Consider the following 60,948-nt stretch of genomic DNA (forward strand, 5'->3'; position numbering starts at 1 on the left):
CATCACCCCGACTCCCTCACACTCACCCCGACTCTCCAACCATCACCCCGACTCCCCCACCCTCACCCCAACTCCCCAACCCTCACCCCGACTCCCCAACCCTCACCCCGACTTCCCTCACCCCAACCCTCACCACAACTCCCCAACCCTCACCCCGACTCCATCACCCCGACTCCCTCACCCTCACACCGACTCTCCAACCATCACCCAGACTCCCTCACCCCCACCCTCACTCCGACTCCCTCACCCTCACCCCGACTCTCCAACCCTCACCCCGACTCTCTCACCCCGACTCCCAAACCCTCACTCCGCCTCCCTCACCCTCACCCCGACTCTCCAACCATCACCCAGACTCCCTCACCCCCACCCTCACTCCGACTGCCTCACCCTCACCCCGACTCTCCAACCATCACCCCTACTCCCCCACCCTCACCCCAACTCCCCAACCCTCACCCCGACTCCCCAACCCTCACCCCCGACTTCCCTCACCCCAACCCTCACCACAACTCCCCAACCCTCACCCCGACTCCATCACCCCGACTCCCTCACCCTCACCCCGACTCTCCAACCATCACCCAGACTCCCTCACCCCCACCCTCACTCCGACTGCCTCACCCTCACCCCGACTCTCCAACCCTCACCCCGACTCTCTCACCCCGACTCCCAAACCCTCACCCCGACTCTCCAACCCTCACCCCAACTTCCTCACCCTCACCCCGACTCCCTCACCCTCACCCCGACTCCCTCACCCCGACTCCCTAACCCTCACACTCACCCCGACTCCCTCACCCCGACTCTCCAACCCTCACCCCAACTTCCTCACCCTCACCCCGACTCCCTCACCCCGACTCCCTCACCCCGACTCCCTCACACTCACCCCGACTCCCCAACCCTCACTCCGACTCCCTCACACTCACCCCGACTCCCTCACCCTCACCCCGACTCCCCACCCCTCACCCCGACTCCCTCACACTCACACTCACCCCGACTCCCTCACCCCGACTCCCTCACCCTCACACTCACCCTCACCCCGACTCTCTCACCCTCACACTCACCCCGACTCTCTCACCCTCTCCCCGACTCCCCAACCCTCACCCCGACTCCCCAACCCTCACCCCGACTCCCTCACCCCGACTCTCCAACCCTCACCCCGACTCCCTCACCCCGACTCTCCAACCCTCACACCGACTCTCTCACCATCACCGTGACTCCCCAACCCTCACCCCGACTCCCTCACCCCGACTCCCTCACCCTCACCCTCACCCCGACAATCCAACCCTCACCCCAATTTCTTCACCCTCACCCCGACTCCCTCACCCTCACCCCGACTCCCTCACCCCGACTCCCTCACCCTCACCCTGACTCCCTCACCCTCACCCCGACTCCCTCACCCCGACTCCCTCACCCTCACCCCGACTCTCCAACCCTCACCCCAACTTCCTCACCCTCACCCCGACTCCGTCACCCCGACTCCCTCACCCTCACCCCGACTCTCCAACCCTCACCCCGACTCCCCAACCCTCACCCCGACTCCCTCCCCCTCACCCCGATTCCCCAACCTTCACCCCGACTCCCTTACACCGACTCCCTCACCCCGACTCCCCAACCCTCATCCCGACTCCCTCACCCTCACCCCGACTCCCCAACCCTCACCCCGACTCCCTCACCCCGACTCACTCACCCTCACCCCGACTCTCCAACCATCACTCCGACTCTCCAACCATCTCCCCGACTCTCCAACCCTCACCCCGACTCCCTCACCCCGACTCCCTCACCCCAACTCCCCAACCCTCACCCCGACTCCATCACCCCGACTCCCTCACACTCACCCCGACTCTCCAACCATCACCCCGACTCCCCCACCCTCACCCCAACTCCCCAACCCTCACCCCGACTCCCCAACCCTCACCCCGACTTCCCTCACCCCAACCCTCACCACAACTCCCCAACCCTCACCCCGACTCCATCACCCCGACTCCCTCACCCTCACACCGACTCTCCAACCATCACCCAGACTCCCTCACCCCCACCCTCACTCCGAATCCCTCACCCTCACCCCGACTCTCCAACCCTCACCCCGACTCTCTCACCCCGACTCCCAAACCCTCACTCCGCCTCCCTCACCCTCACCCCGACTCTCCAACTTTCACCCCGACTCCCTCACCCCGACTCCCCAACCCTCACCCCGACTTCCCTCACCCCAACCCTCACCACAACTCCCCAACCCTCACCCTGACTTCCCTCACCCTACCCCTCACCACAACTCCCCAACTCTCACCCCGACTTCCCTCACCCCAATCCTCACCACAACTCCCCAACCCTCACCCCGACTCTCCAACCCTCACCCCGACTCTCAAACAATCACCCTTACCCCGACTCCCTCACCCCGACTCCCTCACCCTCACCCCGACTCTCCAACCATCACCCCGACTCCCTCACCCCGACTCCCTCGCCCTCACCCCGATTCCCCAACCCTCACTCCGACTCCCTCACACTCACCCCGACTCCCCAACCCTCACCCCGACTCCCTCACCCCGACTCACTCACCCTCACCCCGACTCTCCAACCATCACTCCGACTCTCCAACCATCTCCCCGACTCTCCAACCCTCACCCCGACTCCCTCACCCCGACTCCCTCACCCTCACCCCGACTCTCCAACCATCACCCCGACTCCCCCACCCTCACCCCAACTCCCCAACCCTCACCCCGACTCCCCAACCCTCACCCCGACTTCCCTCACCCCAACCCTCACCACAACTCCCCATCCCTCACCCCGACTCCATCACCCCGACTCCCTCACCCTCACCCCGACTCTCCAACCATCACCCAGACTCCCTCACCCCCACCCTCACTCCGACTCCCTCACCCCGACTCTCCAACCCTCACCCCGACTCTCTCACCCCGACTCCCAAACCCTCACCCCGACTCTCCAACCCTCACCCTAACTTCCTCACACTCACCCCGACTCCCTCACCCTCACCCCTACTCCCTCACCCTCACACTCACCCCGACTCCCTCACCCTCACCCCGACTCTCCAACCCTCACCCCAACTTCCTCACCCTCACCCCGACTCCCTCACCCCGACTCCCTCACCCCGACTCCCTCACCCTCACACTCACCCCGACTCCCCAACCCTCACTCCGACTCCCTCACACTCACCCCGACTCCCTCACCCTCACCCCGACTCCCCACCCCTCACCCCGACTCCCTCACACTCACACTCACCCCGACTCTCTCACCCCGACTCCCTCACCCTCACACTCACCCTCACCCCGACTCTCACCCTCACACTCACCCCGACTCTCTCACCCTCTCCCCGACTCCCCAACCCTCACCCCGACTCCCCAACCCTCACCCCGACTCCCTCACCCCGACTCCCCAACCCTCACCCCGACTCCCTCACCCCGACTCTCCAACCCTCACACCGACTCTCTCACCATCACCGTGACTCCCCAACCCTCACCCCGACTCCCTCACCCCGACTCCCTCACCCTCACCCTCACCCCGACAATCCAACCCTCACCCCAATTTCTTCACCCTCACCCCGACTCCCTCACCCTCACCCCGACTCCCTCACCCCGACTCCCTCACCCTCACCCCGACTCCCTCACCCTCACCCCGACTCCCTCACCCCGACTCCCTCACCCTCACCCCGACTCTCCAACCCTCACCCCAACTTCCTCACCCTCACCCCGACTCCCTCACCCCGACTCGCTCACCCTCACCCCGACTCTCCAACCCTCACCCCGACTCCCTTACCCCGACTCCCTCACCCTCACCCCGACTCCCCAACCCTCACCCCGACTCCCCAACCCTCACCCCGACTCCCCAACCCTCACCCTGACTCCCTCACCCCGACTCACTCACCCTCACCCCGACTCCCCAACCCCCACCCCGACTCCCTCCCCCTCACCCCGACTCCCCAACCCTCACCCCGACTCCCTTACCCCGACTCCCTCACCCTCACCCCGACTCCCCAACCCTCACCCCGACTCCCTCATCCTCAACCCGATTCCCCAACCTTCACCCCGACTCCCTTACACCGACTCCCTCACCCCGACTCCCCAACCCTCATCCCGACTCCCTCACCCTCACCCCGACTCCCCAACCCTCACCCCGACTCCCTCACCCTCACCCCGACTCCCCAACCCTCACCCCGACTCCCTCATCCCGACTCCCTCACCCCGACTCTCCAACCCTCACACCGACTCTCTCACCATCACCGTGACTCCCCAACCCTCACCCCGACTCCCTCACCCCGACTCCCTCACCCTCACCCCGACAATCCAACCCTCACCCCAATTTCTTCACCCTCACCCCGACTCCCTCACCCTCACCCCGACTCCCTCACCCCGACTCCCTCACCCTCACCCCGACTCCCTCACCCTCACCCCGACTCCCTCACCCCGACTCCCTCACCCTCACCCCGACTCTCCAACCCTCACCCCAACTTCCTCACCCTCACCCCGACTCCCTCACCCCGACTCGCTCACCCTCACCCCGACTCTCCAACCCTCACCCCGACTCCCTTACCCCGACTCCCTCACCCTCACCCCGACTCCCCAACCCTCACCCCGACTCCCCAACCCTCACCCCGACTCCCCAACCCTCACCCTGACTCCCTCACCCCGACTCACTCACCCTCACCCCGACTCCCCAACCCCCACCCCGACTCCCTCCCCCTCACCCCGACTCCCCAACCCTCACCCCGACTCCCTTACCCCGACTCCCTCACCCTCACCCCGACTCCCCAACCCTCACCCCGACTCCCTCATCCTCAACCCGATTCCCCAACCTTCACCCCGACTCCCTTACACCGACTCCCTCACCCCGACTCCCCAACCCTCATCCCGACTCCCTCACCATCACCCCGACTCCCCAACCCTCACCCCGACTCCCTCACCCTCACCCCGACTCCCCAACCCTCACCCCGACTCCCTCATCCCGACTCCCTCATCCCGACTCACTCACCCTCACCCCGACTCTCCAACCATCACTCCGACTCTCCAACCAGCTCCCCGACTCTCTAACCCTCACCCCGACTCCCTCACCCCGACTCCCTCACCCCAACTCCCCAACCCTCACCCCGACTCCATCACCCCGACTCCCTCACCCTCACCCCGACTCTCCAACCATCACCCCGACTCCCCAACCCTCACCCCAACTCCCCAACCCTCACCCCGACTCCCCAACCCTCACCCCGACTTCCCTCACCCCAACCCTCACCACAACTCCCCAACCCTCACCCCGACTCCATCACCCCGACTCCCTCACCCTCACCCCGACTCTCCAACCATCACCCAGACTCTCTCACCCCCACCCTCACTCCGACTCCCTCACCCTCACCCCGTCTCTCCAACCCTCACCCCGACTCTCTCACCCCGACTCCCCAACCCTCACTCCGCCTCCCTCACCCTCACCCCGACTCTCCAACTCTCACCCCGACTCCCTCACCCCGACTCCCCAACCCTCACCCCGACTTCCCTCACCCCAACCCTCACCACAACTCCCCAACCCTCACCCTGATTTCCCTCACCCTACCCCTCACCACAACTCCCCAACTCTCACCCCGACTTCCCTCACCCCAATCCTCACCACAACTCTCCAACCCTCACCCCGACTCTCCAACCCTCACCCCGACTCTCAAACCATCACCCTTACCCCGACTCCCTCATCCTCACCCCGACTCCCAACCCTCACTCCGACTCCCTCACCCTCACCCCGACTCCCAAACCCTCACCCCGACTCTCCAACCCTCACCCCAACTTCCTCACCCTCACCCCGACTCCCTCACCCTCACCCCGACTCCCTCACCCTCACCCCGACTCCCTCACCCCGACTCCCTCACCCTCACACTCACCCCGACTCCCTCACCCTCACCCCGACTCTCCAACCCTCACCCCAACTTCCTCACCCTCACCCCGACTCCCTCACCCCGACTCCCTCACCCTCACACTCACCCCGACTCCCCAACCCTCACTCCGACTCCCTCACACTCACCCCGACTCCCTCACCCTCACCCCGACTCCCCAACCCTCACCCCGACTCCCTCACCCTCACACTCACCCTCACCCCGACTCCCTCACCCCGACTCCCTCACCCTCACACTCACCCTCACCCCGACTCCCTCACCCTCACACTCACCCCGACTCTCTCACCCTCTCCCCGACTCCCCAACCCTCACCCCGACTCCCCAACCCTCACCCCGACTCCCTCACCCCGACTCTCCAACCCTCACCCCGACTCCCTCACCCCGACTCTCCAACCCTCACACCGACTCTCTCACCATCACCGTGACTCCCCAACCCTCACCCCGACTCCCTCACCCCGACTCCCTCACCCTCACCCTCACCCCGACTATCCAACCCTCACCCCAATTTCTTCACCCTCACCCCGACTCCCTCACCCTCACCCCGACTCCCTCACTTTCACCCCGACTCCCTCACCCTCACCCCGACTCCCTCACCCCGACTCCCTCACCCTCTCCCCGACTCTCCAACCCTCACCCCAACTTCCTCACCCTCACCCCGACTCCCTCACCCTCACCCCGACTCTCCAACCCTCACCCCGACTCTCTCACCCTCACCCCGACTCTTCATCATTGACCCTGAATCCCATAGCCACTGGGCTCCCCATAGCCACCCTCTATGGTGGTCCCATAGCCACCGGGCAGCCCATAGCCACCCTCTATGAGCGATTAGCTGTGTTATTGTGATCTGCATTGTTGTGAATGAGATGGTGAGTGAATAGGTGACTGAGTGACTCTATCGTTTCGTGGTGAGTCAGTAGATGAGTTGGTGAATTAGGTGAATAAGTAAGTGAGTGGTTGAATAAACGAGTGCATGGGTGAGTGGGTGAGTGAGTGGGTGAGTGAGTGAGTGGGTAAATGTGAGTGTGTGAGTGAGTGGGTGAGTGCGTTGTTGACCTGCAGTGTGGTTTGGAACGGTAGCATTGCTGTTAGCGTGCTGCGCTACGAACCCGGCGACCCGCGTTTGATTCCCACTCACGGCTAACACCAGTGGCGATTACCTGAACCGGTTTTGCGCCTATCCTACGTCGACTCAGTCTCAAATGAGTAGCTGGTGTGGAGTGTAGTCAACATCGCCACTTGGGAGACAAAGGGCGTGGTGCTAGCCACACACCCCTCGTGTACCGTGCCGGCTTTAATAGATGGTCGCTAACAGCACTTGCCCCAACAGTCTGTTAAGGCTACAACGGGGGATCTTTGTCTTTTGTTGTGACCTGCAGTGTGGTGGTGGTGGTGGTGGCGGTAGTGGTGGACGTGGTAGTGTTCGTGGTGGTGGAGGCAGTACTAGTGGTGGTGGAGGTGGTCGAGGTAGTGGTAGAGGTGGGGGAGGTGGTGGAGCTTGTGGTGGTGGAGATGGCGGAGGTGGTGGACGTGGTGGTGGAGATAGTGGTGTTGGTGGTTGAACGCATTGTGGATGACGAGATGACAGAGTGAGTGGCTAACAGACGGACTCCCCATCACGGGTCTCGTGAATAAACGAGCGAATTTGAGGGGAAAAACCGAACCGTGCCGGTGGTGATGAGGAGGCGACTTTCGGAGGGTGCCACTGAGTTCCGGTGTAACAGGCCGTAGTATAACCCCAGGCCATATTATACCCGGGGTTAAAACGGCCTAGGCTAGATTATACCCGGGTATATTATGGCCTAGGCCAATTTATACTCTGGGGTATATTATGGCCTAGGCCAAATTGTACCCCTCTAGGCCAAATCATACCCCCATGATAGTAATAGTGTTGAGCGATATACAGATGAATTACTTAATTTTTCCAACATTTTATTCAAAGCTGTAAACACAGACTTTTGATTGCTTCAACCAAAAAAAACTTTAATAATACCCCTAACCCTATCCATAACCCTATCCCTAACCCTAACCTTAACCCTATCCCTATTCCTAACCCTAACCCTATCCCTAACCCTAAAAATGCTTCAATTTATCAAATTGAGATTCTTACTTCCAATTATACGCTTTTTAGATATCGATTGAAGTTCGTTTGAACTTTCACATGGGGCATATTCTGGCCTGGAGAGGTATTGTCTGGCCCAGTCTAGTTTAAACCCCCGGGTATAGTTTATCCTAGGACACTTTATCCCCCCGGGCCAAACTATACCCGGGTTTAATCGGGGCAGGGGTTATTTTAACCTGTTACACCGGATCATCCACCAACCTGAGCGCTGCTGCACTGAGAATCCTGCCGCCTGCGTGCTCCATCCAGCCGTGAGAGCCATGGGAACAATGCCTCATTGAGCGGGCGAGTGAGTGAGTGAATGAGTAAACGGTTGAATGAGTGAGTGAGCGAGTGATTGAATAAATGAGTGAGGGGATGAGTGAGTGAATGAGTGAGTGGTTAAATAATTTCGTAATTTGTTGAATGAGTGAATGGACGAGTGAGTGAATGGGTGAGTGGTTGAATAAATTAGTGATAGGTTGAATGAGTGAATGGTTGAATACGTGAATGAATGAGTGGTTGTATAATTGAATGAATGAGTGGTTGTGACCTGCAGTGCGGTGGTCGTGGTTAAACAGTGTGAATGACGAAATTACAAAGTGCATGTGTTGTATGTACACACTGTTATACGTACTATTATGGTACGTAAATACGTAAGTACAACAGTTCTTACTGTTTTATATACTTCCAAACGTACTTATGTCCCACAGTACGTAGCACTGCGTACGTGTTCCGCGTGCGTGCGTGTACACATGCTTGACACGTGTGTGTGTGTGTGTGTGCGTGTACACATGCTTGACACGTGTGTGTGTGTGTGTGCTAGGGTTGTTGTGCCTGGTTGACTCGGCCTCAAATGAGTACCTGGTGCGGTATGTAGTAAGCATCGCCACTGGGAAGACAAAGGCGGCCGGGCGCGGTGCTGGCCACCCACCCCCTTGTGTGCCATTCCGGCCTTCATAGGTGCTCGCTAACAGCACTTGCCCCAACAGTCTGTGAAGGCTACACGGGGAACTTAGTCTTTGTTGTGCCGGTAAGGGACAGTAGAGGTATGAGGACACCGCCTCTGTAGCACTCGAGATGTCACTGGAGCCTCATCGTAGAGGGCTTTTACTCACCTCACCCAGCGAACGCTGTCACTCGAGACTTCATACTTCCTCCGTCCAAAGCAAACACGACGTAATCAACCTCGTGTCCGAGCAACAAGATTCTCCGAGTTTCTCACGAGCATGCCATGGGTTTACCGCATCGAATTCGATATCAGGAAGCCACTGGAGCAATGCATTAACAGTAACAAACTTAAGTGATCATAAGTACGGTCAAATAACCCACACGAATGGCGTGGCGAAAGGGTGAGGCTTGATCCAGCAGTCGTTTGATGCAAGGGCTGTACACGTAGACCCTGAACCACAATACCTTGCTTCTGATCTCGTCAAGGAGCATACACCATCATCACGTAAACTTCAGTCATCCACACAGCAGCAGCGGCTTTTGGCTGGCCATCGAACAAAGACGGTCACTGCATGGCGTGCTTTCAGATGCGATTCTGCGGCCGTTTAAAGCGCTCTTCCTTCCGATATTAGGAAACCACCTGAGCTATGCAGTTTTATATCAGCATCATCTGTATTGAGAACTATTTTCTTTATGAATGATTTTTGTGTGCTAATTTGTTGTCCTAGCGCACCTCCGATCAACACGGTTGGATACGTACGGTGCCTAAGAAGTCCAAAACACATGCATACAAGTCAACAACCATCGCATCGGAATGACTGATACCACAGCAGGGTAGCGGTAGCGGTGGTGTAGTGGTTAGCGCACTGCGCTACGAACCTGGCGACCCGAGTTCGATTCCCACTCACGACCACCAACACCAGTGACAATTATCTGAACCGGTCCTGGGCCTCCATCCAAGTCGACTAAGCCTCAAATGAGTACCTGGTGCGATGTGTAAACATCGCCACTAGTGAGACAAAGGCGGCCGGGCGAGGTGCTGGCCATCCCACTCCCTCGTGTTCCGTGCTGGCCTTCATCGGCGCTCGCTAACATCACTGCCCCAACAGTCTGTTACAGGCTATACCGGGGGTCTTTATTCTGGCGCCGCTTGCTCTCAGATTACATTTGGACTGTTGTTTGTTTATATAAAATATAATTGGCGCGTGTTTCTTTTACGAACATCACACATCTCGTGTGTTGTACAATATCCACTAAGGGCCGTGGCTGCACTCGTCCTCTGCAATGTCTTTGCCTCTGCTTTGTTGTTGCTGTTTGCTGCGTTCATCGCACCACGGATCTCTCGCGTCAAGAAGCTGGGGAAGCGGCGAAATGGGATCGCTTCCGTGGTGTAAAAACCCGCATACACTTAACTTTGAGCTCATCGTAATAAAAATGCGCACGTTGATCTAAATGTGGAGGGGGAAACCGGAGGGGAAAAAAAATCCAGGCTACCACCACGAGGAGAGAGACACCGCAAACTCCAAATATACACAACATGCGTCAGGATCGGGATCGGGATCGAACCCTCGACCTCCTGCATACCAGACGAAGGCGATAACATTTAGCCACCGCGACGCCGCAAGAAGAACAAATATCTTAGTGGGCTTTAGCCGGCCAAATAACCGTCCAGCTTCTTTGTAAAATCACAAGCAGGGAGGCTTTAAGCCGTGCTATGTGTAAATTGTTCTTACTTCTCGTTACACGCAACTCCCCGTGGCAATTTTAAAGAGGAAACAGTGCTTGACTCGCCTCATTTGGGGGTGATCTCACAACTGACATCCTCGTATAACCAATGCCATAGCTTCACGTTGCTGTAATGTTTGTGATCTCACAACTGACATCCTCGTACAACCGATTTCATAGCTTCACGTTGCTGTGATGTTATCTTCTACGCCTGGTATGCAGGAATTGGGGGTTCGATCCCGACCTTGATGGCTGCTGTATATTTGTAGTTTGCAGTGTCTCTCTCTCTCTCCCCGTGGTCGCATGTATTTTTTTTCTCCGGGTCCTCCGGTTTTCCCCTCCACATTCAGAATCAACATCACGCGTTGACATTATTTATATTACTTAGATTATTTGGCTGGTATAAATGTCACTTTGTTGAGCTATCGTTTGAGGCTAATAGGTCAGTGGACTTTACCTGATCAAATAAAAAATATATAGTTTAGTTTTATTAGTATATGTTTTGTGATTTGTTTACCTTTCTTATTCTTTGCACTCCTATCGTGTTTGTGTATTGTGTTTGTTGTTGTAACGTTCTAATCCACCCCTACTGGACATCTGTGATAAAAAAAAAGCTTTATAGCTCATTGGATTGCTCCTGCAGTATAATTAAATATTCTGGTGTGTGTGTAATTTTATCTGTGATTCTAAGATATATTTACTGAGCCCGTTAAAACAATTTGCTAATAGATTTTGCCTTTATTTTCGTGAGCTTTTCCCTATTGCATGTTTCAATTTCCTTGTTTTAAAGATATTGTGGACAGATTCGTGCTTTTGGTTTTGAATCTTTTTGAGGTCTAAAAAATGTTTAAGTAATAACATTGCGTTCTCGATTTTTTTCCGGAGATTTGTCAATGTTCTCCTGACCCACCTGAGACACAAGGGTTTAAAATGATCGCTTAGGGTTTAGGGTTCAGATAAATGGTTCGGGTTTTGGCGTTGAGCATTGGGTGTTGGAGGTAAATTTTTAAGCTAGATTTTACGGCTAAGGTCTATGGTTAGTGGCGATGGGTTAGGGTTTAGATTGTAGGCTAATTCTTATGGATTAAGGTTAATGTTATGGTCTATGTATGTATGTATGTTTAACTTTTTCGCACCATATATAGCCAACCGTGCTAATCGGAGGTGCGGGGGAAGGACAACAAACTAAACACAAAAACGGTTCTAAAGAAATGAGTTTCTTAATCTATATAATTTAAAAGTGCACAGCTCCAGTGACATCTTAATATCGAAAGTAAGAGCATTCCAGATGGCCGCAGAAGGGCATCTGAAAGTGCACAATGCAGTGACGATCTTTGTTCGATGGCGAGCCAAACGCTGCTGCGAGGATGATCGGAGCTCGTGTGATGGTTTATGCTCATTGTCGAGATCGGCAAGGTATTGTGGTTCATTTGTGGCAAGCACCTTGTGTGTAACGAGTGCGACCATATAAAATACTGTCTCAAACCCTAACCTGAAACCCACGCCAGTTTCGGGTTCGGGTTTATGTTTGGATTCATGGGTTTGGGTTTCGGGTTGGGGTTTCGCACGTGTAGACATTCTTATTCACAAAAAAAATAACAGCGGTGTTGCTTGCACAGATGGTGGGCCTTAACCAGTGGTGGAAATTCCACATTACCCTGGACGGGTCCCGGCCATTCCGTGGGAAAACTGTGACTGTCGGTCCTCTCACAGCGTCCCTCTCAAGTTTCCGACCGCTATTTGCTCTGGGGTCAACTCAAGACCATTATCTTCATGGGGGTCGATACAGTATAAAGTGCAAAGTAAAATCCCCTCAACTCGACAGTGGTAGAAGTTTAACGGCGGTCACCGTACAGAGTTCCCACCACCGACACAGGCCGGCAAAACACCAATCAGCTCCGACCAACAGTCATTGTTTACACACAAAAACAGGTCGTGTTGGTGATTATTCTTGTTGTTTGACCATACTTCACCACACTGGTCAGCAGTGTGGCTTGCTAAAGGTAGAGGGAGGGGGTGTGGGTGGAGGCACAAGATCAGATATCACTCGGGCAGTCAAGCCATGGCTTGGAATAGAACTCAGGTTGTTGACGTTCGGAGTGCGGGGCTGTAACCACTATACCACCCTCCCCCTCTTCCCCCCATAATCTGCCATGCGTGTGGTGGGGGTGCGTGTTGCGGTGGGGAGATTAGGGCTCGGTCGAAGGAGCCCTAATCTCACCTCCACCTGGGGGGCTGACGTCAATCGTGGTTGCTTCTTGAGCCAAAATGAAAAAAATCGCCACGTTGCCTCTTTCCGCTGTCCGCAAACCAGGCAGGCACCTCGCGTTGGGCGCCACGGTGATGAGGAGATGTTAACCCCCTTGCGTGGTATGCGGGAGGTCGTGGGTTCGATCCTGATCCTGACAATGCCTGTTGTATATTCGGAGATTTCGTGTCTCTCTTTCTCCCCATGGTCGCGTGGATTTTTCTCCGGCTCCTCCGTTGTTTTCCTCCACATGTAGAATCAACATCACGGCGTTTAGAATATTCAGCTGCTTATAGACATTCCTACGTGATTATGATAAGCCATTTCATTAAACTATAATTTGTGCCCATGTCGCTTCTAAAAAATAGCTACAGTATATCGCGCAGTGGGCCTTACCTGGCAAAAAAAGGAGTAAATTCAAATAGGTTCGATTCCTGTCAGGGGCGGCAGTTACAACGGTGCAGTGGTGTAGGCCTGCTGCTCCTGGTATCACACATGAAACAACGTAGCCACTGTTGCTGTTGTGGAGAATATAAGGCTATATATATAAAGGAAACACAGACTATATTTCTCCTGCATAGATATTAAAAAATTAAACACACAGGTTATATCCATAATACAGGTTTTTGGGGTTAGATCTCGTAAATATGTGTGTCGTTAAGCCCGCCACCACCCGACACAGCCAATTTGTAAGGTTTGTCACGAAAACAGAACGTGCCAATTCGGTACGAGTACAGCACACCGGTGTGTTGGAGAGCAACGCCACAACATTTACAGTCTGAGTACGACGTTTCGTCAGTAATTACAACTAGCTTTATCAAGCGAGGGGTAGATGTGATGACAAGTTGCTCACGTCTACCCCTCTATTTAAGGAACGAAACAGGAGGATTTCTTCAGAAATCTGGCTGTCCGCCTGATGAAGCTAGTTGTAATTACTGGCGAAACGTCGTACTCAGTTTGTAAATGTTGTGGCTTGGCTCTTCAACACACCGTTGTGCTGTACTAGTGACGAATTGGCACGTTCTGTTTTCGTGACAACCCTTACTAGTTGGCTGTGTCGGGTGGTGGCGGGTTTAACGACACATTTATATATTTACGCGATCTGACTAAAAAAAACTATATTATGGATGATATTGGTCGCAAAGCCTACGTGTTAAACACGCAGGCTATATGTCTCCTGCATATAGATTAATAAAATAAACACAGAGACTATAACATCTCCTTATGCAGATTAGCAAAATAAACGCACAAACTATATATCTCCAGTATATATATAAACACACTAAACACAGACTATACTGTATATTCTGCATATAAATTCACAATTTAAATAGACAGACTATCTCATCTATAGAGATTAACAAAGTAAATACACAGACAATATATATCCTGCATATAGATTAACAAATCAAATAGACAGCCTATATATATCCTGCATATAGATTAACAGAATAAACACACAGCCTATATATCTCCTGCATGTTTCTTCATTATTTTTGTCATAATGCTGGCTTGCATGAGAAGTTGGGAACGTGCTGGACTCTTGCTGCTGCTGCTGCTACCCTGGGTAGTGCTACACCCCTTGGGCAGTGCTTCTCAGAGTGGTGCTTCCCGGACCCCCGGCGGTCCGAGACGCTCCTCCCGGTGCTCCGCAGAACTGTGATGCAAACGCAGTTTGATCCGGACAATAATGACAATGTTGATTATACCTTTTGTCACGGACATTCTTTGATATTTTATTCATGATATTTGGAAAAAAATAGCAGTTAGGTAAACTACTATAACCCTAAGATCTAAATGCTCACTCTAAAAAAATCTACAGCTACGTCCAAAAAAAGGTTGTTATGCTGCGGTAATATGGATCTTGTTGTAGTACGATCGGTATTTAGAGAGAGAAGTGAACACGTTCTGTCACCAGTGGTGGGGCTGGCTGGGTGGTGCGTGCAAGTTGCCAACCACGCTAATCGGAGGTGCCGGAGAAGGACAACAATCTAAACACAACAATCAGTTCTAAAGAAATTAGTTATCAATTTTGTATAGTGGTGTAGTCTATAGTTGCAAAGTATACAGTAGTGTAGTATATAGTGTAGTGATGTAGTGTAGTGTATAGCGTAGTGTGTGTGGTGTATTGTAGTGTATAGTGTAGTGTATATTCGTGTATAGTGTAGTGTATAGTAGTGTAGTGCATAGTATGGAGTGTAGTATATAGCATAGTATCTATGTACGTGTAATTTCTTTTGCACTGCACATAGCCAACCATGCTAATTGGAGGTGCGGGGGAAGGACAACAAACTAAACACAAAAAGCAGTTCTAAAGAAATTAGTTTGTAAATCTAGATGATGTAAAAGTGAATAGCTCCCAGTGGCTTCCTAATATCGGAAGGAAGAGCGTTCCAGACGGCCACAGAAGCGCATCTGAAAGTGCGCGATGTGGTGACCGCCTTTGTTCGATGGCTTGCCAAAAGCCGCTGCTGCTGTGAGGATGACCAGAGTTTGCACGTACACATGCACAAATACATACCCAATGCGTTCTGTCACCGGTGGTTGGGGTCTGGGTGGTTCGTGGAAATGTTTGCATCATCTGAGAGGTACACGGCCCAAACAAGACTGAGAAACACCGCTCCATTGTGACTACACATTTGGCGGTATACACCTCTGGTTTGTATACAATTTAATTGATTGGTTTTTTTTATTTTTATTTTGCTGAGAGTTTCATTCACTTAAGAATGATTGCTACGAGGAGGATGGAGCTCTTATTCTGATTATATATATGTAGTGCTTGAGATACGCGTCACACGCTGAAGTCGGTGTGCGCGCACGCGGCATATAGTGGGAGCACATGAGGACACATGACGCTGATTGGCTGGTCGTTGTTGTTGTCCCAAAGGAGGTGACGTGATGTCTGAGGATGGTAGCAGGTGGCAGGGAGTAATTAAGGGCGCAGGGCGCTGATTGGCCGAGAGGGTGTTGTTGTCGCAGAATGGCGCCGCATTGTCTGGAAAAACATGCCACGTGGCAGCGGGGGCTGGGGGCAAGTGGCGTCGCGGGGGATGCCCCCGATTAATTGGCAATTAATTGGCTCGGGGATGAAGACAGGGGTTATCGGGGGAGACGGGAGTTCACGCCTGGGAGGAGACAGAGGATGGAAGAGTCGGACCAGCAGAGCTAGTAACAGTATAGGGTAGCAGTGGAGAAGCGTAGGGTAGCAATGGAGAAACATAGGGTAGCAGTGGAGAAGTGTAGAGTAACAGTGAGACGATGAAGCCAGTAGGAAGCGGCTGGAGTGTGGGAAGAGAAGCTGATGTAGTTACGACGGAGTGGGACGGCAGAGCTGAGAAAGAGCAGACGAACGGTGGCGGAGTGAGTGGAGAGGAGAGTCGACGGAGGAGTGAAAGGGAGCGAGTGAGGCCGGCGGAACGAGGCGAGTGAGCTGCGAGCGTGGAGGAGAACTATGGATCGGTGTGAGCGGGAAGAAAATTGAGCGATGTTGGATGGAGGAGTGTTGAGCGAAATAAGCGAAATAAAGTAACGAGGAAAGACAAGAAGCTGTCGTGTCGGTTCGAGCACTACATATAGAATTATCGTATAGCGTTGTGTGAGATGCAATAAGCAATACTCTTTGGTTCTTTCGGTAAAGTCACGTACAGTGAGGGAAAAACGTATTTGATCCCCTGCTGATTTTGTACGTTTGCCCACTGACAAAGAAATGATCAGTCTATAATTTTAATGGTATGTTTATTTGAACAGTGAGAGACAGAATAACAACAACAAAATCCAGAAAAACGCATGTAAAATTTTGTATAAATTGATTTGCATTTTACTGAGGGAATTAAGTATTTGACCCCCTCTCAATCAGAAAGATTTCTGGCTCCCAGGTGTCTTTTATACAGGTAATGAGCTGAGATTAGGAGCACACTCTTAAAGGGAGTGCTCCTAATCTCAGCTTGTTACCTGTGTAGTGGTGATACGCGCTGGGGTAGGGATAGTGTGTCAGCGCGTAGTGATTGGTTGTGTGTGATGGTGACACGCGCTGACGGTGGGGGATCAGGGGTCAGCGCGGGGTCATGAGTTGTGTGGTGGTGATTGGCTGTGTGCCGGTGACGCGCTCGAGAGGGAGTGATCGTGTGGCAGCGCGGCGTGATTGGTTGTGTAGTGGTAACACGCGCTGGGGAAAACGGATCGTAGGAACAGCGCGGCGTGATTGGCCAACTAAGGAGCGATGCTCACGTCGAGGTCCGCATACACTCCGTCTCCCGTGAGCGGGGACTATATAAGGGGATGCGCACAGGCGCACGGGGAGAGAATACCAGCGAAGACGGAAGACGGAGGAAGAGGCGGAACCCTGGGACCCGGGGCCGAACGTCCGTGGGAGAGCCGGCTCGTGGGACTCGGAGGTGGTGGCCCACGCCCAAGCCGGGGTGGGCCTGTAGGCTTCACGGACGTTATGGGGCCAAGTGAAGTGTGTGTAGCCGGAGGAGTAGAAGCTACACGAGTCAAGCGAAGTGTGTGTAGCTGGAGGAATAGATGCTACACGAGTCAAGTGAAGTGTGTGTAGCCGGAGGAATAGTAATTACACGTGTCGAGTGAAGTGGGTGTAGTCCGAGGAATAGAGACCACTCGTTGTATAGTGATAAGTCAAGATTTAATAAAAAGTGTGTTACCCGTCAAGGAGTTTCCTGCCGTCATTCAAATACTTCAACTGGCGTCAGAAGTGAAACAGTCTTCCAAGCATGGATACAAGGAAGACCCGTCGGACTCACGAGATTGACCGCGAGGATAACCTTGACGACTCGGGCCAGCTGGCATCGGGGGGTGAGGAAGAAGAAATGCCGACGCCGCAGGATCCGCCGAGGGCGCCGGACGAGCGATTGGGGACCGAAGCCGTGCTCCGCGAGGCGCACTCCCGTCTGGCGGAGCTGCTGCTCGCCGCCAAGTCCATCCTGGCGGAGATCAGCACGTCGGGAGGAGCGGGGACGTCGGCGGACATTCAACAGGGTCGCCCCGCGGATTCCCGCCAAAATGACTGAGGGATTCCCGCCCTTTCTACTGCGCGGCCATCTTTTGGCGGGAACGGCGAGCACCACGTGGCGGCGGTTCTCCAAGTGCGCCCGCTTACGTCATCAACGCGCGCTGCGGACCGCCATCAGACACCCGCCATTGGGGCCGCCATCTCGCACACCGACGGAGCGGCGGAGAGGAACCACGAGGCAGAGGACGCCTTCATCTTTCAACAGCGCCTTCCAACATTGTCAGCCTTCAAGGCGGATGGCGGGGACTGGGCCCAATTCCAGCGCAGATTTCTGGCGCATCAGGAAATGTCCGCCTGGTCCGACGCTACGGCGCTGCGGGTACTGCCTGCCATGTTGGACGACAACGCGCTCGCGGCCTTCACGTCAGCACGGAGGTCGGACCGCTCCACGCTTAAGGCCGCGTTGGGTCTCATGGCCAAGGTCTACGGACCTCCCTCGGCGTGTCGCCATCATTTTTACGCAAGGCGGAAGGCGGACACGGAGACCGTGCTCACCTACCGGATGGCGTTGCTGGCTCTCGCCGACGCCGCGTTCCCTCGTATGGACGAGGAGGGCCAGGACGCGATGGTCTTGGAGCAACTGCTCAAGTTGGCGCAGGACCTGGGGGTCCCCATCAACACGGCCGACGAGATCAATATTTCTTCCTTGCGGGTCGCAACAAGTATACAGGCGCACGAGGTCCTTCAACGTAAACAGGGGGTCGTCTGCAATGCTGCCGTGGCCTCAGCTCCGGGCCCGGTGGTCACCGAACCCCAAGTTGTCAGCCCACGAGAGGAGGCGTTCACCACGGGACGACCGGGGGACTGGAGGTCGGGGGGTCGTTCGCCTCTGCGATCGGCCCGCAAGCTGGAGCAACCGAGATTTCCGACGACCCTCATCACATGTTATAACTGCGGCCTCCGGGGCCACGTGGCGTCCGGTTGCCGCGCTCCACGTCAGCGCGCCATGGGACCTCGGCTAGACGACGACCAAGGCCCCAAGTCGTCCCTACTAAACCCGGCAAGTCGCGGCACCTCACATGCTCGGCCTACGTGCACGACACACATGGGCCGTCGCGTTGCGGCGGAGGAGAGCCGGTTAGGGTTCGGGAATTCGGTTCAGCGAGGGGGGTTCGGCCGGGACCGGGGGGACATTAAATGGTCGGAGTTGGGGCACAGAATAGTGGCTGCCTCGGCGGAATCATCCGTCATTACAGGATTCATTGATGGGGTCGAGGTCAGGGTGTTAGTGGACACGGGGGCGTCGGCGACTATTATATCGGACCTCATTTACAACATTCTCCCCGTCCAATGTCGACAGCTGCTCCCAGTGGACGTGCCATTTTACGCCGCTAATGGGGGATCGTTGGGCATTATCGGTCAGATTAGGGCGTCCATTTGCATTGGAGATATAAAATTGTCGGGACCCGTTTTCGTTTCTTCTTCCTTGGCGGTTCCTTGTCTATTGGGCACAGATTTTTTGGCTAAAATGCCCATTAAAATTCTCATCGATCAGCGTTGCATTGAACTACCATCGGGTCGCCGTATTTCATTTTTGACGAACCCTACTGAAATTCGGACGGCGTGCGCTACGATACAAGCGTTAGCGACACAGACCGTGCACGTGCCCCCGGGTTCACAGATGTTAATTCCCCTCCGGTTGCGGAAACCGTGGGTGGGGGAGACCTCGGAACAAGGCATGCTGTTGGGTCCTTCAAATAGGGCTGTCGGAGGTCTCGATTTGTCGGTGGCTCACACTTTGGTTCGGGCTGACAAGGACCCGTTTGTGATGGTTTTAAACGCTGGGTCGCGGCCGGCCGTTATTCAGCAGGGCACCATGCTAGCTCACACGGCACGGGTCCCTGCGGAAGAGCGGCTGGTTGCGCAGGTTGATCCGAGCCCCACGTGGAACATTACAGCGAGGGAGGACCTTGTATGGGTTGATTCGCTGTGTGCGGACTCGAACGATTTGTCAACGGTACAGTTGGGTGCGCTGCGGGCGTTGCTGATAGAGTTTTCTGATGTGTTTAGTAAGCATAAGTATGACATTGGGTGCACGAACCTGTTACGCCACCATATTGAAACGGGCAATGCGGCACCGGTCAGGCAAAATCCCTTCCGACTGAGTCCTGCTGAGAAGGAACACGTTCAGTCGGCCGTCAACGATATGCTGGAAGCCGACATTATTTCGCCTTCTTCCAGTCCTTGGGGAGCACCTATTGTGCTGGTTAAAAAGCAAGACGGGTCCTTGCGATTTTGCGTAGATTTCCGTCGCCTGAATAAAATCTCTGTGGCTGACGCGTATCCGCTCCCCAGAATGGACGAGTCCCTCGATGCATTGTCTGGTGCGCGATATTTTTCGACTCTTGATTTATTATCGGGATTCTGGCAGTTGCCACTCGACGACGAGTCTCAACCTAAGACAGCGTTTCGGACTCCAGGGGGCCTGTTCCAGTTTAACCGGTTACCCATGGGACTTCATTCCGCTCCCGCGACGTTTCAGCACCTTATGGAGTTGGTTTTGTCGGGCTTGCAATGGGATACGTGCTTGATTTACCTTGACGATGTCATTGTTTTCAGTAAGACGTTTGAGGAACACCTCCAGCGATTGAGAGGGGTGTTCTTGAGAATGCGATCGGCTAATTTAAAGTTTAAACCGGCCAAATGCCACCTTCTTCGTAAGTCCGTTAGATACTTGGGCCACATTGTCGACTCTTCGGGGATCTCTATCGATCCCGCGAAGACGGACTGTGTCAGTTCATGGCCGACGCCCACGTCAGTTTCGGACGTGCGCAGTTTCATCGGGTTTGCTTCTTATTACCGCCGATTCGTTGAGCATTTCGCCACCATTGCAAAACCAACCCTTGCACGCTCTAACGGCAAAAGGAATCAAGTTCCGATGGGGACCGGAGGAGGAGGCTGCGTTCTGCTCCCTCCAGGACGCCTTGGTGGGTGCCCCACCCTTGCGTTATCCTGACTTTGCGAGTCCCTTCTTGCTAGACACGGATGCTAGCAACACGGGCATTGGGGGGGTGCTCTCGCAAGTCTTTGGAGGAGTCCAAAGGGTGGTCGCCTATGGTAGCAGGGTATTGTCACCGGTGGAGCAGCGCTACTGCGTCACCCGTCGCGAGCTGCTTGCTATTGTTTTTTTTGTACAATAGTTTAGACCGTATCTCTATGGCCGTCACTTTACGGTCCGGACGGACCACGCGGCGCTTCAGTATTCATTGAGGGTCGCCCAACCCTCGGGCCAATTGTCACGGTGGTTGGAAGTCCTCTAGGACTATCACTTCACGACTACATACCATAAGGGGTTGCGCCACACAAACGCCGATGCCCTGTCGCGATTGTCGCCTTGTCACAAATGTGCGTGCTTATCGGGATCGGCGCGCTGTAAACCGACAGTTGGGGAAGGCATGGGGGCGTTGGCTGCGACCGCGGGTGCACCGATCGGGGATGTTCCCGCTACCCCTGAGGGAGAGGACTCGCTACTCTCACTGTCGCTGATTGAGTGGGGCCGTCTCCAAATGGAAGACAGCTCCCTGCTAGCATTGCGCCGCAGGGTGGGGGGTCCCGAGGAGGGCCGGGAGCGAACTGGCTCCTGGGTACTTAAGCAAGGCCTATTAATGAAATGGGATAGTTTGTCCCGGTGGCACGCACTTGTGGTGCCTTCCGCTGTGAGGGGGAAAGTTGTCCTGGCCGCACATGAACGCCTCTTGCATTTGGGAGTAAACAAAACGCTTGCTCTGCTTCAGCGTGACTATTATTGGCCGGGGATGGGGAGTGACGTGGTAAATATTCTAAAGGGATGTGTTGATTGCGCCAGACGGAAACCACCGCCCGTGGCATCTAATCCACCGCTGCAATCTATTCAGGTCTCGCGCACTAACGAGCTCGTTGCGCTCGATATTTTGGGGCCTTTTCCAGTCACGCCTAGGGGTAATAGGTACCTGTTGGTGGGTGTCGAATATTTTACCCGGTGGCCTATGGCGTGGCCACTCGCCAACCAGTCAGCGGCGGCTGTGACGGACGCCTTTGTCCAGGGCTACGTCCTGGACAAGGGGGCTCCCGAACGCTTGCTGACCGACCAAGGGAAACATTTTTCAAGTAAATTGCTGCAAGAGGTGTGCGACCTATTGGGTACTAAGAAGGTGCGTACCTCCCCGTACCACCCACAGACGGACGGGATGGTGGAGAGACTCCACAGGACTTTGACTTCTATGCTGTGCCAGCAGGTGTGTGAGGCACATGTTGATTGGGACCTGCAGGTCCCGGGGGTCCTCGCCACGTATAGAATGGCCCCCCATTCAGCAACGGGATTTTCCCCATTCTATCTGATGTACGGTCGGGAAGCCGACCCGCCCATGGAAACGCAGCTGGGCCTGTCCGCACCACGAACAAATTCGAAATTGGCAGAACATATTAAATTTAATATCCATAAGCTGACAGAGGCAAGGGAGGCCGCACGGCTTAATTCGCGGGCACGCCAAATTGCAAACGAGCGGTTGCGTGCACGGAAGGTGTCCGTGCACGACTGGAAACCTGGTGATAGGGCCTGGCTGCATTGCCCTCAGGCACCTTTGGCTACGTCGCCTAAATTGTTGAAGCCATGGCGGGGACCCATGGAGGTCGTGCGGGTTGCACGCCCCCAGTGCGTTCAAATAAAATGGGGAAAGCGTCGTTGGTACGTCCACCCCTCCCGACTGAAACCGTTCTCGCCTCCATATGGCCTCCCTTTGTGTCGTGAGAGCCGAGCATGTGACGTGACCGACGACCCAAGGGGGGAAATGTCTCTGCCTGATCCTCACGTGTCTCCGCCTGATCCGCTCCCAGGTGTCTCGGAACTGACAGCTGCCGACCACCGGCGGCCGGATCTTCGCGGCGCGACCGGTCCTTCCAGGCCCGATCCGCGCCGTCCAGAGCAGCGGAGCCACCGGACGGTCATCAGCGTCCCGTCCCATACGACGGACCGGCCAGGCGGACTCGCGCTAGGTCGCGCTACTTGTTATGATCTACCGATTGAGGAGTCGAGGCGGCCGGAGCGCCTCGTCACTGCATGTAGTCGCAGAGACACTGGACGCGTTCATTTTCTGGAATTCGCTTTTATTGTGTTGTTCGTCGGGCTGTACATAGCTTCTTATCTAGGTGTTGTGTGTGTTGACTTTCATTGCGTTGGTTGTCGATTTGTACATAAGTTGTTGTTGTTGTTGTGTTGTTGTTGCGTTACGGGGCACACTGGGGGGTGGGGTTTTCTTGTGTTGACGTTGTGTTGTGTTGTTGTTTAGCAGCCGGGTCGGCTGCGAGCTATGTGGGAGGGGGTGATGTAGTGGTGATACGCGCTGGGGTAGGGATCGTGTGTCAGCGCGTAGTGATTGGCTGTGTGTGATGGTGACGCGCGCTGACGGTGGGGGATCAGGGGTCAGCGCGGGGTCATGGGTTGTGTGGTGGTGATTGGCTGTGTGCCGGTGACGCGCTCGAGAGGGAGTGATCGTGTGGCAGCGCGGCATGATTGGTTGTGTAGTGGTAACACGCGCTGGGGAAATCGGATCGTAGGAACAGCGCGGCGTGATTGGCCAACTAAGGACCGATGCTCACGTCGAGGTCCGCATACACTCCGTCTCCCGTGAGCGGGGACTATATAAGGGGATGCGCACAGGCGCACGGGGAGAGAGTACCAGCGAAGACGGAAGACGGAGGAAGAGGCGGAACCCTGGGACCCGGGGCCGAACGTCCGTGGGATAGCCGGCTCGTGGGACTCGGAGGTGGTGGCCCACGCCCAAGCCGGGGTGGGCCTGTAGGCTTCACGGACGTTACGGGGCCAAGTGAAGTGTGTGTAGCCGGAGGAGTAAAAGCTACACGAGTCAAGCGAAGTGTGTGTAGCTGGAGGAATAGATGCTACACGAGTCAAGTGAAGTGTGTGTAGCCGGAGGAATAGTAATTACACGTGTCGAGTGAAGTGGGTGTAGTCCGAGGAATAGAGACCACTCGTTGTATAGTGACAAGTCAAGATTTAATAAAAAGTGTTTTTACCCGTCAAGGAGTTTCCTGCTGTCATTCAAATTCTTCACCTGTATAAAAGACACCTGTTCACAGAAGCAATCAATCAATCAGATTCCAAACTCTCCACCATGGCCAAGACCAAAGAGCTCTCAAAGGATGTCAGGGACAAGATTGTAGACCTACACAAGGCTGGAATGGGCTACAAAACCATCGCCAAGCAGCTTGGTGAGAAGGTGACAACAGTTGGTGCGATTATTCGCAAATGGAAGAAACACAAAAGAACTGTCAATCTCCCTCGGTCTGGGGTTCCATGCAAGATCTCACCTCGTGGGGTTGCAATGATCATGATAACGGTGAGGAATCATCCCAAAACTACACGGGAGGATCTTGTCAATGATATCAAAGCAGCTGGGTCCATAGTCACCAAGAAAACAGTTGGTAACACACTACGCCGTGAAGGACTGAACTCCTGCAGCGCCCGCAAGGTCCCCCTGCTCAAGAAAGCACATATACATGCCCGTCTGAAGTTTGCCAATGAACATCTGAATGATTCATAGGACAACTGGGTGAAAGTGTTGTGGTCAGATGAGACCAAAATGGAGCTCTTTGGCATCAACTCAACTCGCCGTGTTTGGAGGAGGAGGAATGCTGCCTATGACCCCAAGAACACCATCCCCACCGTCAAACATGGAGGTGGAAACATTATGCTTTGGGGGTGTTTTTCTGCTAAGGGGACAGGACAACTTCACCGCATCAAAGGGACGATGGACGGGGCCATGTATCGTCAAATCTTGGGTGAGAACCTCTTTCCCTCGGCCAGGGCATTGAAAATGGGTCGTGGATGGGTGTTCCAGCATGACAATGACCCAAAACACATGGCTAAGGCAACAACGGAGTGGCTCAAGAAGAAGCACATTAAGGTCCTGGAGTGGCCTAGCTAGTCTCCAGACCTTAATCCCATAGAAAATCTGTGGAGGGAGCTGAAGGTTCGAGTTGCCACACGTCAGCCTCGAAACCTTAATGACTTAGAGAAGATCTGCAAAGAGGAGTGGGACAAAATCCCTCCTGAGATGTGTGCAAACCTGGTGGCCAACTACAAGAAACGTCTGACCTCTGTGATTGCCAACAAGGGTTTTGCCACCAAGTACTAAGTCATGTTTTGCAGAGGGGTCAAGTACTTATTTCCCTCATTAAAATGCAAATCAATTTGTAACATTTTTGACATGCGTTTTTCTGGATTGTTTTGTTGTTATTCTGTCTCTCACTGTTCAAATAAACCTACCATTAAAAATATAGACTGATCATTTCTTTGTCAGTGGGCATACGTACAAAATCAGTAGGGGATCAAATACTTTTTCCCTCACTGTAGGTAGAAAAAAAATAGCACGACGTTTCGATCGCAACACAAGTGATCGTCTTCAGGCAGAAAAAACAATCCAGCAGTAGAACTGCTGAACCAGGAAGAACACAGCGAGAGAGCTCCAACGAGGCTACATGCCTTTACAATAATTGCATCGTTGCTCCAACAAACAGTGCTATTGATTTCATCATTTCGATAATGATGAACCATTTTCCTGGTCTACAAAAGCTCAAATACAGTGGATAATGAATTCATCAACCGACTCAACCCTCCTGGATTTCCCACTCACTTTGTCAAACTCCTTCGGAATTTATATTCAAGCAATGGACACTGCAATGGAACATGCCACGTCATCTGGACAAAGAGCAATCATATAACCGAAGTCATGATTTCGGTTATATGATTGGGGATAAGAAGCTTCCTTATCCCTCGGATTCCTCTGGCTCCAGCCGAAAACATATTTACACTCTCGATGACACAAACAATTTCTAATTCCTCCCTCTGTTGGAGTCATCGCCGACAAGAGCTAAGGACAAACGCTGCTAAACTAAACAAATCTTTAGTCACGCCCAATATTAGATGGCAAACTCGCGTGTTAGATCCAGCAAAACCATCCAGATTCTGGCCCAGAAGGCTTCGTATCCAAACAAAGATGGAAAATGCACGGACAATGTGATATATGATGAGATTGTGTAAAATGATTACGTTGCTTTTAAAATGCCAAAGCCATCATGAATGTTATTGTTAATTTCTTACTTTCCTGTAATTTACGTTTTATTATTGCATACAAGTACTTGAGCTTAGCCTTCATAGATTACAATCTAAGCCTGAAGGCCCGAGAAGATGAGGACCCATAGGGCCCGAAATCTTCTAGTGCTTAAAAATTGAGAGACAGAAACAGGAACACGCGCAGCAGAGAAGACACACAACATAGAGACATCGTGTTGCCTGTCAAGAAAAGTAGGATTCAGCAGGACACGTCAGTGGTGGAAATGGGCCAGAAGGCCCCGGAGCGACGTGGTGAGAGTGAACATTTTAACTCGACAGCGTTCCGGAAAGAATCAAGAATTTATCTTTTTTTTTCGACTCACGAATAGAGCACTACGCTAACAAAAAGATCCACAGACACGCTTAGAGACGCTTAGAGACGCTTAGAGACGCTTAGAGACTCACAGACACGCACATAGACTCACAGACACGCACAGACACGCACAGACACGCACAGACACGCACAGACACGCACAGAGACCCACAGACACAAATATTCCCCGTATAGCTTTAACAGACTGTTGGGGTAAGTGCTGTTAGCAAGCACATATGAAGGCCGGAACGGCACACGAGGGGGTGGGTGGGCCAGCACCACGCCCGCCGCCGTCTTTCCAGTGGCGATGTTTACACACCACACCAGGGACTAGTTTGAGGCTGAGTCGATCTAGGGAAGGCCCAGGACTGGTACAGATAATCGTCACTGGTGTTGGCCATGAGCGGGAATTGAACTCGGGTCGCCGGGTTCGTAGCCCAGCGCGCTAACCGCTACACTACCGCTCTGCCATACAGACACACACAGAGACCTCCAAGACGCGCAGAGGTCTGCAGACACGCACAAAGAACCACACATGGAGCGCAGCTTCTGCCTGCCCTCCTCCTCAGATCTAGTGGGGGGTGGGGCTGGAGGGGAATCATGTATGAGTCACCCCAGTAATTCCTTCCTATTTCGAGCCCCTGGTCATAGCCGGTAGAGATGATGACCAGTGGTCGAGACCAACGACAGAGTGGCAGCCAAAGGAGCGAAAGAGAAATGAAATGAGCTCGCATGCAAGGTTCGGCCAACTCCTACCGATCATTATGCATGTTGCAAAATAATGATGGTTATGTGGAGACCAACGTTTGCTCCACCGCCCTCGCCGGTCAGGTGAGGCGCAACTTTTGCCCCCTCCACTCCCTCCTCCACTCCCTCCTCCACCACGCCGTTCGGCCCCCGCCGGGTTCCCGCCGACCGAGTGATCGCCCCCCCCCGCGTTAGCTGAATGGCTGGCTCACCGCCGCACGGGGTTACTCCACACACGTGATTATTCTCTACTATGCTTTAAACTATTGTCATTGTAGTGCGTATTTAATGTGCAGCTGCACTCTGATGTTGTAGGAGAAAACATACCATATATGAAAAAGTATATTTCATTAAGTAGAACGTGTTGTCTATATTTATTTTAAAGTTGCGCATTTTGGTGTGACATCACATTTCTCAAACCCCCCCCCACTCCCTCGTCACACATCGTCACAAATGTCTGACCCCCTCCCCCCCCCCCCTAGGTGCATGACGTCATTTATGGATGGCCCCTTACGCACAGAGACTAGCGTTCAAGCGGCTGCACGAATATGCGCGCCGGGGGATGTTTATCCGCTACCCCACACCCGCGTTAAGACGCGCCTTAAAGCGGCAGCGCGAACGCACGCGCACCTGCAGGCAATTAATTTAACACACATGCGCGATTAAACACGCGCGAGCATCGACGAGCGGTTTTAACTCACACCGCCCTGATACTCGCGCGGCACGGCCCAGAGGTTGAAGACAAGAGAGATAAAATCGTCCTGGGCTACTCTTTTTATTCTCTAAACTTCAAAGGTCGTACCGCGCAGCCAATCGTGCGCTTACCTGCGCCGCCGTCCCTCTCGACCGTCTCTACCGTGGCCTAATCCTCGTCCGCAGCGGCGGTCGCCGGCCACCCATTGTCTCTTGTTGCCCATTGTCTGGAAGGGCGCTTGCGCTTTTCTTGCTTAATATTCCGCCCTCCGTCCTCCCCCCAATGTTGTGAGTAACTCATTGCGGTTGGCCTAGGGAACCTTTTTTTGCTGCGCCCATACAATTTTAAACCAATTTTTGGGGCATCGCAATGTAACCTTTCCTGCGAGGGTCGGCCAATCTCTTGGCACCGGGAAACCATGAGACTTTCCCTCTAGGGGCCCTTCGGATTAAAACCCGATGTACCAGGCAATCTCCTGCCAGGACACTATGTGGGTGCAAGTGCTGCGTGTGTGCGTTTGCCGAGGGTGGGGAGTAGTGGACAATCGCGACGCTTGCGGAGTTGCTCCGCGGTCGTGGCACCACAGTTATGCAAACATGAATAGTATATCGATAAAAAAAATCCAGCAAAACATTCTATTCACGTATTTATTTGTTTATTCAACTATTCCACACAAGCTAAATACTGTATTTTTTTAAAATCTCAAAGCATATACGAATAATGGACAAACAAAACGAATACATATTGTTTAAATGAAAACAGTAAACATTGATTATATAGACGCATATACAGCACATATCCCACACTTCCTATTCGCACGGTTGGCTCCGTACGGAAAAAATAAGTTAAACATACATACGTTGCGCATTCACAAAGCGTTTAAATGGGCATCTAAATACGCTGTACATGTGGAGTAAATTTGGTAGTAGCAGAGGGGAAGTGCAAAGGCTCTCAGGATACCGTGTTTAAGCTGCAATTAGAATATCTAACGTTAATAAAACTTAAAGCGAAACTATTTTGCATTTTACCAGGTAAGACGCGACTGAGCTATGTAGCTCTTTTTCAGAAGCGACCTGGCAGTAAATAATAGCCCAATCAAGTGACTTTATCACGTGGAGAAATACTCTGAACGCGTGATGGTGATTCTATATATGGAGGGGAAAACCGGAGGTCCCGGAGAAAAATCTACACGGCCACGGGGAGACAAAATCTCCAAATATACAGCAGGCGTCAGGGTCGGGATCCAACCGACGACCTCCTGTATACCTGGCGAGGTAGTTAACATCTCGCCACCACGGTTTCCTGATGGAGAGCGTTAAAGACGCGAACTCCAACAACATTTGCCCGATGCACAACGCCACCGATTTCGATTTAAAGCTTTCATGACTGCAGAGATTCATCTTCTTGGTTCTTTCGGTAAAGTCAGACCTGTTCTTCACCTGAGGACGGCTGCTTGCGTTGTGGCCGAAACGTCGTGAGAATTATTTTATTATGTTTTATTTTTATTATTTTATTATTTACATTCTACATGACTTTACCGAAAGAACCAAGAAGATGAACCCCACCGATGTCCACCTACTCCCAGTTCATGGTAAATGTGTGTACGTATGTTTGTTGAAATTATCTCGCACCATACGTAGCCAACCGTGTTAATAGGTGCCGGGGAAGGAAACAAACTAAGCACAAAAAGCAGCTCTAAAGAAATTAGTTTTCAATTTCGAGTATCTATGGGCAGTGTTGAGTCGATGGGCAGTGTTGAGTCTATGTCCAGTGTTGAGTCTACGGGCAGTGTTGGGTCTATGAGCAGTGTTGAGTCTATGGGCAGTGTTGAGTCTATGGGAGACCCCAGGGAGCCGAGTGTTGTATCTATGTGTACGCGTGCACGTTGAACTTCTTTGGCACTCTATGTAGCCAACTGCGCTAATCGGAGGTGCCATCATCACCACCACGATGGCCACTGGCTCTTTCACCACCACCAGCTGCCGCCGCCGCTGCTGCTACCACCGATCCAGCTCTGGCCACCACCCCGCTCCCCAGTGACCCCCCCTCGTGGCAGCGACGGTGGTGCTGGTGCGCCTCAGCACGTGGACCACGTAGGTGAGCGCCAGCGCAGACCCCACGTGGCAGGCCACGAGGCCAGCACCAGCCCCGAGTGCGAGGACGCATGGAGAACGCCGCTCTGCCTGGCGGTGGTGCTCGTGGTAGTGGTGATCCACACCGCCATGGCTCGTGCACTGGGACAGAGTGGGTGCGCGGTGGCGAGCAGTGGGTTCGACGGGGTCAGTGGGACGGGATGTGGCGTTGGCGATGAGGGAAGTCGGGAACGCTGTTTGGGTCGACGTGGTGGTGGTTGCAGTCGTCGTCGGTTTCGGTACTGGCGACCATCGACAGGATTCGTCGAGCTTGGCGTAGGATGTTGTGATGTCTTTAACGTTCTGGTCGGATCCATGGCATTTAGCGCCATATTGTACTTTACCATCATTATTCCTGATCCAGTTGCTCAAATACAAAATATCACACGACTCGCAATTCCAGGGATTGTAGAACAGCGTGGCGCTCTACCGCCCGCACCACTCGTTAAGGACGCTTACCTCTCTCTGCATCCACAAAAACACGTGCTCACAATCGTCCCTTCCCTACCACGTGTCCTTTGCTATTGTGATCATTGCCCCGACGACCGCACGAATGTCGGACCATGTGGAGGTTCCACGTCCCGTTGCCACGGAGCGTCCATCAGCCGGTCTTGCGGAGGGTTCTCCTCGGCTCAGTTTCCATAGCCGAGAGTCTGTGGATCGCATCCACAGGTTGAGGTCCGCGCCACCACCCTGACAGCCACAGACGCCTCCGTCTCCACACGCGGGGCTCCCAGCCTGGGCTCCAACCCACACGGCCGTGGAGAGAATCAGAGCCCAGAAGATCCGCGCCATCGCCACTGTGCTGCTCGTCATCGTCGCCCCTGTGAATTCATTAACGAATGCGCGAGTGAATAAATGAATGCGTGAGTGAATGAATCAATGCAAGAGTGAATGAATCAATGCATGAGTGACTGAATGAATGCGTGGAAGCTGACCGATTAGAGTCGAAAATGGGGCAGCCACAATTTGTATGTTGGTGGGGGGTTTCTCAGTAGATGATTTCATAGATTATAGGTTACTTCGTTGATTATAAATTACGTCGTAAATTTTCGGTTACTTCGTAGATTAAAGATTAATTTGTAGATTACATTTAACTTCGTCAATTATAGAATACTTTGTAGATTATATATTTATTCGTAGATCATAGATTACTTCATCGATCATAGGTTACTTCACAGATAATATATCACTTCATTGATCATAGATTACTTCGTAGATTAAATATTACTTCGTAGATTATTATATAATACCTCGTAGATAATTATAGATTACTTCGTAGTGTATAGGTTACTTAATAGATTGTAGATTACTTCGTAAATTTTAGATGACTTCATAGGTGATAGATTGCTTTACTTTGCAGATTATAGATTACTTCGTAGATTATATATTACTTTACATTGTAGATTATAGATTGCTTCATAGATTATAGATAGGTTCCGCGAACGTCGCCACCACCCCATAACCCAACGTTGGTGTGGATTAGAGGAATTCTGCTGGAGCGTAGTGATGCGAAATCTACGCAACTACTGCCCAGTCCTTGACTCAGTACCGAGCCTATAGTGTCCGTGTGTCACTGTGTTTGTACACATGTATGTACGCCTCTATGGGTCTGGGTGTCTGTATGAAGGTATGTTTTAACTTATTTCGCACCGTACGTAGACAACAGTGCTAATCTATGTCTCTGTGGGTGTCTCTATGGGTCTGGCTGTCTGTATATTTGTATCTATGTGTGGATGTATGTTGAATTTCTTTCACACTGTAGCCAACCATGCTAATCGGAGGTGCGGGGAAAGGACAGCAAATTAAACACAAAAAGCAGTTGTAAAGGAATGTGTTTGTCAATCTAGATGATGTAAAGGTGCAGAGCTCCAGTGGCTCCTCAGAATTAGAATGTGTATTTATACTGGAGGAATGCGATGAGTTATAAGGCTTTTTTCATCAATGTCCCATCGGGGCAGGTCAAAACGTTCATTAGTAATACTATAGAAAGAAAGAGCATTTCCTGACGGCCGCAGAAGCGCATTTGAAAGCGGGCAATGCGGTGACCACCGTCTTTGCTCGATGGCCAGCCAAAAGCCGCTGCTGTGAGAATGACCGTAGTTTGCATGATGGTTCATGCTCCTTGACGAGATCAGCAAGGTATTGTAGTTCAGGAAGGTATTTTGGTATTTAAAGGTTCCGTCGTTAATATTTCTGTCACTTTGTTGAAGGGGAGGGCATATTATAAACCATGATGTTTGTATGTATGAATGGTGAAATTCGTTTGCACCCTTCTTAGCCAATGGCGCTAATCGGAAGTGCGGGGGGAAGGACAACAAACTAAACACAAACACACTTTATAAAGAAATGAGTTTGTCAATCTAGATTATGATGATTTAAAAGTGCATAGCTCTCAGTGGCTTCCTAATATAGCAAGGAAGAGCGTTCCAGAAGCGTGTGTACGTTAATGGCGTGGGTGTCCCCAAGCGTGACTGAGCCAGGCCCTGTCGGCACTGCTCGGAGCGATCGACCGAAAGCCCTGGGTTCGTAGTCCATCACGGCTCATTTATTATTCGCCAACGGCATTGGCAGCTCGCCAAATGTCGTTGGGTATCGGCCCGCAACTCTGTTTTGCTATCGACACCTAACGATCAGATGTCTGCAAGTCAAGAGCGGGTCACGAGTCTTCGGTGGAATATTTTGTTTTAAGAATAAGCGTGTAGTGGGTTTTAAGTCAGTGGTTCAATATCATCATGTTTTACATTGCTGGATACGATTACTGTAGAATGAGTTTCCACTTTGTTGCGAGTAAGAGTTGCAGGTGATCCGCAGTACTGGGCTCTTTGAGCTTTGGAATATGAATCAATAATAACGTCAAAGTGCGCCACAGCCACACAGTATCCAATCGCTGTCATAGAGAGAGAACGACTCAGAGAGAGAAAAGCGACGATTTAGAGAGGACAACTCAGAGAGAGATGACGACTCGGAGAGAGAAAGGACGACTCAGAGAGAGAAAGATGATGACTTAGAGAGAGGACGACTCAAAGAGAGAGGGGACGACTTAGAGAGAGAGAGAGGGGACGACTAAGAGAGAGAGAGAGAAAGAGAGGACGACTCAGAGGCGCCAGTAGTAGGAACAACAGACGAGCGGGAACGCAGCAGCAGCCAGGCGGAATGGCCGGTGCTACCCAACGATTTTCCAAACTCCGTGGTCCTGTGAGTGCTTATAACATGAATAAAACGCGACGTCTAAACGCGACGTCTAAATGCGACGTGCTCACGAACACGCATGGCAGTTGTTGCTGCTTGAGTTTACGTGGTGCAGTGTGTAGTTCCACCATGGTGGCAAGACGTTATCTCCCTCGCCTGGTATACAGGAGGACCTGGGTTCGATCCCGACCCTGGCGCCTGCTGTTTACGTGGAGTTTGCGTCTCTCTCCCCCTGTGGTAGCGTGGATTTTTCCGCGGTTCCTCCGATTTTTCCCTCCACATTTAGAATCAACGTGCATTTAGATTATTTGGCTGCTATAAATGTCCATGTGATAAGCCACTTCGTTGAGCTATCTATTTATGGCCAGGTCAATTGTGAAAAAGAGCTATATAGCTCAGTAGGGTCTTAACTGGTAAAAAAATAAAGATACAGTGATACCTCGGTTCACGAACTTAATTCGTGAACTGACTCTGGTCGCGAACCGAATTGATCGTGAACCGAGGCACATTTTCCCATAGGGTTCAATGTAAATCCGGTTAATCCGTTCTGACCTTTTTTTTTGGTTTTTGAAGCACAAAAATATGAAACAAATTACAATACACATTAGTACTGTACAGTATAGTAATGTATAAAGAGAGAACACTAACCTTGCTTGAGATGACTTCAGTAAGCACTCAAACGGGTGAACTGTACAATACAGTAAGTACAGTATTGTACAGTACAGTACAGTAGTACAGTACTGTATGTGCTAAAAAGCACACCAAAAAGCAAAAAGTCACTGAAAGTGTCTTCACAGTACTCACAGTACTTCTTTCTGTGTCTCTTCTTCTCTCCACGATCTTCCTACAGGAAGTCACGACCATGTGACAGCCTGGAAATAGCATTAAAATGGCCGCGGCTCCTGTTCGTGAACCGAAGCGGAGTTCGTGAACCGGAGCATATTTTTATGAACTTTTCTGTTCGTGAACCGAGTTGTTCGTGAACAGAAGCGTTCGTGAACCGAGGTATCACTGTAGTAAATGGTAGTAGGAATAGCTTGTGTAGTATGAGGAGATGGAGTCCGGGGTTCCACAATATCTAATACAACCAGCACCTCTTTGGATTACGATTATCGTGACTGTCGTACAGCATTCCCTCGTTATTCGCGAGCGATACGCTCTGGATATGCTCGTGAACAGCAAATTTCTCGTACAATGATACTGGAAATAAATAAATAAATATAACCTATAAAATACATGAAATGTTTCATAATACCAAACATAATAATTATTAGTTGTAATAAACATAACAATAAAAAATACAAAAGTATTAAATAGTAATAGTTTGAACTTACTTTTAATTATTTAATTACTTCATCTGTCATCACTTTATCTCATACATGCCTTTCCTTCTCTTTCTCTCTCGATGCAGTAGTTGTGTAGATTTCCACATGTGATTCACGGACAGCCAAAATCGTGGATTGCAATTCGTAAATAACGAGGGAATATCGTATATTAATTAAAATATTACAGTTATCGACTTACGAACCTATATTCTTTCCTGGGACCCATTCGTAAGTTGAATGGTTCGTAAGTCGGAACACAACAATGTACTGAATTTAAATATCCATACAGTCATTGTAATGAAATGTGTTACAGTTCAACAAAAAGGGAAGCAGTGTTAAACTCATGAATAAGAAGAGATGTTGTACATTTGCAAGCAAAACTGGAAAAAAATTATGTATAGTAAATAAAACGCAAAATGAAGCAACATAAATAGAAAAGTATTTATATTTTCACTTACTTTGAGTCCTGATGCTGGCTTGCTTATCAAAAGGGGTGCAATTAGTCACCACAATTGCAAATACACACACAGACACACACAGACACACGCACAAGACACACGGGGGCACTCACGCACAAAGACAAAGATCCCCCCTATAGCCTGAATAGACTGTTGAGGCAAGTGCTGTTAGAGAGCACCTATAAAGTCTGGCACGGCACACGAGGGGTGGGTGGCCAGCACCTTGTTTCCCTAGTGACGATGTTTTACACATCACATCAGGTACTCATTTGAGGCTGAGTCGACCTAGGGGAGACCTAGGACCTGTTCAAATATTCGTCACTGGTGTTGGACATGAGCGAGAATTGAACTCAGGTCGCCAGATTCGTAGCGCAGTGCGCTAACCACTACAACACAGTTCCCACACGTACAGACACACGCATCAACGACAAAGCTTCCCCGTATAGCCTTCACAGACTGTTGTGGAAATTGCTGTTAGCGAGAACCCATAAAGGCCGGCACGGCACATGAGGGGGTGGGTGGCCAGCAAAACGCCCAGCTACCTTTGTCTCCCCAGTGGCGATGTTTACACAACACACCAGGTACTCATTTGACGCTGAGTCGACCTAGGGGAGGACCAGGACCGGTTCAGATAACCGACACAACACTGACCCATTACATCTCGTGGGAGATCGCTCCGTTGAACAAAATAGTTCCGCGGCTCAGTTTGCAAGTGCGAGTTCGCATTTTCTGTCGATGTTAACAAACAAAGACTATCTCATGTAAGTTTGTTCGTAAGAGCGGGTGTTCGTAAGTCTGGTGTTCATAATTCGGGTGTTCGTAATTCAATGACTGTCTGGCACTGATCTGCCTTACCCTTTCAATATGCATATAGATAATCGAGTAATCTAAACGGTGAAATGTAAGGTTGACTACTTGTACAGAAACAAGCATTGTCTTAAGATTCCATTTCATAGACAGATTATTGAAACTACAATTTGTGATTTGACTACTGTGATGTAGAAGCACATCGGGTGGCTTCTGTGGTATGCGGTATTCACCTCGATATTCACGAACTCGCTATCTGAGATTTTGGCTATTCGCGATTCACATCTGGAACTCTACACGACTGGCATCGAGAGAAAATAAGAAAGAATAGAGATGAGATGAAGTGATCAGATATAAAGTTATAAAAGAGAATGTGATGAGAGATACAGTGAAGATGCGCAGCATCATCATAATTTAAGGTAAGTTAATTTATAAACTATTACTTAATACATTTCCTAATCTAGATTTGAAGCTTTCGTGACTCCAGAAATCAATACTCTTTGGTACTTTCGGTAAAGTCACGTAGGTATAAAATATTATTATTTTATAATATTATTATTATTATTTTATACCTACGTGATTTTACCGAAAGTACCAAAGAGTACATTTACAGATAATTTACTTTTAGTTGTTTATTACAAATTAGTTTTTTTGAAATAAATTAAAAAATAGGTTTTCCTAGGCCAATACCATTTTCTGCGAAATTAGCTATTGACGAGACTCTACAACTAAATTAACAAATATTTTTTTTTATTTTACCAGGTAAGGCTCGCACAGATATATAGCTGTTTTTCGGAATCGACCTGACCACAAATGATAGCTCAACGAAGTGGCTTATCATGTGGACATTTATAGCAGCATGTGTACATTTATAGGGAAAACCGGAGACCCGGAGAAAAATCCACGCGACCACATGGAGATAAACATGAAAACTTCAAATATACAGCAGGTATCAGAGTCCGGGTCGAACCCACGGCCTCCTGTACACCCGGTGAGGTAGTTAACATCTCGCCAACATAGCCCTTGCGAATAACGAGGGAATACTGTGTACACTTAAACAAACTTAACTCGTTTTACTGCGCTGCATTACCAATCTCAGTGGACGCATCACTGTGACCTCCACTGACATCGCTGGACAAACGCCTTTGGACATGAGAAGACATTTTCACTGCACGGCTATTTTTAATCACAAGTCGCCTTCCAATTCACCAAGACCTCAGCAACGTCACTAGTCATCGCTTGAACTCACGCCAAGCCCTTTTGGACCCAAAAGTCAGGAAACATTTTAATTTTAACAAACGCTCAAACTGACCCTCATTAACATGAATTCATACGTTAATTAACATTTTGAATTTAATTGAGGACAATTTTAAGATGACAGCTATAATCTTTGAACATCAGTTCACTGTCTTGATTTGAAGCTTTCGTGACTGCAGGAATCCATACTCTTTGGATCGAAACGTCGTGATCTATTATTTTTTCCACCTACGTGACATTACCGAAAGAACCATGAGTATCAGTTAATTGCTTTGTCTCAAATAAGTACATTTTCTGTCTATTGTTTTAAATGTAATTTGAGAAGAAATGAGAAACCAATATTAATAATAGATGAAGTATTAACTTAAAATATCTATAAATAATAAACAATGAATTTTTTATGCCTGTGAGTCCTGCGAATCGGGGAAAACAGTCGCCTTCCCATTCACCAGGACTTCAATAACGTCCCTCGCCATTGCTTGAAGTCACGCCGCAAGCCCTGTTGGACCCATGCGCTGAACCTTCAACAATGCGAATTTAACCCCGCATGAAGCTTGGAGAGCCGAATGGCGTTCACAAGGACTCACAGATAAACACCGCCACGTTGTGAAAGACCAAACGCGGAAGATCCCTGGGTTTGATCTTCCCCGAAGCTGCTCATGGTCCACCCTAAACCGCACCATCCACTGCACAAACCATGACAGCAGAAGCGGATACCTGATGATGCAAAAAATTGAAAATTTAAAACTCTCCAGTAGTGTGCGACTGTGGTTATCCAGAACAGACCGTAACAATGTATAAGGCGACGCAATCTCCCGATACACAAATACTAAGGAGACATCACAGCGATAATTATGATACACTCCTCTGCTACTGCTCAAGATGCAGCCGTCTCACTTGGCCACCTAAATATGAAATTGTCGTTTTTTTCTCTGCAGCCGTAGGGAAGAAGAAGAGACTCATAGAGACCCGTAGAGATACAGACCCATAGAGATGCACAGAATCACAGGGACGCACAGAGACTCGGAGACCCATAGAGACTCACAGACTCGTAGGCACAGAGAATCACAAAGTTTCGTGGAAACTCAGACGCGGAGACTCATGTAAACCCAGGCGCATAGACCCATCGACTCATAGAGACCCATAGATAAGTTTTTTTTATGGCAAACCTTACTAATTGGCTGTGTCAAGCGGTGGCCGGTTTAACAACACATTTATATTTATGCGATATATCCCAAAACCCTCTATTATGGCCTTAACAGATTGTTGGGGCAAGCGCTGTTAGCGAGTAAGCAGCACCTATGAAGGCCGGCACGACACACGAGCGGGTGGGTGGCCAGCATCACGCCCGGCCGCCTTTGTCTCCCCATTGCTGAGATTAATGCGGGGGAGGCCCAGCTGCTATACATGGCCACGTGATAAGCCACTTCATTGAGCTATCATTTGTGGTAAGGTTGCTTCTGAAAAAGAAGCTAATAGCTCAGTGGGCCTTACCTAGTACGAAACAAATTGTTAAGTTTCATTTGTATATTTTTAAAAGTGATTTACTTTACCTTTCCTATCCTTTCATTCATATCGTGTACTTGTGTTTATTGTTGTAACGTTCTGACCCGGTGTCCCTACTGGACATCTATGAAAAAGAGCTTTATAGCTCATCGGATTCCTCCCTCAGTCAAAAAAATATTCTGATTCTGAGATGTAATTTGGTACTGATGTTGGCCGTGACCAGGAATCAAACCCAGGTCCTCTTGAGTTGGTAGCACAGTGTGCTAACCACTGCACCGCCGTTTCCCACACGATACGTTTACACGTAAAGCGCCAGGTACTAATTTAAGGCTGAGTCGACCTAGGAGAGACACAAATATGGTATACTGTATATAAAGTACAAAGGTTCCCCGTCTAGCCTTAACAGACTGTTGGGGAAAGTGCCGTTAGCGAGTAGTAGCACCTATGAAGGCCGGCACGGCACACGAGGGGGTGGGAGGCCAGCACCACGCCCGGCCGCCTTTGACTCCCTAATGGCGATGTTTTACAAATCCACCAGGTACTAATTTGAAGTCGAATCTACCTAAGCGATGCCCAGACGTATATACATATACAGACAAAGATCCCAATATAGCCTGAACAGATTGTTGGGGCAAGTGCTGTTAGCAAGCACCACGTATGAATGCCGGCACGGCACACGAGGGTTGTGGGTGGCCTGCACCACGCCCGGCCGCCTTTGTCTCCCCAGTGGTGATGTTTTACCGTACCAGACACTCATTTGCGTAGGCTGAGTCGACCTACACACAGAGAGAGAGACACGCACGCGCACTTACACGCCTTGCAGAGTCTCGCTGCCTCCGCCTCCAAGTCGTGCACCTCACAGTCGGCGTGAGCACGTGACCGCCGCGTGTAACCCCACGGGCCCCTCCTCCTGCCGCGCCCTCCACCCTCCCGAGCGCTGTCCCCACCCCCCTCTAGCCCCTCCCACTCTCTCCCGTGATTCGCACGGTTGACACGATGTGGCAAATAGCTTGATGTTATCTTATCTTAACGGATTTTGTATAGCGCCGTATCCAAGGTGCTTTACAAAGAATTAACAACGGTACAACAACGTGTTTGTGAATGTCATGGTGGAGATGAGGCGAATTAAATAAATGAGAGGAAGCAATGGGGGCTAATCTGTGATGATGCGTGGATTCGGTAAACGCAAAATTGATGACAGAATATGATGATGGTGAATGGATTGACTGAATTATGTGAAATGAGTAATAGCCGTGTAATAGGAATATTAAGAGGGAACAGTAACGGTCGTGGTCGTTATGAGGAGGATATTGAGGGGGGTTTTGGGGTAAGCTTTTGAAACGAGTGAGCAAAAATTAAGTTTGTTCCAGTGAAGGGGGTGGGCGAGACGAGAGAAAGAGCGACAGCATGGATTGAGCACAAGGAAGATGAATAGAGAAAAAGAGACAGCAAATATTGAGAACGTGAAGGACAAGAAGGCGACACATAGACAGATACAAGAGTGGCAAGATACGGTGGGGCAAGACCACGAAGGGATGTGTAGACCTGTGTGAGGAATTTGAACAGGCAACGGTAGAAACTGATTGTGTTAATTACCGGCGAAACGTCACGGTATTAGAAGTGTAAATGGTGTAGTGGGTTTACTCTCCAACACACTGCCGTTCCGCTGGAGTAGTTACTAATCGGCACGTTTGGTTTACGTGACAAACATTACTAATTGGCTGTGTCGGGTGGTGGCGAGTTTAACGACACATTGATATTTACATGCTCTCACGCAAAAGCCTCTATTATGGACAACAATATTAATAATTAAATATTCAACAAATTAATAAAAAATCTTCTGCAGTCTACCAATGGGACCAAGCCCGATTAAGACTTCTAGCTACTGTATCTATAGAACAGAAAACATAGCGTGATCCACCAACCCCTTTGAGCAAATTCGAGACCGATGAGGGCAGCATGAATTGTAACCTTTTAATCTCTTTTTTTTTACACTGTCACCGTGGTAGTGGGTTAAGAACACATTTACGCGATCTAACCCGAAAAAAACGCTTTATCATGGATAATATTGGTTGCGAAAGCCTACTACGTGTTAAACTGATCGGTTTCCAGACGTTTATAGGTAAGGACCATAGACTCAACATTGCCCATAGGCTCAACAATGCCCATAGACTCTCACTGCCCATAGACTCAACATTGCCGGTAGACTCATTGCTGCGGATAGACTCAACACTGCCCATAGACTCAACACTGCCCATCGACTCAGCCCTGTCCATAGATTAAACGCTGCCCATAGATTCAACACTGTCCACATACTCAACATTGCACTATAGACTCAACATTGCACCATGGAATCGAACTCGGGTCGCCGGATTCGTAGCGCAGTGCGCTAACTACTATGCCACCGCTCCCCATGGACTCCACACAATTCACGGGAATTCAACCATCGGTCACGGTCCGAAATGGAACCCGCGACTTCCTCCCGCGTGGCAGGCCAGGGCGATGCCATCTCCCTCGCCACCGCAGAGCCTCCAGGCGCGATAAGAGCCGTGCCAACTCCACCCGTGCCAACTGCACCCGATACCAAAGAACAACAACAACCGCCGTTCACCACTCAGTGGCGGTGACGTCACCACGGCGCTTGTGCCAGGCTAGGTACACTTTGAGGCAGTCACGTAAAGTGTCGAAGGCTCTCAGCTGGCAGGCGGTCACGAGACAGACCCAGGTGCCATGGGTTAACTGCTGTACCAGGCTAGGTGCAGGAGGTCACGGGACAGGCCTGGGTGATATTGGTTGACTGCTGTGCCAGGCTAGGTGCAGAAAGAGGGCATGAGACAGAACCAGGTGTTATGTTGATTGCTGTACCAGGCTATGTGCAGGAGGAGGTCACGGGACAGATCCCGGTGTATGTGAAGTACCGTTGATGACTCTTGGACACCGTTGGTGAGGCACACGTATTTATTCCGTACAAGTAGTCACAACTGTGGACATACAATACTAGAGGGGGTATCGGCCCCCTCACCCGGCTAGCTGGGAATACACTGCTAGCTATCTCTGACCTACCACCTAGTCCTCCACTAACGGGCTAGGGGAGTCTGTCTGGCCCGACACTGGTAAGTCGGGCTACGGTACCCGGAGTCCCAGAGCACTAGCTCTGGTTCTCGGGACCACGCCGCTGGCTCGGTCCTGCGCGGCCCTGACAAGGGCGGCGTCCCAGGGGAGTCCAGGGCTCTAGCTAGACGATCTTCGGTCTTCACTGGTTTAGCTTTAACATTCTGCCCCGAGCCCTCTGACACATCCCCCTTTATACTCCACCCCCGCTGAGGGGTGGGGCCCTGGGCTGCCTGGTGCGGACGTCGTTGAGAGCACCCCCCCCCCGTGCACTCACGTAGCCCCGCCCACTGTGTTTGTTTCCCATAAGCTGCCATGCATAACGGCTCTCTCTCTAACACCCCTACATATGTATGCATGTTGAACTTCTTTGGCACCGTACACAGCCGACTATGTTAATATGAGACAGCGGGGTAAGGAAGAAAACAACACAAAAAGCGGCTGGAAAGAAATTAGTTTTCAATTTAGATTTAAAAGTACAAAACTCCAGAGGAAGAGCGTTCCAGACAGATGACTGAGATGACTGGCAGTTGACTGGTAGATGCACCACCTGTGACCCCCCCCATACTCCACCCCAGCATCCACCAGCCCCCCCCCCCCTCATACCCCACCCTAGCACCCACCAACTCCCCGATACCCCACCCCAGCCCCACAAGCCCCCCCCCCCCGATACGCCACCCCAGCCCCCACCAGCGCTCTCCTCCCATACTTCACCCAAGCCCCTACCAGGCCCCCCCAATATCCCAGTACTTCTAGCCCCCCCTACCCCACCACAGCCCCCACTAGCAATCCCCCATACCCCACCCAACCCCCACCAACCCCTCCCCCTCATATCCTAGCCCACGCCATACTTCATCCAAGCCCCCACCAGCACCCCCCCCCCCCCCATATACCAGCTCTGCCAGCCCCCCCCCCCTAATACCCCACCACAGCCCCCACCAGACCCCCTCATACCCCACCTCCCACTAACCCCCCCCCCCCATATCCCAGCCACCCCCAGACCCCCCCATACCCCAACCACCACCAGCCACCCCCCCCCAATACCCCAGCCCCCACTCCTCCCCTCCCCACAGCACCCCGGTAGACTCTGAGTGATCTGAGCGCCCCCTGGCGATCACGTCACCTTGGTATCCACGGAACCTTTTTGCCGGCATCAGTACGAGTTTTCCATAATACGAGGTTTTTTGGGTTAGATCGCGTAAATATAAATGCGTCGTTTTTACGCGATCTAACCCAAAAAACGTGTATTATGGTCGCGAAAGCCTATGTGTTAGTATGAGTATCATTGCCAGACGGGGTAAAGCCTATTTTTATATGTTTCACCATTATGACACTGTAAAAAATGTCACGAGGATAAAACTGCTCAACCCGAGCTGGAAATGCTCAGATGATTACATTGCCTTTGTACTGTTCGCCTTTGGGCGTTCTCTGCCCTGATACATGCGGGCGTATGCGTGGTGTTGGCCACCTGCTCACTTATGTGCCATGCCGGACAGAGGCTCAGCTCCCTATTTCAACGTGGGAGAGGAGGGTGGTTGATGCAAGATGCGAGTCTGGGCCCCCCTCCTTTCTCCCGACTCATTATTACTTAAATAGCTACAATGGATGGTTTTTAACCCTGTAAACAATATGTTAAGCTATAATTACATAACATATAATAATTTTAGTTGCGCCGTGTAGTGGGTGCAGAGGAAGACAGTTTCATGGTGACAGTGTCAATATTTATATAAATATTTAAAGGTTACAATTACTCACAATTAGGTTATCGTGCATCCCGCTATCATGCTGCCCGCATCGGTCTAGAATTTGCATCATGCTATGTTATGCTGCTCTATAGATATGATAGCTCGATGTCTTAATCGGGCTTGGACCATTGGTAGACCGCAATCGATTTTTAATTAATTATTTTGTTGAATACTTTTGTATTAACAATGTTGTCAATAATAGAGTTTTTTGGGTTAGAGCGTGTAAATATAAATGTGTCGTTAAACCTGCCACCACCCGTCACAGCCAATTAGTAAGGTTTGTCACGTAAATAAATAATGGCAATTCGTTACGAGTTCAGTACACCGGTGTGTTGGAGAGTAAACCCACAACAACATTTTCAATTTGAGTACTTTGACGTTTCATCAGTAATTGCAACCAACATCATGAGGCGGACAGCCAACCGCCTGTCGACTGAACATTCCATCTGTTCCACACTCCCTTTCCGTGGAGGAGCTGTATTTAAGTATTCATCATCTCGCTCGTCGACCCCAGCAGAGCCTCGCTGAGTCTCAAGACTCGTTCTCATGAGGTTGCAGGTGGAGGCGAGATGTTATCTCCCTCACCGGTTTACAGGGGGTTATGGGTCGATCCCGACTCTGACGCCTGCTGTATATTTGGAGGTTCCCCGTCTCTCCTCGTGGCCGCGTGGCTTGTTCTTCGGGTCCTCCGGTTTTTCCCTCCACATTTAGAATCAACATCAAGCGTTTTATAATATCTAACTTCTGTACATTTCCACTTCATAAGCCACTTTGTTGAGCTATCATTTGTGACCAGGCCGTTTCTGAAAAAAATAGCTCAGTGGGGACTTATTTGGTAAAATAACAATTTAAAGGATATAGTTTACTCTTTGTTTTTTTCGGTAAAGTCTCGTAGGTAAAAAAATTATTAATAAAAAATGAAAAAACTAGAAAAAATGTATTTTATTTTTACCTACGTGACTTTACTAAAAAAACAAAGAGTATGGATCCTTGCAGTCACGAAAACTTTAAATCTAGGATATAGTTTGTTTGCAAAAGAGACATGAAGGGGGGAAGTGAAGGTAGCGGCACTGTTCGCCCACGTTCATTGCAATAATGTAACTATTTATGTATTCGTGATCTCGCTTGGTTACCCCAGGAATGTCTCAACACTCTTTGTCAAGAGGGTCCTGCCCAGTTGGTCGGAGGAGTAGGAGTGCCGATGATGGTGCTGCTGATGCTGCTGCGAGATCCCAGTTGAGGCGATCTGCAGAATTCTGTGTGCTGAGCAGTGGGGATGCACTTGTGAATGACAGCGGTCCCGCTGTGCGTCTCGGTTTCCTCAGTCAAGGGAGTAGGAAAGCGGAGAAACCGGAAGAATATCGTGCACAGCAGGAAGAGAGAATACAAACTTTACACAAAGACTGGTAGGGCAAGTGGTGTTAGCGAGCACCTATCAAGGCCTACTCTGTACACGAATGGGGTGGGTGGCCACGCCCGACCACCTGTGTCTCCCCAGTGGCGATTATTTTACACTCCGCACCAGGTACTCATTGGAGGCTGAGTCGACCTAGGGGAAGCTCAGAACTTGTGCAGATAATCGTCAGTGGTGTTGGCCGTGAGCGGGAATCGACCTCGGTTCGCCAGGTTCGTAGCGCAGTGCGTTAACCTCTAAACTACCGCTCCCCACTCACTCACACACTCACTCTCAAACTCACTCATATACTTATCCACATTCACCCATACTCACTCTCACACTCACCCACACTCACTCTCATACTCACTCTCACAACAACCGCCATTCTCCAGTAAGTGGCGGTGACATCACCACGGCGCTTGTGCCAGGCTATGTGCACGTTGAGGCCACGTGATGTGTCGAACCGTGCTGGCACTAGGTCACGGGGCAGACCTAGATGCTACGGGTCAACTGACTGAGATGACTGGCCGATGCACCACCTGTGCCCCCTACTGTGCCAACTTTCTGTGCATTAGTCACCCAGCACTCCACTCGTTGTTGTGAGTGTTGCTCATCCACCCTCCGTTGTTGTTAGAGGGCGACTTCCTCCAACTGCCCAGCAGCATCCCTCACGAGCCTCCTCCACATAGGCCAATCTTGACACCGCTGGTACCAGTTATCGGGAAGTCCAGATCTTTGAAGAATTTGTGAGCTCCTCATACAATCCAGCCTGGTTAAACCCAGGATGGATCGTAGGCAGGCCAGCCTAAATGTTTATAACCGGCGAAGTTATTCCATTAGGGGGAGTCCACGTTTTACAAGTGTAGAGAAGGGAGGGCATGACTGTGGCCGAGAAAACCTGAAGCTTCGTGTGGAGCGACAGACCAGGTAGCTTCCACACAGCGTTACTCAACCGACATAAAGATAATGCTGCTCGACTGATTCGGAGTGAGACCTCTGCTTTCAAACCAGAGCCTGTCATGAGCACACTTCCCAGGTATGATAAACACTCCACTCTCTCCACAACTCCCCCATCACCAATTGGGAGTTGTGGGGGTGGAGTGTCCGATGGTACAAAATACCCAGGCAGGTGCTTAGTTTTGGTGGGGCTGATGGTAAGGCCCCACCTCAGGTTCAACAGCAGTGCCTACAACTCCTCTTCTGAGTGAGCAGCAATTACCAAATCATTGGCATGCATAACATGGATTACCAATAGGGAGACAACCATTGACCGCACACGAGCATCGATCAGCCTCCCATTGTATCTGTACGAGATAGAAATTCCTCCGTTACAGCCATCGAAGGCTTCACGAACTACGTGGTCGAAATAGATGTTAAATAACGTGGGTGCCAGAGGACATCCCTGTTGCACCCAAAGGTGAACATGGAATGGTTCCGACTACCGGCCCACTTACTTTTACCCGGGCCAGCTCGCTCTCATGAAGGTCCTTAATGATCGCGAGCAGAGAGTCAGGGACTCCAAAAGCATGAAGAACAACCCAGAGCCCATACCTACTGATGGTAGCATAGGCCTTGACCAAGTAAATAAAGCAGAGATGTCGTCTTGCTGGAATTCCCTACACAGAAAATATGGCATCTGTGCAGGACCGCCCTATCCTGTAACCACATTGGGGCTCCGCAAGCCTCTCCTCAGCGTGCCTGGCAAGGCGATGTTGAATAATCCTTGCCAGGACCTTTCCCAGCACACTGAGGAGTGAGATGCCCCTGTAGGGGGACCACCAGGGCAGTCTATGCACAAACGCCACCCTTCCTCAGTATTTCGCTTGGAAGATCATCTCTGCCCAGTGCCTTTCCTGGTCTCACACTCTGGATCGCCTTCAGTACTTCCTCAACAGATGGCACCTCAACCAGCCACTCACAGGGGGTGACTTCCTATTCCAATATTTGAGGCACCGCAGCCTCAGTAGGGTCATCCCCACTTTGCCCCATTAAGTTCTTCAAGCTGAGGGATTTCCCCTCCCCCAGGACCTCACAAAAATGCTCAGCAATCTGCAAACTTGTTCCTGGGGGTTGGAGATTGGATCACCATTTTTTCCCCTAATGATGGTAATAGGTAATAGGTATGGCACTGCAAATTACTTTTTATTATAGAATTAAAGAGTGATTTGTGATCGCGGGCCACTGAGGCAGATTCCATCTCTTTAGCAACCTGCGACCACCACCCAACCTTGCAGCACCTCACGGCTCTCCGAACCTCCGAGCGAAGGCTGCGGTAAGCCTCCTCATTCTCTGACGTGGGATTCTGTAGACGATGAGAGTGGGCCTGTTGCTTTTTCTCAGCCAGCCTGAACACCTCCTCTGTCAGCCAGGGTCTCTGGGGAGGTCTGGACCGTGTACCCAACGCAGCCATTGCAGCTGCATGAGCCACAGTCCTAAACCTCACCCATTTCACCTCGACATCAGGAGGAGTGGGGGACGATGCCAACCCCAGCTGCAAGCGATGATGAAACTCACGCTTGCAAATTTAATCAGCTACCTGAGACCAGGCCACGATGGGTTTGAATGGAAGAATGGCAGGCGCATCTTACACATGACAAGTCGATGGTCAGTGAGCAAATCAGCTCCATGGTAGGTCCAGGTGTCAAATACATGGGCCCGCATCCACTGTTCCGTCACTATGTAGTCCAGCAGATGATCTTGCTTGAACCCGGCATGCATCCATGATGTTGTGTGGACGTGCCGATGCCTCCTACAGTTGTTATTGAGCTGAACTGGCCGATGCCTTACAATCACTCCAAACCAGGTGCCAGCATCATGACCAACTCGGGCATTAAAGTCACCCAACAGGATGACTCTATCCCAAAGGGGGCACTTTAGCTAGCACCTGTGACAGGAGGCCATAGAGGGCATCTGACTCATCGGCCTTGCCTGCATCGCTCCACGGATGTTCGTCTTCGGTGGGGGCATAAGTAACCATGACCACCACTCCTCTCCTCTGGTTGATGGGAAGGTGAGCCCAAAGTAGCCTGTGGCTTACAGCTTCCCACACCTCATCGCCACGCCCCCACACCCCTTTTATTATTTTGTTCAGAAGAAGATCCACTCCCTGTTGGTTGGCAGTCTCCTGTCCCGAGTAGAGAACTATCCACCCCTCATGGTGGCAGTACCTCCTGAATATCACAGAGATACAGGAGGTACCAGTCCAGCTCCTGGCAGAGGAGTGGCAGCCTCTCCTCCACAGTGAGCTGTCAAACATTCCATGTGGCCACCCGCAGTGGCTTTTTGCTGTTTCTGGAGGAACCCCGAGGATAAGGGTTCAATCTCCTGGCTCCGCGGAATGGGATTTGGCCAGAAGACGTCATGGACGCCTGTCCCCCCGGGGCCTCCGGCACAAGCTTAATTAGATTTTTATTCCGTGGTTTAGTTGTAATTGTGTAATGCGGGCGTAAACGGCTTCGCGGATATGACATCATGGGGGGAGGAGTTAAGTCACGTGGGAGAGAGGGGTGAGGTCTTAAGGGAGAGATACCGGAAGAGACGAGAGAGTGTGGGAGACAGAGTTAGAGTGAGGCCACGCAGGGCGGAGGTCGAGGAGTGGTGAGATCGCCACCTACACGGAGGATAAGACTTGGTACCGTCGGCCAGCGGTGACCAAGCACGGAGGAGCGACGGGCAGCGGTGGAGCTGCAGTGAGGGCAGCGGTGGAGCTGCAGTGAGGGCAGCCGGAGGACTGCACCGGGGATCTGCAGCGGAGCTGCAGAGGAGTGGAGGCTACGGGAGCGAGAGCAGCTATGGAGCTGCCAAGGGGAGAGCTCTGAGCGAGGGCCGTGCGGGAAAGGTGTAAGAACCCGAATAAAGGACGATGGAGACAGAACCAGGATCGAGTCCCTTATTACACTGGTGTCAGAAGTGAAATGGCATGTCAAAACAGCTCAGAAGAAAGAATATTCCTGCGCCATCGTCTGCTACAACATCCGACGACGACGACCTTCCTCGGGCGGTCGACCTACCTGCGATGGAGGAGGAGATCCGTGCGGGAACAAGTGCGGGTCCGGGAGTCCAAGATGTCGCCGCGTCGGTGGACCCGTCTGCGCCAGAGGACGCGGACTTGCAATGGAGGCAGATGGCGGCGCAGCTGGAGACGCTGAAAATCGTGCTCGCGCAATTGTGTGAGCTCGTCACACCGAGGACGGCGTTGGGGGGAGCCGATGAAGGTCCGCAGGTCGCTGCCTTGCCTCCGCTGTCGGCGCCATTGACCACGCGGCGAGAAGACGCCATCTTGGGCGTGGCAGGAGAAGAACGGCGGGAAGCCGCCATCTTGCGCTCTCCTCGGCGAGAGGCCGCCATCTTGAACACGCGGCGATGCGACGCCATTTTGAATATGCCGCCTGGTGAGTCATCGGATGAGGACGGTGCAACAAGGAGTCGCAGCCGTCATCTCACGACCGTCAAAGAATTCTCCATCGGGGGTGATTGGAGTGCTTTCGCCTGCAGATTTCTGGCGGCGGTACGCTCAGCAAGGTGGACGGACGCTGAGGCATTGGAGGTTTTACCGACTCTTCTCGATGACGAGTCGGTGAGATTCTTCCGCTCCATCAAGGCGGAGAAGAAGAAAACATTGAGAGGAGTTTTCGACGAGATGGCAGATGCATATGAACCACCGGATGATGCTCATCGCCGGTTTGTTCAATGTCAGCGAGCACCCGAGGAGTCGCCGGTGGCATACAGGGGTGCGGTATTGGAGTTGGCCATGGCTGCATACCCGGAGACGGAGCCTGACCTGCTCGAACCTCTCATCTTGGGTAAGATGCTCGAACTGTCCCGGGATTTGGGGATTCCTATGCCGGTGTGTGGCCACGAAAAGCTTACGTCCCGGGCGGCCGCTAAATGTCTTGATGCCCAGTTCAACCTGCGCCGTTGGAAGCAAGTCACAGCGTGGACGGGGGGGCCCATCGTCGAGGGAGGTGCCGCGGGTTGGGATCCCAAGAAGGCGGTGTACGTTCCTGACGGGGGGGGGGGCCACAGGAGCTGACAGCCGCCTCTGCTCAGTGGTCGGCCCGCAGTACGCCGGGGCCGCGATCTGCGCCACCGCCACGGGAGCGTCGGGACGGGGTGCCTGCGGCGCGGCGTAACAACATCGACTGCTTCCGCTGCGGCCGTAAAGGCCATTACGCCAGGGACTGCTGGGCCCGCGTCCCGGGGCAACCCCAGCAGGAGGCCTCGTCAGCGGATGTGCCATGGAAGGATCCTCCAGGACAGACAAGCCGGCCGTGACATTGCTGGAGACAGGAGACTCTGCTCGGGGTGTGCCTACCACGGCTGCGGGGACTCCGAGCCCCGCCGCCCTTCCGACCCCGTTGCAGACACGATCGCAACGCACCCCCGACGCTGGGCCTTCAGGGACACGGGACCGGGACATTGACGGGCCTCCAATAGCGACAGGAGGACTTCATTCTGTCGCTCCTAAAACTCCGTCACGTTCCCGGTCTGCAGGAGGGCCGCCGCCCGTCCGGGACGGACCGGCGACCCGAACGCGCTCAAAGTCCCTTACATTTCGTTAAATGTTACTGTTGTGTTGTTCTTGTTGTTATATGTATTGTATGCTTCGTTGTCCTTGAATGTGTGATGGTTGTGTTCGCTCGCATTACTTGTCTCGTTATTGTTCAGCCGAGGTCGGCTGGATTTTCTCTACGGGGGAGGGTGGTGTAATGCGGGCGTAAACGGCTTCGCGGATATGACGTCATGGGGGGAGGAGTTAAGTCACTTGGGAGAGAGGGGTGAGGTCTTAAGGGAGAGATACCGGAAGAGACGAGAGAGTGTGGGAGACAGAGTTTGAGTGAGGCCACGCAGGGCGGAGGTCGAGGAGTGGCGAGATCGCCACCTACACGGAGGATAAGACTTGGCACCGTCGGCCAGCGGTGACCAAGCACGGAGGAGCGACGGGCAGCGGTGGAGCTGCAGTGAGGGCAGCGGTGGAGCTGCAGTGAGGGCAGCCGGAGGACTGCACCGGGGATCTGCAGCGGAGCTGCAGAGGAGTGGAGGCTACGGGAGCGAGAGCAGCTATGGAGCTGCCAAGGGGAGAGCTCTGAGCGAGGGCCGTGCGGGAAAGGTGTAAGAACCCGAATAAAGGACGACGGAGACAGAACCAGGATCGAGTCCCTTATTACACTTGGATTGAAGGTGGAGGGGTTACCAGCCCCTCCCACCAGTCCAGAGCTACAAACGCCATGAGGGGAATGGCCAATCGAAAATTGCCCTCCCCCCATGGCACTGCTCACCACAGTGTTACCGTCCGGCACCAACGAGGAGATAAGAGGTTGATTTGCCGGACTCTCACACTCACACGCTCACCCAGAGTCATTCACACTCACTCATACACTCACCCACACTCACTCACAAACTCACTCACTCACACACTCATCCACACTCACCCACACAAAGACAAATATCCCCCGTATAGCCTGAACAGACTGTTGGGGCAATTGCTGTTAGCGAGCACTAATGAAAGCCAGCACGGCACACGAGGGGGTGGGTGGCCAGCACCACGCCCGGCAGGTGAGTGTCTCCCCAGTGGCAATGTTTTACACACCGCACCAGGTACTCATTTGAGGTTGAGTCACCCACACCCACACTCATACACAATCACTCACCCACACTCATTTTCACACTCACTCACACACCCACCCACACTCACTCACACGCTCACCCACACTCACTCACACACTCACCCACACTCACCCACACTCACTCTGGCACTCTACAGATCACGTGGAGTTCACATAAACTCCACACATACAGGAGCCCAAGGCGGGAATCGAAACCAGGACTCTTCTCGTCGTGAACGAGGCACCCGTGTGAACACCATCATGCAGATACCCTGCCGCCCTGTGCGCCAAAACCGGTAACCGGTTATTTTACGGTTCTACGCCATGCTATTAACGATTTTGCTAAAACGCCGATGTTCACAGCCTCCTTGTGAGTGACAACCGGCACTATGAACCGGTGCCAGTACTGGCCCGAGTCCCAGGACCGACACCACCACTGCAACAGCACCGGCACCAGAACCAGCACCGGTACTGGGAGTGGAACCCAACGCCGCCAACAGCACCGGCACCAGTCCCGACACTGGAACTCGAACCCAGAACCGTCACCGGTTCGTGTAGGTAGGAGCGAGGTGGTGCTGGGCAGCCCCTCCCCTCTGGTTCGTTTGCCTCTCAATGGGCCGCTCTGTGGCCGTGCAGAGGAGAGAGAGAGGGGGGAGAGGGGGGAGAGGGGGGTCCCCTTTGTTCTGCACAGGGCAGTGACCGATAATTACCCCAACTGGGAGAGAGGATCGTGGGGGTGGGGAGAAGGTTGGTTGGTTGGGGGGGGGCAATGCGGGAGTAGATGGGGGGATGATCACGCATATCTGCAACAGGTATAATCAGCTATAAAGATCAAACAGTAGTATTATTATCGTTATTTACATTTGTTTTTATGTATTTATTTGCCCTGTGACCCCAAAAGCCGTATTGCCTAATTCATATATTCGGGTCGGGAAATTCGCTATGGTGGGGTAAAGTGCGGGTAACGTGTGGACACGTGGACCAAGTACCCCACGCATTCAGAGAGGGCGGGGAGGGAGAGACTAAATTCAACTATTTATTTTATGTAACCAGGTAAGGCCCACTGAGCTATGTAACTCTTTTTCAGAAGCGACCTGGCCACAAATAAGAGATCAACGAAGTGGCGTATACTCTAGATATTCATAGCAACCAAATACTGTAATGTTTACAGTTATGTAGGGAAAACACGGAGGTCCCGGAGAAAAATCTACACGGCCACGGGGAGAGAGAGAAACGCAAACTCCAAATATACAGCAAGCGTCAGGGTCGGGATCCAACCAACGACCTCCTGTATACCAGGCGAGGTAGTTAACACCTTGCCACCGCGGCGGCCCCTATCAGCTAGCAGTGCTCGCCGAGCTGCATTGGCTTCCAGTTGCTGAACAAATACATTATAAGGTCGCACTCATTACGCACAAAGTGCTTGTCGCAAATTAACCACAATACCTCGCTGATCTCGTCAAGGAGAATAAACCATCATCACGCGAACTCCAGTTATCCTCGCAGCGGCTTTTGGATAACCATCGAACAAAGATGGTCACCGCACATGCGCGCTTTCGGATGCTTTTCTGCGGCCGTCTGGAACGCTCTTCTTCCAATATTAAGAAACCACTGGGAGCTATGATGTACTTTCAGATCATCATCTAGATTCTAGATCGTCAATCTCATTTGTTTAAAACTGCTTTCATGTGTTTAGTTTGTTGTCCTTCCCCCGCACCTCCGATTGGAACGTGTTGGCTGTGTACGGTGTGAGAGAAGTTCAACTTACAAACATTACACTGCACCGTGCCATCTAAATCACTCTTATTGTGTAACCGCTTTTAAGCTTTGTTATAAAGCGCATATTTGGACACGTTTGTAGGATGGACAACTGCAGGAACATAAAAAAGTGTTGTTGTTGTTCGGAAAAATGGAAGGAAACGGAGAGAGAGGAAGACTCCACCAGAGAATGGCTTGACGACGACATCAGGGATTGGTGCCACTAATATGTGGCACTACTTGAGAATGTTGGCACTACAAGACTGAGCAAATTGAAACAAATGACGAAATGTACAGAGGATACCTACTACGGGCCATCTGCCCCATGGATCGTGGTGATGATGACGATGATGATAAAGCGCCTTTAGTCCTTGTGTGATTTGTAACTTTTATCCTAACCCGTGTAATCGATACTACTGGACATATGTGAAAAGGAGCTTCATCGATCAAGGGATTCCTCCTCCAGTCGAAGTACAGATTCATATTATTTCGCTATAGTAAACCGTGTTGAGTTTGTATGTACAACTTCTCTCACACCATACATAGCCAAGCATGCTAATCGGAGGTGCGATAATTATAATTCGATTATCCTCATTATAGAGATAGAGGACGTTGGTTCGTCTCTGCACGGTGAACCTGAACCCAGGAACCAACTGAGCAAAAACATGACGCTGAGACTCAGTTAAGCGATACATAATTATAAACCATTACAACTCGCATCAAGTATTTACATATAGCAGGTAATTGTCAAATATAGGGCAAGGTGGTGCAGCAGTGAGCGACGCACTGCAGGCAGTTTGCATCCTGGCGACCTGAGTTCCAATCCCATCCACCCACGGCTAACATCAGTGGCGAGTGGTACCGTGGATCAGTCTTTGTCTCCCCCCTTCACACAATTGTCCGGCCAGTGACCAGCTTGGTCACGTATGGTCCAACCACCTCCATCCAGCAGTGGATCGGCAGAGTGGCTGCACAGTGTAAGTGTTCGTCAGAATCTGAATATTTATTTATACTGCAGGAGGAAGCCGATGCGCTCTGAAGCTCTTTAACGCAGTTGTCCAGTAGGGGCACGGGGTCAGAACGTTACAACAACAAACACAATACACACAAACACGATAGCAGTGCAAAGTATAAGAAAGGTAAACAAATCACTAAACAAAAATCGAATAGAACTAATCTATGTTTTTATTTTAACGGGTAATGCCAACTGAGCTAGCAGCTTTTTAGAAGCGACCTGGCCACAAATGATATCCCAACAAAGTGTCTGATCATCCTGTGGACATTGATAGCAGCCAAATCATCTCATCATGGGATACGCAGGGAGGATGTGGAGCTGACTCGACTTGCCGATGACCGGTACCAGCAGCGGTGTCAAGAGCGGCCTCTGGATGTACGTTGAACTTCTTTCATACCGTATGTAGCCAACCGTGCTAATATGTGGGTCTCTATGGGTCTGGATGTCTGTGGGTCTCTGTGAATGTATGTGGAACTTCTTTTGTACCGTACATAGCCTACTGTGCTAATCTGTGGGTCTCTGTACGTCTCTATGAGTGTTTCTATGGGTGTCTCCGTGGGTCTCTTTGTGTGTATGTTGAACGTCGATCGCACCGTACGTCACGAACTGTGCTAATCGGAGGTGCGGGGGAAGGACAACAAAATAAACACACAAAAGCAATTCTAATGAAGTGAGTTGTCAATTTAGACGATTTTAAAGTGCATTGCTCCAGTAGCTTCCTATTTTCGGAAGGAAGAGCGTTCCAGACCTCTCATGGAAACTGGACACAAGCACATCCTGTGGGAGTAAGGCCAGGTGTGCTTCAGATCTGAAGCCCAGACAAGTGTGATGTTTTGCTGAAATAAGATGTGCTTATATAAGGTGCGCTTATATCTGTGTAGGAGGAGGCGAAGGAGGAGTAGGCTACTGGTCGGCTGGAGGGCAGTCGGTCTCCATCCAGCAGTGAATCGGCAATGGGTGCCGTACGGGTGTGTCCCACGTGTTACATGAGATGCTGGGGTTCCGTGGGATTTGGGATGGAGGGGAGGGGAAACACCCGCCCCTACCCTCACACCCCCCTCCCCTCACATGCCCCCTCTCTCTCCCCATCTCTCCACATACCCCCTCCCCTCACATCCCCCCCTATCCCCATCCCCCCCTCTCCTCATCCCCCATATCCCCCCTCCCCTCACATCCACCCTCCCCCCACATCTCCCCATTGCCCCTCCCCATTGCCCCTCCCCTCACACCCCTCTCCCCTCACACTCCCCCCTCTCTCCCCATCCCGTCGCCATGGCAATGGCCAAGTGGCGTGAGGCGTCTCGACCAATGGGGGGCGAGCGTTGGGGTCGGCGTTTGTAGACGGCTCTCATTGTGTCGCTGCTGAACTTATAATGCGATTCTTGTTAATTCTCTTAAGATTGTTCTTAAGTACAAATATATAAATATATATACACAACTTAAACCTTTAAATGGCATTTTTTGTCTTTCTTGGAGAATGATTCGCCCCCCCCTCCCCCCAAAAAAATATCCGGAGTATTATTTTGTTGCCTACAACAGCGACATTATTACGTTCATACCGCGCAATTAATACAATAGTTTATTCATCAATTAATGGTTCGCTAACCCTCATGCTTCTTTAATTAAACAATTGATTGTGAAGTGTAAACATGCTTCCAATTCTCTAAATTAATTTAAGCATCCCTCTACGTTTTATTAAATGGGTTAATATTTAATAGATAATAATGATAATACCCATGGGACCTTTTTGCCTGCATAGAAATGAATGAAAATATAAAAAAGGCTTTAACCTTTCTGACAATGAAACAGGTGTTAATATATTCAAAGTAAACTATTTAAAATAAGCATTTTTTTTACCAGGTAAGGCCCACTGAGCAATGTGGCTCTTTTTCAGAAGCGACCTGACTATCGCAAATGGCAGCTCAGCGAAGTGGCTTCTCATCATCACGTGGCAGTGTATAGCAACCAACTACTCTAAACGCGCGATGTTGATTCTAAATGTGGAGGGGAAAACCGGAGGACCTGGAGAAAAATCCACTCGACCACGGGGAGAGAGACACGCAAACTCTAAATATACAGCAGCAGGCGTCAGGATCGGGATCGAACACACGACCTCCTGTGTACCAGGCGAGGGAGTGTACATCTAGCCACCGCGGCGCCCTGTGGCTAAACTTGTGCTTGTGGCAAAGTATGGAAGCTAGCATGCTCTGATAATGTTATTTGCATTGCCTTTGACACTGATTGGCCTACACCAAAGGCAAGCTGCCTTCTGTCACGAGTACGTGTGCTTAATGCGGACTTGATGCTTGCAATAGGTGGGTTGTTTATTTGGTGTTCGAACATCTTAACACAACTCCTGTTTTATTGCCATAAAGGCCTCTTCTTATAGCTTTCATAATCACGTTAACAGCTTCATCGTTCCCACTGATTGACGAATTGCCAGGTTCCGCACGCCGTGCCAATCGTGGCGGTGGTGGTTTGACCATACCTCACCACGCTGGTCAACTGTTTTATTTTGTTATTTGTGCAATCCTTAAGCTTCCTAAGTAGTATTTTTTTTTATAATTACCGAATCTGTAAAAGAGCAAGATACTACGAAGGAACGCCTTACAACGAAAACCAAATAATTGCAAGCTCTTTATGAAAAGAAAGTTGGGAGCCCCGTGATATGTTACCTCGCTGATCTCATTCTTTGCGTCTTCGGTAAAGTCACGTTCAAAGAAAAAGTCACGTAGATAAGTTCAAAGAAAATAAAAAACTACGATTACGACGTTTCGATCACAAAACAAGCGTGTGTTGTGATCAAAACGTCGTAATTTTTTGTTATTTTTTGTTATTTTCTTTGAACCTGTCCACGTGACTTTACCGAAAGACCCAAAGAATATGAATTTCTGGAGTCACAAAAGCTTTAAGTCAAGATCTCGCTGACTATGTAAAGGAGCAGAGGCGGCGGTGGCTTCTGGCTGGCCATCGAACACAGACCGTCACCGAATCATCATCTATTCTAGATTTGAAGCTTTCGTGACTGCAAGGAATCATATTCTTAGGTTTTTTCGGTAAAGTCACGTAGGTAAAACATCAAAATTAATGAAAATAAAATAAAATAAAAACAAAAATCACGACGTTTCGGAGGCAACACAAGTTGCAAAAACAAAAATCACGACGTTTCGGAGGCAACACAAGACGTTTCGGAGGCAACACAAGTTGCCTCCGAAACGTCGTGATTTTTGTTTTTATTTTATTTTATTTTCATTAATTTTGATGTTTTACCTACGTGACTTTACCGAAAAAACCTAAGAATACGAATCATCATCATCGCGCGTCGCTTTCAGATGCGCTGCTTTTGCGGCCGTTTGGAACGCTCTTCCTTCTCATCGTCTAGATTGACGAACTCATTTCTCTAGAACTTATTTTTGTGTCTCGTCTGATTTTCCTTCTCCCGCACCTCCGATGAGCACGGTTGGCTACGTACGGTGCCAAAGAAGTTCAACATACATACCTAGACACTAACATTAACCTTAATCAAACGTTTGGTATGTTAATGTCAGTTATTTCCCACGGAAGTGGATATCACAGAGCTATGTCTGAAATCCCTTCGTCTGGTGATACTCTGGTCCACTCAGAAAGGCTCACAGAAGTGGATGTTAACTCCGTCGCCTAGTATACAGGAGATGTGGGTTCGATCCCCACCCTGATGCCTGCTGTAAATTCGCAGCCTGCAGTGTGTTTCTCCCCATGGTCAGGTGGATTTTTCTCCAGGTCCTCCGGTTTTCCCTCCACATTTAGAATCACACATCACGTTCTTGTAAATGTCCACATGATAAGCCACTTCGTTGGGTTATCATTTGTGACCAGTTCGCTTCTGAAAAAGAGCTACGTAGCTCAGTGGGCCGTACATGGTAAAATAAAAAAGTAGTTTTAATAGTTTAATCGTTACAAAAGCACATGGGAAAATGTGGTTGTATCTAGCGATATTCTACTGCTTCAGGATATTCTTTGAAGGAAGATTTATTATGTTAAGGGAGGAAACCAGGTTACACGTAGTGATGGGGGGTACAATCGTCAGCACTGGAGAGACAAAGGCGGCCGGGCATGGTAATGTGAACACCACCTCTTGGTGTGCCGTGCCGGCCTTCATAGCCATTACTAACAGCACTTGCCCCACTGCCTACAAGGGAGATATTTGTCTTTGTTGCCTCCAAAGGAATATGTACAATATACGCCGTTCTGGGAAAGGTTCTTCTTACAAATGCAAATATCCCCCTATAGTCTTTAAGATACTGTAGGGACAAGTGCTGTTAGTTGAGGCTGAATCGACCTAGGGGAGGCCCAGGACCGGTTCATCACTGGTGTTGGGCGTGTTTATAACCGAGCGCGCTGCACACTGACTTACCCACTCACTCACCGGCTTACTCACCCACTCACTCGCTCACTAACCCACTCACTCACCCGCTCACTCAACCACTCACTCGTTCACTCATTCGCTTACCTACTCACCAACTCTCTCACCCACTAACTAAACCACTCACTTACTCACCCACTAACTCATCCGTTCACTCTTTCAACCACCCACCCACTCACTCTCTCGCTCACTAACTCACTCACTCACCCATCCACTCACCCACTCACTCACGCACTCACCCACTCACTCACACACGTATTCACCCACCTACCCATTCACAGCCTATTAAGGCTATATAGGGGGTGGTGTGAGGGGGTCCCCCATGAGCACAGAGAGCAGCTGAGACTCAAAACCTCACACGGGGACTCCACGCAGGGCAACCCTAGCAGGGTTACTCGCGGGCAGCCTCCCGCCTTTAACATTCATGGGACCCCCCCAGACACCCCCCCCAGACCCCTCCAGAACCCCACTCGCAGGCCCCCGTCCAGAACCCCACCCGCAGGCCCCCCTCCCCACTCGCCTCGCCTGCCATCCACACAGAACAAAAGTCCCCGTCCCGTGTAGCCTGTACAGCTCGTTGGGACAAGTGCTGTCAACGAGGCGAGCCGCCCATGAAGGCCGCCTCGGTGCACGAGGAGGTGAAGTTGGAGTGGTGGGGGGGGGGTCAAGAAGGGTTGGTAGAGGGGGTAAAGGTGGGTTGGGGGTCAAGGAGGATTGGGGGGGTCAAGGAGGGTTGGGGGTCAAGGAGGGTTGGGGAGGTCAAGGAGGATTGGGGGGGTCAAGGAGGGTTGGAGTGAGTCAAGGAGGGTTGGGGGGTCAGGGAGGGTTGGGGGGTCAAGGAGGGTTGGGGGGGTTAAGGAGGGTTGGGGGGTCAAGGAGGTTTAGGGGGTCAAGGAGGGTTGAGGTCAAGGAGGGTTGGGGGTTCAAGGAGGTTTGGGGGTTCAAAGGTTGGGGGTCAAGGAGGGTTGGGGGGGTCAAGGAGGGTTGGGGGGGGGTCAAGGAAGGTTGGGGGTCAATAAGGTTTGGGAGGGTTAAGGAGGGTTGGGGTTTCAAGGAAGGTTGGGGGTCAAAGAGGGTTGGGGGGGTCAAGGAGGGTTAGGGGGATCAAGGATGGTTGGGGGATCAAGGAGGGTTGGGGGTTCAATGAAGGTTGGGGGATCAAGGAGTGTTGGGTGGATCAAGGAGGGTTGAGGGGGGTCACCCACTCTCACTCACCCACCTACTCACCCACCTACTCACACTCACTCAACAACAACAACCGCCATTCGCCACTAAGTGGCGGTGACGTCACCACGACGCTTGTGCCAGGCAATGTGCACCTTGAGGCCACATGAAGTGTCGCGAACGCTGGCAGGAGGTCACGGGGCAGACCCAGATGCCACAGGTGGACTGAATGATCGTGAGCAGAGGGTCAGGGACTCCGAAAGCACGAAGAACAACCCAGAGCCCAGGCCTACTGATGGTATCATAGGCCTTGACATGGTCAATACAGCAGAGATGTAGGTCTTGTTGGAATTCCCTACATCTCTGCTGTATCAGACAGACAGAAAATATGGAATCTGTGCAAGACAGCCCTTACCTGAAACCGCATTCGGGCTCCGCAAGCCTCTCCTCAGCGTGCCTAGCAAGGCGATGTTGAATAACCTCCGAGCAAAAGCTGTGGTAAGCCTCCTCTTTCTCCGACGTGGGACACCTCCTCTGTCAGCCAGGTTCTCTGGGGAGGTCTGGATCGTGTACCCAAAGCAGCCATTGCAGTTGCATGAGCCACAGTCCTAAACCTCGCCTATTTCCCATCGACATCAGGAGGAGTGGAGGACGATGCCAACCCCAGCCGCAAGCGATGATGAAATTTTCGCTTGCAACTTTCATCAGCTAACTGAGACCATGCCACTAAGGGTTTGAATGGGGTCCTGGGTGTACACCCACCACTGGAGTGGAAGAATTTCAGGCGCATTTTACAGATGACAAGTCGATGGTAAGTGGGCAGATCAGCTCCATGGAAGGTCCTGGTGTCAAGGACATTGGCCCACATCCGCTGTTCCATCAATATGTAGTCCAGCAGATGTTCCAGCAGATGTTCTTGCTTGGACCCGGCATGCATCCATGATATTGTGTGGATGCGCTGATGCTGGAACAGCGTGTTGGTAATTACAAACCCATGGGCTGCACAAAAATCTAGCAGCCTCCTGCCGTTGTTATTGAGCTGATCTGTCCCATGCCTTACAATCACTCCAGACCAGGTGCCAGTATCATCACCAACTCGGGCATTAAAGCCTCCCAACAAGATAACTTGATCCTGAGAGGCCACTTTAGCTCGCACCTGTGACAGGAGGTCATAGAAGGCATCTGACTCATCGGCATTGCCTGCATCCCTCCACGGATATTCGTCTTTGGTGGGGGCATAAGTAGCCGAATGGCTCACAGGGCTATATCTAATAAATTAACTTGAAAT

At 51.3% G+C, this 60,948-nt stretch overlaps 1 long non-coding RNA gene across 1 annotated transcript; it reads right to left on the reverse strand.

Annotated features, from left to right (window-relative positions):
- Positions 1–28,420: 28,420 nt before the first annotated feature.
- Positions 28,421–39,349, reverse strand: LOC144737955 (uncharacterized). The gene is made up of 2 exons (XR_013589114.1): positions 39,277–39,349; positions 28,421–30,743 (listed from the first exon to the last, which is right to left on the reverse strand). It is a non-coding gene; the product is annotated as an uncharacterized LOC144737955 (long non-coding RNA).
- Positions 39,350–60,948: the final 21,599 nt, after the last annotated feature.

The sequence above is a fragment of the Lampetra planeri genome, chromosome 76 (assembly GCF_965212315.1).
Source record: "Lampetra planeri chromosome 76, kcLamPlan1.2.h2, whole genome shotgun sequence".
In the NCBI taxonomy this organism is placed as follows: Eukaryota; Metazoa; Chordata; class Hyperoartia; order Petromyzontiformes; family Petromyzontidae; genus Lampetra; species Lampetra planeri.